General features: G+C 38.7%; 5 protein-coding genes across 10 annotated transcripts; 2 read left to right on the top strand and 3 right to left on the bottom strand.

Annotated features, from left to right (window-relative positions):
* Nucleotides 1-1,121: 1,121 nt before the first annotated feature.
* On the bottom strand, nucleotides 1,122-5,371 carry LOC103448517 (glucose-6-phosphate/phosphate translocator 1, chloroplastic). Its single transcript, XM_070807772.1, has 6 exons — nucleotides 5,047-5,371; nucleotides 4,390-4,931; nucleotides 3,690-3,915; nucleotides 2,828-3,050; nucleotides 2,074-2,287; nucleotides 1,122-1,380 (listed from the first exon to the last, which is right to left on the bottom strand). The coding sequence occupies exons 2-6, from the start codon at nucleotides 4,909-4,911 to the stop codon at nucleotides 1,369-1,371; spliced, it is 1,197 nt and encodes a 398-aa protein (XP_070663873.1). The 5' UTR covers nucleotides 4,912-4,931; nucleotides 5,047-5,371; the 3' UTR covers nucleotides 1,122-1,368.
* A 4,492-nt stretch (nucleotides 5,372-9,863) lies between these two features.
* On the top strand, nucleotides 9,864-10,427 carry LOC139189526 (uncharacterized). The gene has a single exon (XM_070808492.1). The coding sequence runs from the start codon at nucleotides 9,864-9,866 to the stop codon at nucleotides 10,425-10,427; it is 564 nt and encodes a 187-aa protein (XP_070664593.1).
* An 8,975-nt stretch (nucleotides 10,428-19,402) lies between these two features.
* Nucleotides 19,403-20,761, top strand: LOC103413259 (aspartic proteinase nepenthesin-2-like). Its single transcript, XM_008351736.2, has one exon. The coding sequence runs from the start codon at nucleotides 19,403-19,405 to the stop codon at nucleotides 20,759-20,761; it is 1,359 nt and encodes a 452-aa protein (XP_008349958.2).
* Nucleotides 20,762-26,149: 5,388 nt separating this feature from the next.
* LOC103430123 (tryptophan synthase beta chain 1-like) lies at nucleotides 26,150-29,810 on the bottom strand. The gene is made up of 5 exons (XM_029088932.2): nucleotides 29,276-29,810; nucleotides 28,300-28,656; nucleotides 27,332-27,774; nucleotides 27,152-27,246; nucleotides 26,150-26,669 (listed from the first exon to the last, which is right to left on the bottom strand). Exons 1-5 carry the CDS (start codon nucleotides 29,627-29,629, stop codon nucleotides 26,494-26,496), a joined length of 1,425 nt encoding a protein of 474 aa, XP_028944765.2. The 5' UTR covers nucleotides 29,630-29,810; the 3' UTR covers nucleotides 26,150-26,493.
* Nucleotides 29,811-40,004: 10,194 nt separating this feature from the next.
* LOC103413243 (FHA domain-containing protein DDL-like) lies at nucleotides 40,005-46,361 on the bottom strand. 6 transcript variants are annotated; one of them, XM_070808075.1, is made up of 11 exons: nucleotides 46,078-46,361; nucleotides 44,764-45,518; nucleotides 44,248-44,276; nucleotides 43,770-43,836; nucleotides 43,503-43,560; nucleotides 43,015-43,107; nucleotides 41,631-41,745; nucleotides 41,495-41,542; nucleotides 41,359-41,404; nucleotides 41,162-41,232; nucleotides 40,005-40,371 (listed from the first exon to the last, which is right to left on the bottom strand). In XM_070808075.1, the coding sequence occupies exons 2-11, from the start codon at nucleotides 45,481-45,483 to the stop codon at nucleotides 40,332-40,334; spliced, it is 1,287 nt and encodes a 428-aa protein (XP_070664176.1). In that variant the 5' UTR covers nucleotides 45,484-45,518; nucleotides 46,078-46,361; the 3' UTR covers nucleotides 40,005-40,331. The 6 variants fall into 6 exon arrangements, with proteins under 6 accessions (XP_070664176.1, XP_070664177.1, XP_070664180.1 ...); XM_070808076.1 differs by having other exon boundaries at nucleotides 44,764-45,522; nucleotides 46,074-46,344; XM_070808079.1 differs by having other exon boundaries at nucleotides 44,757-45,518; nucleotides 46,078-46,311.
* Nucleotides 46,362-71,903: the final 25,542 nt, after the last annotated feature.

Genomic DNA, 71,903 nt, shown 5'->3' with positions numbered 1-71,903 from the left:
GTTCAACCGTCTGAATGTCGAACTCTAAAATATACTTGTGAATATCCAATAATAAAATAAACTCGGCTTTCAATATGCTGAGCCTGGTAACACCTCACTTCGCCAAGAAGACTGATGAGATAACCTCTTCCAACAAGGACTTGGAAATCCTCGTTGACCGAGACTTGGATAGATAACCAGTCGGTTTCAAAGCAGTGCTGTTTATCCTCAGTCGGCTCATTCTACAGCTCCAGTGTTATTTATCCAAACTGAAGATGTTGCTGGTTGTCTCCACAGTGCTGTTTATCCAAACTGAAGATGTGTTGGCGAGGAAAAAGAAAATAAAAATCTCAAGATGTTTGAGAAGTTTGCGCAGGGCAGTTTTGTGTTGAATTGGAAAGAGCTTTGAATGATACACTCCCCTCTCTATTTATAGTAGTAATTTCCCTAATGGCCGAGGTAATATTTCACTTGGACTAGAATTCCTCAACCTAATCTGATTAGGCTCCGACCAATCCTAACCCCCATAGGATTCTAAACCAAGCTCTTTAATCACCTAGATTCAATCCCTTGATTCTCGACATCTTTTCTTATTTGAAACATCCTTAACTTCTGAAGAATCCTTACTGCACTAGGATTCAACCACTTCACCCTTATCCAGGCAAAACCATCTTCCGATAGGATTCGGCCGAACTCTACTGGACTCAGCCATGACAAAGAATATTCCCGATATTCTTCATTGGACCAAAAAACAATTCGAGGATCGGCCCAAAGTGTTATTTTGGGCCCAAACAAATACGCACTGAGCCTAGGATGGGCTAAGACCCAAGTCCTCATTATTTAAGTTAAAGCACACATGAAGGAAACAAAAACTGCAGCAGCAGGACGATGCTGCCTTTATATATTTATAATCCGGAATACAATCCTCATGATGTCTAATGAAGCATACACACACCAATCCAATTGGAATGGGGTGTGCTATCCACACACCCTTTTTACTTCTCACACACATTTTTAATTTATGTCCGTTGATCTTCTTTAATTTATCCAATCCGACGGCCGAAAACTAAAAAGGTGTGGGAGAAGTAAAAAGGGGTGTATGGATATCACACCCCATTGGAATATGCTCTCAATGGTCCACATTGACATTTATACCCTGCTTATTATTGAATTATTTCTCCCTCCAACATCGTTAAAATAAAAATAATGAAAAAACAAAAGAAAACAAAAAACCTGCCTAGTTCTTCAGGTGGAAATGTTGTCTCGATCATTATTGGTATCTACAATTACGCTCTTGGTTCATACGACCAAAATTCAGTAACGCCTCTGCCTCCTCCCTTTCCCGTCGCTTATGTTGCATGCAGGTAAATTTCCTCGAGCCCGAGCTTCTCACTGCTTTACCTGAACAAAAGGGTATGTTGTTTACGGTGAAAGAGCAGATATTTGTGTTTAGTATCACAATGGGGAAACCAAAGCATATTCCAACATCATGCGGTCGGTGTCAAATTAGACGCCTAATAGCGTTCTTGACATTAATTAATGGAATAAATGATGAAATAAACTTATAAATTCACAGTAAAGTTAGGTAGGCTTTGATGGTCCAACCACACCTAACACTACCAAAATCAACATCCTAACTAGTGGCAACGGAACATGATCCTCGCCGGTATATACATCTACCCCGAATTGAGCCTCCACCTAAACCTTCAATAAGGTAGGTTCAAGAAAGTAGAGGTCTAACGTAAAAAGAAAATACCTAGTTTGAGGTACCGATGCCATCACTATCGTAAGCCTCGTGGTACAACTCACAACCAACAAAAAAATCCCCCAAATTTCTTGTTGGCACCTTTAACGTACAAACAAAAGCCATGCGAAGAATGCAAACATATAATTTGTCTAGATCTATAGGTTGGCCAATTTGCATCAGAGAACGTGCTGTAATATATTAACGGTTGGCACACGTCCTAACAACTTAAAAGTTGTGGAAATAATGGGTAAACAAACAAAAATCATATTAATAGGCGTAATTAGCAAAAATATCACAAGTAAATTATGAACAATCAACCTCAATGCATAAAGAGAACATGGGCATACCTGGGAATACAAGAAGGTTCCAAAAATTGCAATAGCAGCTCCAAGGGCATTGACGGGCTGGACAGGGGTGTGGAATATGATGATGGAGGATACTATGACGGATATACGTTTCATGGTGTTTCCTATGCTAAATGTCAAGGGAGAAATCTCATCCAGGGACATGTATGACACTTGGTTGTACAGATGATAGAAGACACTCTGAGCCGCCATCCACCTATTCGATATAATCAACAGCAACTCGTAAGTAAAGGCATTTATAAAAATACTTAGAACAAAAGGTATCACTGTATTAAATAAGAACAAACACAAACTTTGCTCCTACAGGGATTCAAGTTCCAATCAGCATTTACAACACATTGCCAAAAGTTTCTGGCTCCATACACGAAATAAAAACTATGAATTGCATAAAATAATGAGTAACCAGCACCTTATGGTCATGACTGTAAATACAGCAGCATTTCAATAATTAACACATATTTAGTACTGGTTAAACTCCTCCAAGAAAAAGAATAGAAAAGTGATCATGGCAACTTATTATAACTATCAGCTAAACATGCCAAAGAAAGCTCAAGACCTACTACTTTGTTTGCATGTAGAAAGACTTTATGAACAGTAGAACGAGATCATCTGATTAGATATACTTCTAGCACACTTACCTTCCAATTAACAGTAATGTGCAAATATCGAACCACACAATAAACATATCATAGCCAGTAACAGGCCAAGAAATCACAGTTAGATGACATGTAATTACCATATCAAGTTGGGTCCAATTTGAGCGAAGGCTGTATCAAATCCAGCTTTCCACATCTGTGGTCCTTCCACCGCAATCGCAAATGGTATGAGAATTAGGAGAGACATAATAGATAAAAGAGCATAATAGTTCATTCCGCTAACAGACTTCCCCTTCATGCCCTTCTTCGAGAATATGTTCCGAAAAACAAAGGCCAAGTTTGATATCATGGCCCCCATGAATCCTGAAACAACCAGCAAAAGGACCAAATTTAAGACTCTAGAACCTTAGAGAAAAGAAAAAAAATTACACTTTATACAATATAATGGCATTGGGAGCAGCCTCTTCATAAATGGGGGTAAGGCTAGCCGACATTCACCTCTCCCAGACCCTGCGTAAAGCGGGAGCCTTGTGCACTAGGTACGACCTTTTTTTATACAATATAATGGCAGAGTAATTAATCACACTAAAACCCTGCAACTGGCCAGAAACTCATCCCGGTTTTTGGAAAACACTGGAAGGAGAAAGAAGCTGACAACCAACTCCAGATAGAAGAAAATAAACTGAAACATTTTTCTTTTGGTCAGATAGAGTAATTGAAACATATAGCATGAAGAATGGAAAATTAATTTGGTTGCAGAAGAATATGAAGGCAAAGTATGTATCTTACGTGCTTTAATCTTGACTGAGGCAGCATTAGAGCCTAACTTAGCCTTATTGCACAAAACTCCCCAACAATAAAGATTTTAATTTTACTATATATTTGCTTTCTTTTCCAACGGAGACTGACAAAGATTGCAAATACCAACTCAGGAGATAATAAGATCAACAAACCAATAATTTTACAATTCCATTCCCTCTGGGACAAGAACAAAATGGTTACCTATCATGTTAAAGTTAAGCTCTGTCAAGGCAGCAAGACCGCAACCACCGATGATTGGAAGGAGGGACAGGTAGACTGATATAGGGAAGGACTCGCCCAGCAAGAACCTCGAAACCAATACACTGAAAGCTGGCTCTCCACTCTTGATGATATGGGTGAAAGAAACTGCAACCTTAGACATACTAACAGTAGCTGCTACATGCCCAATTGTATGTGCCACAGCAACCTGTTCACGGAAAATCAAACAATAAAATCACAACCCATAATCGAAAACATAAACAGAATTTTCAAGCAAAATGACAACAAACCACCAAAGCCTCTAAGTCATTGTTTGGTTGGAAAGAAAAACTTCAATCTCTATAACTTTGTCAACATTTGAGACCTCTCAAACTTCACCTTCTTTCCTTTATCTTAATTTTCTCAGCAACCAAACAAAATGGTTACCTCTCAAACTTCACCTTCTTTCCTTTGTCTTAATTTTCTCAGCAACCAAACAAAATGGTTATCTTCACACAATAAAGACACCCAACAATCCTAAATGGCTCCCGATATTGAATTTTCAAGACCATCAAACATAACAAGTTAAAAACTTCACTTTCCATTATTCTCCTCCATTTCTCGGAAACCCCAAAAGCATGTATACATATATATGTACAAGGAAAACAACAACAAAAAAATAAAAAAACCCAATTCAACTCACAGGAAACAGAGCTTTCCAGAACTCCATATCAACTTTGGGGGCCTCAGCAATCCTGGTGACCCAGGAGACCAGCATGATCAAAGACCCACATGCCAGAGACAGAGTGGAGGTAAGCCATGGGAAGGGGTAAGCATTCAACACCTTCTTATTGTATATATTGAACACCACGTTCAGCGCCCACCACATAGCAAAATATACGCCGATCTTCAGCTTCTTTGCCGCCTCCACTTTCGCGTCGACATTCGCAATGTCGACGTTGGACTCGATCGGCTGTGATCGGTCGGCCTCGAACGCCTGACATTTGTTCACACTTGTTCGAGTCGGCTTTAGCAACCCAACAAGACTCCCGATTCCAGACAGGTGCAAGGCCCTTTGGACCGACATTACTCGTCTCTGAGTCTTTTGCACCTGAAGAGACGGAAAAAGCAGTGATCGTTGCACCTGTGTCGGCCGTGTGCTCCGCCGCAGAAAGATGTCGGACCCGTTTGTCACGGCGGAGTATTGCTTCACAGAGTAGATCATGGTGAAAATTCAAGTGGTTTCTGTGGAAGGCGCAGAGAACAAAAAAAACAGAAGAGATCAAATCACATCAAATCAATGGGGTGATGGAGCAAAAAACAAAGAACACAAATGAAAGAATTTATGAGTTTTGTTTACCTGAAAAGGTTGAGTAAGTTAAACCCAGAGCGGTAGATCTTCAATATATAGTAAAGATCGAAGCTTTTCCAATAAAAAATAAAAAACAACTATGAAAAGCAAAGGAACTATTTTTCTGGTTTTTATTTATTTTTTTATGATCGGAGAAGTAGGAGTAGCTCTCAGAAAAAATAGGAGATTTTGTTTTATAAAATGTTTGAATTGAATTTGTTAAGGGTTGGGTTTGGTGGAGGGGGTTGGCTTTGAAATCTCAGTCGGGAGAGAACAATGCTAAGTTGCTCATTTATACCAAATAGTCATGTGAGTCTCCGCATCTTTTTGCATTAAAGTATTCCATCAACTTTCTCTAGTATAAACTATACGTTTCTTTTTTTGGTCAGAGTACGTTTCTGTTCCTATAAGGTGCTTTTCTAGGTGGGGATATGCTGTGTTCTGTGTAGCGTGAAGGGTGATGCCAATTATGTCGATGGATTCTCTACTATCTTAATCTATATTCTTTTCTCTCTCTTACTTGAACAGTTAAAGTTAAGTTACGTTAATATTTTATATTAATATTTTATGGTTAATAAGACAAAAATAATGTGTGAGAGAAGGGGAGTGAAGAAGATGAGAATAAAATGAGAGAGAATCATATTCCAATAATGTCTTGCCTTGTCAATATGTAAGTATGCTAGTGTAGTTGAGGAAAATAGCTCAAAGAAGCATCTTCATACCTTCATTAAAAGGAATGTCAACTTATTATAGTCAACGCAGGGATGTGGAGGAAGCTAGAATAGCTAGAGAACTGGCCTTTGATGCAGGGCTCATAGGTTCGGGGGGTGTGGTGGCTACTGGGACAGCCAATGTTGTCCTCCACGAAATGCAAAAGCAAGAGGAAAGTTTGAATACGGTGGCTATCAGGGACTGACCAAGGATTCGACCTAAATATCTTGCCAATTGTTGCCAAGGGTACAGAATGTGGGCAGACTAACAGGGAAATGAATGTAACTGACCAAATGAGTGGAAAAGCTAGCATTAAGGAGGACCAGGTTATGGGGGACGACCCGTTTGAATTAGCACCCATCATTGAGGTTGTTATGAACGAGCACAAAAGGAAAAAACAAGTGCATCATGAGGTGGAGTATACTGAACCTGATCTTTATGTAGAGCCAGTCCACACCAAGCCAAGGATGAGCTTTGTTATCGAGGCGGAAGAGACCAACCGTAAGGGGTCTCCCAAGTCCCCATGAAGCTAATCACGTGAAACTGTCAGGGTATTGGGGGTAACCTGACAGTTGACAACCTATTGGAGTAGAATCGACTCCACACCCCTGACATAGTGATCATATTGGAAACAAAGAACAACAGTAGTCGCTATGGATATTTAAGAAAGAGTTTGGGTTTGGATTACCTGCATGCTGTGGAACCGAAAGGTATGGGAGGAGGTCTCTGCGAATTTTGGAGCAACGCTGCACTGGTGGTTGCGGTAAAGTCTGATGACTTTGTGATTGAAGTTAGACTGTGGGATGAGAGCAACAAATGTCAATGGCGACTTTTTGGCATTTATGCTAGCACTACTGAGAAGAAACGGAAAGACCAATGGATGCACCTGAGTAAAAGGCTAGAGAAAGACAAGGATAAATGTCTCCTCATCGGGGATTTTAACGACATCCTGAGTAACGAGGAAAAAGAAGGTGGAAACCAGAGAATGGCATTTAGCATGCAGGACTTCAGGGACTTTGTGGCTCAGAATGAGCTAATGGACCTTGGATATGAAGGATACCCGTTCACATGGCGGAACAATCAGGAGGCTAGGCCAATCCAATAGCGGCTTGATCGTGGTCTAGCTATCTTGGGATGGCATGACCTCTACCCTGATACCACTATCAGGCACGTTGTTCTAGAAGGCTCCGACCATGCTCTACTCCTCATGTATACGGAGAAAGTTAAGGCGTGGACAGGCAGGAAATTTTCCTTCGATGCCCGGTGGAGTAAAATGGAAGAGTGTCGTGATTTGGTGGCAGGGGAATGGTGGGATAGACTTGAGGGATCACACGCATTCCGATTTTGTGAAAAAATGAAAAAGCTCCAGAGAACTCTCAATGAGTGGTACAGAGGGAGAGGGAGAAATTCTAAGAAATCCATCGAACTACTGAAAGAGGAAATCAGAGCAGCTTACAAATCCTGTGATTTTACTACGAATGAGGTCAAACTGAGAAGGAGCTCAGGACTGCCCACAAAAACGAGGAGACCTATTGGAAGACGAAGTCTAGGAACCAATGGCTCAAAGAGGGTGACAAGAACACTAAATTCTTTCACACAAAAACAATGAAAATACGGAAATCCAACCAAATTCGGGGCTTGATGGACGAGAAGGGGGTGTGGAAGGAGAATGAGACTGAGATCAGCTCAATTGTGACCTCCTATTTCTCGGATTTATTCCGAACCGGCAGCCCTGTTCAAATTGATATCCTTGACAACGGCTTGGAGCCACGGGTGACTCATGAGGATAACTTGGCCCTGACTGCTCCGGTCACTGAGGAAGAAATTATTGTGGCGGCATTTCAAATCCCTCCGACTAGAGCCCTCGAGCTCGATGGTTTCTCTGGTTATTTTTACCAGGACCATTGGAACACTGTAGGGAAAGATGTAATCAGGATCATCAAAGCTTTTTGGCATTCAGGTGTGCTACTGTGGAAACTTAATCATACCAACCTAGTGCTTATTCCAAAGGTTAAGTGTCCGAAGAACATGACTCAATACCGGCCAATAGCGCTCTGCAGTGTGATCTACAAGATTCTTGCCAAGGTCCTTACGAACAGATTGAAATTGGTGATACCTAAAGTGATTAGCGAGAACCAATCTGCCTTCGTTGCTGGGAAGCAAATTCAAGATAATATCCTGGTTGTGCACGAGATCCTTCATTCGCTTCTCCATAAAAAAAAGGATGACCAGGCCGGGATAGCTATTAAACTGGACATGGCTAAGGCATACGACCGCATGAAGTGGGAATTTCTGCTCTCTATGATGGCTAAGTTGGGTTTTGCGCCTCTATTTTGCAGCTGGATAAAGGAATGCATATCTTATACATCCTTCAGTATTATAATAAATGGAACCCCGACTGGTTATATTCTGCTAGAGAAGGGGTTAAGGCAAGGTGACCTCCTATCTCCATATCTATTTCTTTTGTGCACTGAAGGTTTGTCTATGTTGATAAAAAATGGTTTGGAAAAGGGTGCAATCAACGAGTATAGAGTGTCACCAGACGGAACCCCGATCACCCATTTGTTCTTCGCGGACAACTCGGTTCTGTTTGGTAAGGCCACGGCTGAGGAGGCACAAGGGTTTTTGGATATACTGAAGAATTATGCCAGGGGTCTAGGCAGGAGCTCAATCTGTCTAAGAGCTCAATTTTCTTTAGATCAAAAACTCGGAACTGTACTAGGTTGGAAATAGGGATGACTATGGGTATTCAATGCAAGGTGGGGTTTGGGAAGTATCTTGGTTTGCAGGCCAACTTTGGACATTCAAAAAAAGTTGTATTTAAGGAGGTTAGGGATAGACTTGAGACCCGTATGACCGGTTGGGCCGAACAATTTTTATCCCAAGCAGGGAAGGAAACTCTGGTTAAGGCGGTGGCCATGGCTATGCCAAACCATGCTATAAGCTGCTTCAAGCTACCTATTGGGGTGTGCAGAGACATTGAGAAAGCTATCCATAATTTTTGGTAGAGTGGCAGTGATTAGCGCAAAGGGATTCATTGGATCTCTTGGGACTGCCTAAAGAAGCAAAACCGGTCATGAGGGTTGGGGTTTAGAGATATCTAATGCTTCAACTTAGCCTTCCTTGCCAAGATTGGCTGGTGTCTAATTCAGAACCCTTTGCCCCTGCTCGCAACAATCCTGAGGGATAAATACTTCCTAGAGAAAAGCCTTTTGGAGGCTGGTAAGGGGAGGAACACATCTTGGGGTTGGAAAGGGATCTTCGACGCTTGCAAAGTGCTGCGGAATGGGCTGAGATGGAGAGTGGGAAACAACACTCAGATTAATATAAGAGAGGACCCTTGGTTCCATAAACCTTCTACTTTCAAAGTTCAACCCCGGGATAATCTACTGGGCTGCATAGTGAGTGACCTCATAGACCCGGTCACAAAATCTTGGAAGGTTGACTGGATTACGGCGGGTTTCAATCGGGATGATGTGGCTCTGATTTTAAGCATTCCCTTAAGCAGGACTGGCTGCCTGGATAGATTAGTTTAGCATTATAATGTGAACAGTGAATACTCGGTTCGATTCGGGTATGGGGTGGCAGTGAACCTTATGGAGAACGGCGATTTGGGAAGAAAAGGACGCGGAGCCCCTAGTGAAAGATAGAAGAACAATCAGGTATGGAATCAAATTTAGAAGTTGAAAGTGCCAAATAAAATAAAAATCTTCATATGGCACTGTTGTAATAGAGTTGTGGCGGTTAAACATAATCTTCAACGACGGTGCATGAGGATCGATAATGTCTGTGGGGTCTGTGGTGCAGCGGAGGAGACGAAAAATCATCTTTTTTTTTTCTGTTGTGAGCTAAGCCACCTATTCTGGTTTTGCTCTCCCCTACATCTAAACTCCCATGAGTTGGCTGGCGTGGAATTTTTGGCTAATTGAGAGATCTTCTATAAAAGTGTCAAGGGTAGGGTGGAAGCTAATGAGATTATGTAGGAATTTGCCTTCGGCCTCTCAAGATTGTGGAAAAATAGGAACGAGACTGTGTTTAATGGTAAGCAAAAACAGCCCTTGGAGGTTTTGAACATCTGGAGGAGGAATTTATCCGAGTTCAGAGACGCCACGCCCATGGAGTTAGGTGGTGACTACCCAGCTTGTGACTCGGAGACATGGGTTGCGGGGCGACGGGGTGCGCCTTGGACGAAACCTGAGTTTGGGTTTATAAAAGTCAATACTAATGCTGCTTGGTGCAAGAATACTCTTCGGATGGGTGTGGGATGGGTGTGCCATGATTTTGCAGGAATGATCCAAGCAGTAGGTGGGTCGGGCACCGGTCTCTGTCATTCTGCTGCGGCGGGAGAAGCTTATGCCATTCGCGAGGCTATTTTGGCTTGCACAAATCTCGGCTTTAACAAAATCATCATTGAATTTGACACAAAGTCGATCATCAAGATGCTCAGGAAGGAATTGCCGGATTTTAGTCTGGATTGTATTCTTGGGGATATTGAGGTTCTAGCATGCAGGTTGACATCGGTTTCGTTCGCCTCTATGTCTAAGGAGAGCAATTCTGCTGCTCACTCAGTTGCTAAGTACGTTTTCAAGCAAAGTCAAGAGTTTATCTGGGACTGTATTGGCCCGGATTTTTTGTTTAACACTCTTGCTAAGGATGTAAACATTTCTATGCGTATTTAATGCACCTCTATCTTGGGAAAAAAAAATTATAATAGTCAAATTACAATTGATAGCTAATGTAGCAATCTGAAGTTTTATATCAAATTTTGTACTTCTCAAACCAAATTGTCAAATATTATTTTCTTATTTAAATTGAGCTTTAAATAGTTGTAATTATTAAAAAAATGTTGAAACAAAATTTATATTGGTTAAAATGTTAGTAAAATAAGGGGCACATCATTAAAATTAATTAAAAATATATTTGACATTGATATCAAATTTGACTCCTAATCACAAAGCGTTCAAATCCAGTCAACAAATAACACTTCAGTTTGTAGACTTTTGATGTCAAATATGTACAATGACATTCCACTTAAGATTTTGACATCTTATTTGGAGATGCTCTCAGAAGCCGTAACTTACAAGAACATCTATGATCATAATGTGAAGTATTTATTTAATAACACAGTGTCATGTATTGATAAAAATAAAATAAAATAAAATACAGTGCCATGTATTAAATTTTTTACCCATATCATTGGTTTATTAAAATAAGACGTCACGGTAGCGGTGCCTATTTCATAAAAGTCTTCTTTCGAATGTGGATCTTTAGCTAATTTAAATAAAAGTGCACAAATTGGCAAGAGACTCTCTATCCGTTCTATATTCTAGTTTTGTGAACAATTGTTCTTTTGACTTTAAAGAGAAGGAGAGAGAATTTAAAATGCTATTAAAATATTTAGAGTGTTAAAATAGATAGTATTGTTAGAGATGTTAAGTTAAATTGTGAAGTGAAAATAATTTTTTGACACTATTCACTAGCCAAACTAACAAGATTTTAAACAATTGTTCTTTGACTTCAATACACTACACTCCAAGTTCAAATCTTCTTCCTCTTATTAGTATAAATTCGTGTAAAATATCACTTGTAATAATAAACATAAAACTACCCAATCTTTATGGAATTTTTAAGTTGTCCACGAAATTGTCAACATATTTAAACTCATACACGAACTCCTTATAACAATGCCATGGTGGTAGATATTCAATGAGTGAGTTTAACTTAATGAAGAAGATATATTAGATAGGGTTTTAAAAAATCAACTTCAATCACGCTCTTTATCCACTTTTTAAAATAGAGATTGTTCTACGTGCTCTTAAATCTAGAGAGAGGAACTCTTAGTGGGTTTCTATAATTAATGCTCATTTTATCAACATTATTTAAAATGAGTGTTCTAAAAAAAAAAACATAGACGCTATGCGGTTGGCCACGTCACAATTAATTTTAAGCCTTTTGAAAATCAAGTGGGTCATATAGGTAGGCTAAGTGACTATTTTTTGTTTTTCTTAAATGTCTTAGGGTCACAACTCTCTCTCTCTCAAACTGAAAAAGAAAACTCATATACTCTCTCTTTACGATTGCTTGTGTCCTGCTCAACCGTAGTCTATTTTGTAACATCTCACATCGCCTAGGAAAGTGGATCTTGTAAGTATTATATGCATATTCTCATCTCTACCTAGCACGAGGCCTTTTGGGAGTTCACTGACTTTGGGTTCCATTGGAATTTCGAAGTTAAGCGAGTTCGGGTGAGAGCATTTCCATGATGGGTGACCCATTGGGAAGTTCTTGTGTGAGTTCCCAGAAACAAAATCATGAAGGCGTGGTTGGGGCCCAAAGCGGACAATATCATTCTACGGCGGAGTCGAGCCCGGGATGTGGTGGGGGCCTGGGCCGAGATGTGATAATTTGATATCAGAGCCAATCCTTGGTTGGAAGTGTGCCGATGAGGCGTCGGGCCCCTAAGGAGGGTAGATTGTAACATCCCACATCGCCCAGAGGAGTGGATTCTGTAAGCCTTATATGTATATTTTCATCTTTACCTAGCACGAGGCCTTTTGAGAGCTTACTGGCTTAGGGTTCCATTGGAACTCCGAAGTTAAGCGAGTTTGTACTAGAGCAATCCCATGATAGGTGACCCACTGGGAAGTTTTCGTGTGAGTTCCCAGAAACAAAACTATAAGGGAGTGGTCTGGGCCCAAAGGGGACAATATCGTGCTACGGTGGAGTCGAGTCCAGTATGTGGTGGGGGCCCGGGCTGGGATGTGACATATTTGATATCCATATTTCAATAAATTACAGTGCTTTATAATTTATATTCTTCCATTCCATTTTATGTTTATCAATACAAGTTTAGTTTTTATTTTTTCCTTCAAAAATACGTAGGCACTTATTATATTTTCTATAATATATTTATTTAAAAAAAAAAAAACCCATTAGGCCTTTAGAGCATCTTAAGGTCATCTCCAACCGAAATGGCTAAATATATATAGTCTCGTCCAGAATTATAGCCATAAAAAAATTATTTTTAAATGAACAATGTCATACTACACTCATATACAATCTCCAACTGAATGAGCTAAATATAGCCCCTCAGTAATTTATTAGTTTTAAGTTTATACTTTAAAATTTATTTGTTATTTTAGTTAAAATACCTTAGATAATTTCAAATCTAGCCATTGAATTTGAATCAATCATTGCAACTAAGGAGATGGGCCCCAAAAACATGGCTAAGAGGAGAGCTACATTTGGCCAAATAATGGTATGTGAACCCCATACAATTATAGCCCAACCATCAGTTGAAGATTGATTTTTGAGCAAATCAGGTCATTTTTTAACTTTTAGACCTTTGGCCCTCTCCACTGCCTGAGTGGAATGCCACGTAATAACCGATATGTCAATCTGTACATTGACATAGAAATTGTTTGCTGCTAATTTACATAGGAGAAAATCTGGTGTCTTATTATTTTTTAAATGTTTTGTTGTGTTGGCCCTAACAATGCACCAGTCATGAAGATTGATTTGTTTTTAAGAGTGGGTCCTGCAGATATTAATTGAATATAAAAAAATATAGGGGTTTGAGCAAAATGAAATTTGACATTGCCATATAAGTCTTCAAATTTACATTTGACAATTTTTAGGTGTCATAATTGACATGGGAAATGTCAAATACACCAACTAAGACTACAAAACATCGAGGTTTTCTCCAACATAGATGTCATACTTGGCATGGGAGCTGAGTCATTTGACTCCTTAATTTTTAGCTGTCATTTTTGCAATAAACAAAGATGGAGTCAAATGTCTTTTGTTGATGCAAAAAACCGGATGTCTTGGAACAACGTAAATCCGATCGCGAATCTGCAAGAAATGTAAATAACACAAGATATATCGTGGTTCACCCCAATGTTTGGGCTACGTCCACACTGATATTGTATTTATCTAAGAGGTGAGGGAGAGAACCTCTGTAATGTGAGAGGGGATGTGAGGAGGCTTCTGAGGGTGAGAGGGCCTAGGAATTGGCCTCCCTCAATTGTGAGGGTGAGGAGTCTTTTTATAGAATAAGGGCTCCTCACTTATTACGTATTTGCCCCTTCCTTTATTACATAATTACATTTAAGTCCCCCAAGTATTTGTACGAGATCTAAATACGGAGGCCCTAAGTATGGTATAAACAGTAGTCCCCCAAGTTTTCAGTCAAGAGAGTCTTTTGGCTAGAGACTTGAAATTCAGTCCATGTGTGGGCCGAAGTAACTAGTTGTTGTCTTGAACTAATGCTCGATATGAGGCGGTGCTCAATATGAAATGATGCTCAACTAGAAGTAGCACATGCTGCGAGGTTGCTCGGCTCGTGGCTTATGTTGCCTTGGTTGGCTTGGCTTGTGGCGTTGAAGGTGAGGGAGTCCCTTTTATAGAATAAGGGCTCGCTCCTCAATACATGAATGATGGGCTAGAGTTGATGCTCTCTAATGATGGTGAGGGAGTCCCTTTTATAGAATAAAGGCTCCTTCCTCAATACATAAATGATGGGTTAGGAGTGATGCTCACGGCAGGGAAGTTGCTTAGCTGGCGGTGATGCTCTCTAATGAAGGTGAGAGAGTCCCTTTTATAAAATAAGGGCCCGCTTCTCAATACATGAATAATGGGTGCTCTCTAATGAAAGTGAGGGAGTCCCTTTTATAGAATAAGGGCTCGCTCCTCAATACATAAGTGATGAGTTAAGTCCCCCGAGTATTTTTCATGAGGCCCAATATATGGTACATAATGTAGTCCTCCAAGTCTTCGGTCAATAGAGTATGTTGGCTGGAGACTTCAAATTGAATCCATGATAGGCCGAAGTGGCGGTTATTCGGAGATGGTATTTGTATACTCTACACTGAAGCTTTGTAGGTGAAGCTTTTGCAAGTGAAGCTTTGAAGCTAGAGCTTTTGTTAATGAAGCTTTTGAAGCTGGAGCTCTCGTAAATGAAGCTTTTGAAGCTAGAGCTCTGTAAATTAAGCTTTTGAAGCTAGAGCTCTGTAAATGAAGCTTTTTGAAGCTAGAGCTTTTATAAATGAAGCTTTTGAAGCTAGAGCTTTTGTAAATGAAGCTTTTAAAGCTAGAGCTCTGTAAATGAAGCTTTTGAAGCTGGAGCTCTCGTAAATGAAGTTTTTGAAGCTAGAGCTCTTTAAATGAAGCTTTTGAAGCTAAAGCTCTGTAAATGAAGCTTTTGAAGCTGGAGCTCTTGTAAATGAAGCTTTTGAAGCTAGAGCTCTGTAAATGAAGCTTTTTGAAGATAGAGCTTTTGTAAATGAAGCTTTTAAAGCCGATTGACATGAGTGATGCTTATGAATGTTTATGTTGATTGATATGAGTGATGCTCGTGGATGTTGACATGAGTGATGCTCATGAATGTTGACATGGGTGATGCTCATGAATGTTTATGTATGATTGATATAAGTAATGCTCATGAATATTTATGTATGATTGACATGAGTAATTCTCATGTATAATTTGAAGTACTGGGCGTACTTTTGATCACCTGGTTGGCGATAATAGCGGCGGGGTGCCAAATAATTTTTTGTAGTACTGGGTGTACTTTTGGTTGCCTGGTTGGTGCTATTTTGGGCTTATGGGCCTTCGCTCTCCACACAACATTCCAGCCCATTTATTTTGGGCTTTGGGTTTTTTTTAATTACCCTCTGATGGGGTTTATACAGATGTCTCCGAAAGATAAGAAAACTAAATCACATCATACAAAAATAAGAAAAGCAATTCACATCATTCTGGTGGGGTGTTTATTCCTTGCTTTTGCTTTCTCTTTTCTTTTCTGCTTTGCTTTTGCTTTTGTTTCTCTTTCCCACTGCGTTTCTTTGCTCAAGTAGACATATCTTCTGGGCCTTCAGAAAGTGATTTCACATGGCTACCACCCTGTAAAGAAGATGCTCCTTGAAGCAGGAAAGCAAGAATGGTGAAGCTGGTCAGCTTGGTTATGGATCCAACGGCTGAGAAGCACAAAGATGCTCCTTTATTTGTATCCTGCTTTATCGGGGTGTGTGGTTGCTCTGCTTGTGCGTAGATCGAGCTGACATTCAACATACATTACTGTCATGGCCCAACTCAGACATTGCAAAGCAACCCTTGATTGCATAGTTCTCAGTGTCATTCAGCCACTTGTCGTGATGGCGCTTTGTGCCGAAAAGCAAAATGGCACTACCCCACAAAAAGAAATGGACACCAAGCTTGACAGCAAGTGAATGATCAAAAATCCTGATAACCTCGAAAAAAGCAAACTTTCGCAACTCAGCATCGACCCCTTTATCCGTAAGCCAGCCTTTGAAAATCCCACGATCTAGCAAGTAGGCAATTCTCTTTATGGTTATTTGCCGCTGCTGCTCCATGCTTTTTCTTCGAGTCCAAAACCCAGGTTTGAATTGGGTTATTCTGAACCGGTTTATTGGGTACCAGATTCTTGAACTAATTGCCGAACCAAGAGACGTCAAATTCGAAGAGGTCAAATCACTAACCAATCTGCTCGCCTCTACAACCTCCTGATTCGAAAGCATAGATGTCACATAGCCAGGCATAAGGGCATTCTCAGAAATGTAAGTGTTCTTGACGAGAATCGGAAGCAGCGAGAGAGCCACCATCCCGACGGTGGAGAAAACGATACTGAAGAAGAAACTGTGGTCCCACTCTTGCCTCGACCCGACTCATGAACTCAATAACCTTTCTTCTTCGTCGAGCTTCTTGTTGATGATCCCAACAGTGAAGTAAATGCTATCAGACGGCGGTAAATCGATACTGATCTCGTCGGTGTCGAACCAGAACAAGAACCTCTGGACCTGAATCCCCTTTAAGTTGATGATCGCCCCGTATGTGAGCTTGCCCGTTATGGTCTTTTCATAGTAGACCAAGTAATTGAACTGAATGTAGCAGGTCTTGGGCAAAATGACGAAATCGGCCGTCGTCAGAGAGCGTGTAGTTGGAGACCGACGACGATAAGAGACAGCAGGGGAGGCCGTATTCGGGTAAAATGTCGAAGACTGTGGGTGCGGAGTTAGAGAGAGAAAGAGAGAGACTTGGTAGGACAGAGAGAGAGAAGATGAGGATCAGGATTAGACCCAAATGGGAAGCCATATTCGGGTCGGGTGTTAGAGAAAAAACGTGGGTTTTGATAAAGTTTGGTGCTTTTTCATTTTGATGGGGAGGTGGCCAGGTTTCCATGGTGAAAATGGAAGCGGGGACAATGGAATTTTTGCCGCCGGAGGCACCGAGGGCAATGCGCTCACCAGGCTTAAATAACTGGTTTTCGACGATGACCTAATGAATCTCCTCCCCAAACACCTTGTAGAAACACTCCTTGCAAATCTGCTCTAGGGTTTTGGGTCTCTTAAGGGTGGCCCGTCTCTCATGACAGATGCAGCACTGGCGGCCCCCCGCCTTCTTCTGCTTGCCGTCGGCTGACGACTCCATTGAATGTGACGACACTCGGTCGAAGCTCAGGATCTGCGAACCAATAACGCATGTTCCTAGTTATAGCATTTGTTCGGCTCTCCTCTTCTTCCTTACTTTCAAGACACACGCACAATTTTGGGACATTCGTTTTCTGTGATTGAAATATACAGAGTAGATTGTACCCAAAATAAAAGAAGGTAGACACGGAGTAGGTTTCTTTTTTGTTTCTGGGTTTTTGTGATTTTGCAGATTCAAGGTGGAGGTGAAAAAATGAAAGAGAACCAACACAACTTTTCGTATCGATTCCCACAGACGGCGCCAAATGTTGATGCATAAAACCGGATGTCTTGGAACAACGTAAATCCAACCGTGAATCTGCAAGAAATGTAAATAACACAAGATGTATCGTGGTTCACCCCAATGTTTGGGCTACGTCCACACTGATATTGTATTTATATGAGAGGTGAGGGAGAGAACCTCTGTAATGTGAGAGGGGATGTGAGGAGGCTTCTGAGGGTGAGAGGGGATGTGAGGAGGCTTCTGAGGGTGAGAGGGCCTAGGAATTGGCCTCCCTCAATTGTGAGGGTGAGGAGTCTTTTTATAGAATAAGGGCTCCTCACTTATTACATATTTGCCCCTTCCTTTATTACATAATTACATTTAAGTCCCCAAGTATTTGTACGAGATCCAAATACGGAGGCCCTAAGTATGGTATAAACATCTTTAATTTATTTTTAATGCATGGATCTCATAATTACAACCAAATGTCTTTAATTTATTTTATGCTCACCACCATAAACTATGGTGTATGCTCACCATACACCTAATCAATTGACACGTGTCATTTCATTTAATCTTGGTTAATTTTTTTCAAAATTGAAAAACTAACATTTAATGTGAAAGTTAACTAGAGTTAAGTGAAATGACACATGTTAATTGATTAGGTGTATGGTGAGCATACATCATAGTTTATGGTGGTGAGCAAAAATGCTCCTATTTTTTAATAGTTAATGTAGAGATGAGGCCCAATATATTTAATAAAATAAATATTTGACATCTATAGAAATTAAGAAGATTTTACATCTATATTCAATTGACCACATCTATTATCAAATAAAAATTTAACGTCTCTTTTGAGGATGCTTTTAGACACTAGATCTCAACCCATTGCCCAACTACTGCCCATCAATTTTTAGAACATAATTGTAAACAAATAATAGTTCTTATTAACAATTATCCTTTTAATATGTTGGTACTGTCGTCGTTCTAAGTAAACTAGTGGAACCGATTAGCAATGAAGAAAAAGGACAGGACTACTGGTGAAAAATTATCCAATATTAGACTAGAGAAAGACAGTTGAAAAATGAGAGAGAGAGAGAGAGAGAGAGAGAGAGAGAGAGAGAGAGAGAGAGAGAGAGGAATGTGATCAGTCAATCTTTGTTTTAACCACTATATCATTTGAAAGATTGTCCAAATGCACAACATGGTTCAGAAGGCAGAGGAGCCCCATCAGTGGAAATCAAATATTAAATGATACATCAAAAGAATGGGGTAGGATTCTCTCCCTTTATTTTTTTTTTCCTCTCATTTTCTTCTTTTCTATTTGAACAGTTACAATTAAGTTACGTAAACATCTTATATCATTTTTTTTTATAAAAAGAGAGACAAAATGGTAAGTGTGAAAAGAGGGGAGGGGAATAGAAGGGGAGAGAAGGGAAGGGTAGGAGGGGAGAGAATCCCACTCCTAAAAGAACATGCAGAAAGGAAGAAACCCAGAATGGTATGTTAAGAAATAAAGGGGACAATATTAAGATTTACATTAAAAAATATTACACAATACCAAAGAGAAATTTATATAAAATTCAATGCAAAATATTCAATGCTTTCAATTCTGGATAGATATTCGGGATTTTAAAGGGAATAACATAAGTGGTAAGTAAATTGTAAAAGTAGGTCAACTCTTATCTTACATGCATGCACCTTCTGTTTGAATTTTGGCTGAGACAGCATTCAATGAAAAACTGACGTACAACATTCAATAAAAAATCCTACCCAATTTGGCCGAGATAGCGTTTAAAAGTTTTTACAAAAAAAAGAAAAATGATTACGTAGTGTTTACACGATATGTCTAACATGCATGTACCGTAGTCAAGTCCTGCATTATTATAAAAGCACATATAACCAGTCACCAAGTAATTCATAGTCTCACTCTCCAAAACCAAAAATGGCTGGAGTCCAAGCTTTTGTTTCAACAATTCTCTTTCTTTCACTCATCACATTCTCCACATTCCATCCAACGCATTCAAAACCTAATGGTTTCAGCCTCCGGTTGATCCCTAGAGACTCACCGGAATCGCCTCTATACCCCGGAAACCTCACAGTACATGAACGTATCGAAAGATTGGTCAGGTTCTCGAAAGCCAGGGCGCGCTACGTGGAATTAACTTCCGGTTCAAATTCCACCGCAGACCTCAACCAAATAGAACTTACTTTGCTTCGTGACAACTTCTTCTATATCGTGCAGATTGCGCTTGGAACCCCAAAAGTCCCCCAGCTCCTGCTTCTCGACACTGGTGGTGGCCTAATTTGGACTCAGTGCCAGCCTTGTGTTGCATGTTACCCACAACAAGGTAATCCCATTTTCGATTCAACAACATCGAGCACATACCGAAAGCTTCCGTGCGACCACCCTCTGTGTTCAGGTGCCAATCCCCTTTACCAATGTGCTAACAATGAATGCGTCTACAATATTGGTTATGGTGGTGGCGCAACAACTCGAGGTGTTGCTTCCTTTGAAACATTCACATTTCCGACTGATACAGCCGAAAACGTGATCTTCGGTTGTTCGAAGGAAAACAGAAACATTCAGTTCTCAAAGAGTGGTTACATTTCGGGGGTAATGGGGTTGAGCTTGAGTCCGGATTCACTAGTGACCCAACTCGCTGATAAAACCAAAAAAACTTTCTCATACTGTTTGCTCCCTTTTACTGATGCACTAATAAACCCTGGTTTCGTTAAGTTTGGGGATGAAATACCATTACCAGCTGGAAATGTTTACACAAGTCCGTTTGTAACACCACCTGGACAACATTACTACTACCTAAATCTTTTGGATATAAGTGTTGGGTTGAAACGCCTAGGGTTTCCACCGGGTACCTTTACAATTGGGCAAGGTGGCACCGGTGGTTTCTTCATCGATTCTGGTGCCCTAATCCCTCAACTCAATACAGATGCCAGCGGACGCAATGCCTACAGGGAGGTGATGAGGGCATTTCAACAATGGTATGACGGTTTAAAACTTACAAGGATCGGTAAAGTGCCTGAAGGGCTGGCATTGTGCTACAAATATACGCCGGATTTCAATCAATTCGCCACATTAACGTACCATTTGCAAGATGCTAATTACGTCGTTGATGGGAAATATGCTCATGTCTTTAACAAAGATGCGGGGTACTTTTGCGTAGCAATGATGCCTGGAAATGGGAAGTCTATGCTTGGAGCATGGCATCAGCAGAATATGAGGGTCACCTACAATGGCAACATCAATTCACTTCAATTTTCGGTCGAGACTTGTCCTAGTTAATCCCCATCCTTAAACTTGCTTTTTCTTTCCTTTTTGTTAGTTTATCTTTGAGATTCTTGGTGCTGGTTTTTTCTTAATAATATGCAACAAGTTTATGGAACTGAGTTTTTGTTGTTCATTCTAACGTGAAACATCCTATCCTTATGTACACACCCCAGTTGTTTGGACCATAGTTGCATAATCTTGCAGCCAAGTTGCTCATAATTTTCACCGTTTACTTCCCGGACAACTCAGTTGTCCCGGACTATTTGAGGAAAATTGATCTTTGCATACAAGAAGGGGAAAGATAAGAGGGGAGGGATCGTTTGGTATGCAAACAAAACGGGACGGAACGGAATGGGACGAGACAGGACGAGACGGAATGGAGAGGGAGCAAAGATGCCCTCAGATGGAAATAAGGAGGAAGAAGAAGGAGACAGAGAGGTTATAATTTTGTGTTCCACGGATGTAGAACAAGTTGTTCCAGGGGGTGAGGCGGAACGAAAATTCACTCAAAATTCATCCCATGGAACAGCGCGTTCCACCTATTTTAGACGCACCAGACATGGAACGGAACACCTCATTTCACTCCGTTCTGTCCCGTCCCACGTACCAAACGGTACCTAACTGCAAAAGGCAAGCCTGCATTTCACTCTAATTAATTTGAATGCCTGGTTAATATGGGCCTAAAAAATAAAGTAATGAGTCTGATTTTGCTCACCTCCTAACTCAATTTATTTAGAATCTTGCCGTGTGTATAAAAAGCTAACTATGGTTACTGTGGTTTAATTTAATTAGTTCTTGTGGAAAAGAAAATTTATTTAATAATTAAGAAAATAAACTTACCTTTTAATCTTTCTTAATATAGCATAATTGGTTGATAATTTAATTGTCCAATATTCCTTACAAATCTCCTGCATCTTACGTTCGAAAAGAAGGATCCGGCTTCTCTGCCCTCCCACTTCCCATACACTCTTATCCCCTCCTATTTTGTACAGTCACGGTTAAGCCACATAAACATTTTATATGGATTTTTTTATAGATATAATAAGATAAAAAGCAATAGTAATATAAAATGTTGACGTGGCTTAACCGTGACCGCACAAATAGAAGGGAATGAGAGTGTATGGGAAGTGGGAGGACAGAGAAGCCAGGTCCTTCAAAAACCTTGCAGTTCATATCATGACTTTAATTACATTCATCTTACACAATTTAGAACTAGACTAGCTCTAATTCCAACATTAAAGTATTGGAAAAACTCATTTAAGCAAAATAATAATAATAATAATCCACTTTGAACTTTGTTAGGGCTAGTTTGGTATTACTGTTCTTTTGAAAAAAAAAAAAAAAAAAAAAAAAAAACTGTTTGTGATGTGCTTTGATAATAAATAGCTGTAAAATAAAGTTGTTAAGTGTATAGTAAATTTTTTTTTTTGTAAAAGTGCTTTTAATAAAATGAAAAAAAAAAACAATGTCTGAGTGTCACATCCCGGGCCTGCTCCACCACCGTAGCATGATATTGTCCACTTTGGGCCCCTACTACACCCTTACGATTTTGTTTCTAGGAACTCAGACGAGAACTTCCCAGTGGGTCACCCATCATGGGAGTGCTCTGACCCTCTTCTTGCTTAACTTCGAAGTTCCTACGGAACCCGAAGCTAGTGAGCTCCCAAAAGGCCTTGTGCTAGGTAGGGATGAGAATATACATTTAAGGATGACTCCCCTGGGCAATGTGGGATGTTACACTGAGTATATTGTAAATTTTTATATAAATTACTTTGAATATGTTAAATGACTAAAAATGATATATTACTTAATGGGCCAAATTCTTTTCATGATCCCTGTGGTGACACGTCACTTTCAATGTGACCCTCGTGGTAAAAAAAGCTTTTAACTAAACCCTTGTGGTGGGCCTTATTAGCAATTGAGGTCCAAATCCAAATTTCCATTAGTCTTATGTTAAATAAACTCACGTGACTATCACATGAAGGGTCAAATTCGTCATTTCAATCCAAATTACATCTTATTTAATGGATATCTAGTATAATTTAGGGTTTAACTGGAATTAGATTTTACAGAAGGAAAAAAAAGCTTGAACGCGAAGACTAAAACTAAACCTGTACAACCACATCAATGGTTAGGAGAAGAGGTGAAGGTGAAGTCATGTCTAATTTCTTAGGTATGATTTAATTTCGTTTGGAAATCATAATACTTCTAATATACCATTGTTTTTTTTAATGCCAACACGTCTTTGATCATGAGTTAGAGTCTTAATCTTACTTGAATTTTCATTCTTGTATCAATTTGTACCAGTTTGAATGCATAAATGCCTTTCTGTTTTGTCTTTAATTGGTAATGTGGTTTTATGCAGGCCCTAGTCGGCCAGTACACAACCTTTCAATTTTTTTTCTTAATCTTCTTTGAATTTTATTTCTTTAACTTTTTTACTCTCTTAAAGTTCATATGCGGAGGAAAGACCTGAAGATTGAATTTTCTGCAATGCCTTTCACCCATTGTCTTTAATTCTACAAAGCCTTTCACCCGTCTGAATACATACATAATGCATTTCACCTATTGTCTTTAACTCTTTAAGTTATTCTTGTGCATATGTGATTTTTCTACATTATATAGGTTGAGATACATGTGCTATCAAATTGGGGTGATGGTTAGTGACGGTGCAGAAGACCCACTAGTGGCTATGGCAGTGGTTGGGAGCCTGAGATGAGATACGAGAACTTATGGATTTTTTTTTATCTTTACAACTTTCTTTTATTTGTAATTTTATTTTAATTCAATCGTGTTTTTGTCTTTTTATTTTCCAAAATAAATAAACTTAATTTTGACTGATCCACATGTGATAGTCACATGATTTTATTTAATGAAAGACTAATGGAACTTTAGATTTGGACCTCAATTGCTAACCGGGTTCACCATGGGAGTTTAATTAATAGTTTTTTCATCACAAAGGGTCACATTGAAAGTGGCGTGCCACCACAAGGACCACAAAAAAAAATTTGGCCTACTTAATGTGATATAATAATTGTTAAAGACAATAATGTAGAGGCAAATATTGTAATTTTGTAAAACATACGAGGGTATACTTGTCATTTGAAAAGTTCATTAAATGAGCGTTGATTATTATGCTTTAAAAAGAAAAACAAACACTTTTATAGAAGCATGATAAACACTGCTTCTACTTTTCTACTTTCATTGATAACAATTTTTTTTTAATTTTTTTTTTTTTTTTACCGAACACATTTAATGTTCCAAATTTTTGAATAAGCTATTTTTTTTTAAAGCACCACAACCCCAAACCAACCCTTACTTTCTGCTTATTTAAAATTGTATAGGTACAAATAACTAAGCAAAATTTTGGAAGTCATTAGGGTTTTTATCACAAGAAGTCTTTGAAATTGACGCAAACCATCAAGATGGTTCGGCCTGAAAATGAAAATCAATCAATGTAATCCCTGAAAATGGTTGTTGCAAATCAATGTGGAACCCACCTCAACCGCTTCCCTTCAACCCAACCTCTGATCGACACCAAGCCAACAAACACCAGTCCCCCATCACAACCTCCGATCCCAATTTTGAGACAACGAGACAACCTAAGAACGAAGAATATTTTAGACAAGCATGGATGATGTTCTCGGCTCGGTCATTGCATATGATCTCCTCTGCTCCAAGCTTGCCCATGGCTCTCTCTCTCTCCTTGCACGAATTGAGTCTTCCTCATCGTGAAAATAATAGCTTTAATTGTTTTTGTTCAACTGCTTTTACTTTTTTATTTAATCATTTTGAACTTAGTTTTAAATTATTTTAAATTAGGTTTTTATAAAGTTTTTAATAACTTATCCATGTGGCAATATTTGTGGGGTCTACATATGTGCCAAATCAACATACTAACAGAAATTTTGATGGAATTCCAACGGAAGGAACACATTGATTTCCAACACTCATATTTAAGGACTACACTAATTGATTTTCATTTTCAGGGACCATCTTGATGATATAGGTCAATTTCAGGGACTACTTGTGATAAAAACCTAAATCATTATGATTGTTTTTGTACGTAGTTATGTAATTTTATTAAGTATTGTTCTTAGGCTAATGTTTTGTATGCTCTCGTGGATCCATGTTGTAATTTAATTTTTCTTTTCTCAAAATAAAGTAAAAAATATTTGGAATCCTGAATCAAATGATTCAAATCGCATTAGAAAAAGAAAAAAAAAAGAAAAGAGAGGACCAACTATGTTTGGACGAGAGACTCTTAACATATTAAGGAAGTAGGAAGCTTTAGACTCAATTGTTAAAAATGCATTAAAAACGCCAATGTATTACTCAAACACTACAAAGTTACTAATTATATACACTAGGCATGCACTACAACGACACTAGTCAATCGAAAGGTCTCTCAAATGCATTGCATCTAACCATTTTCACGTCTCCCTTTCTAATCTTTATAGTGCATTCCCAAAAAGTTTAGTCAAGTTTCAAGAAACTTTGAAGCCCTTTATCCAAACATAGTATATATAAATGCAGCAAGCCAAACGTAGGCAATTTAGATCGGTGACGTGGAGACTAGAGCATTTGCATATGTATCCTACTACTGAATGACACGTTTAGAGATTAAGGAATCGTGGAACATAGAAGTAAGAGAAGTAGGGAAGGAGAATCGGATGAATAACTCCCCTACTTAATCTCGTTCTTGGATTTCAAAGTGTTTGATCACTAATTTTGAGGTGAGACCCACGTACAATTTGGTTCCTAGTTAGCTTATGTGTCAATAAGCATAGAATAATTAGAAATTGAAATGATTTTCTTTCTTTGCATTTCAGGTAAATAAACATGTCATTATAGTCCGCAAATGAAAATACGTAAATTGTCTACTTCAATGTGTTAGAAAAGGGCAAAGATGCTGGTAACTTCAGTTATTTTCAGGAATGTCTCTACAGGAATCATAGAGCAAAACAGACGAACCCTAAATTATATTGGGAAATGGAAATGGTTCAAATGAAGAAGGTTTGAGGTCCTAGACTGAAATCAGTGTGTTTTTTCAGTACATCGATTACACTAGGGGAGAAGAAGTTCGACTAAGCCACACAATGGACAATTTAATTTGGTATCGAATTCACCATCCACAAGATTCGAACCTAACACCCTTCACTTACAAATAAAGAAGAATACCATCGGACCGTAGCAGAGTGACAATTAGAATCAGTTAGTAATCACGAGAGTCGTCAAACTATTTATAAGCTTACATAAAGACCCTTAACTTCTGATGTTGGACAATAGCTATATTACCACATGCTCCCACACATGGCGACACATCAAGGGACTGTTTTTGCGAAGGAAAAGACAAACAATAACAATTTATCTAGGGTTTTGTAATAGCAAATCCATCAGAAATATTCAGATCACAATAGAACTGTATTTTCTCATTGAAATATTCAAGTTACATTATACAGCAAAACCAAAGAAACTTGGAACATCACAAAAAACTGGTTTAAGTCCTTTGAGAAATTTGTAACAGCAGGCTTCCCTTCAAAGGAAACACCGAAAGCGGCTGGTCTTCCTTTGGTTGCCGGAAGCCTATTTGGCATGCGCCAACCAAAAAACATACTGCTTTTCTAAGCTTTCTCTATAACTGTGGCTAAATAAACACGTTAAGGAAATAATAGAACTTTTATTTCCCATGGTCCTTTTACTTTTACGAAGACGGTTCTTTGGTTTGCTCATTCAAGGCAGCAGCATTAAAGCTTCAAGTGCTTGATGGCGGTTTGAACATCCTTATCCCCTCTGCCACTGCAGTTAAGCACGACTTTGGCCCCGTCGGGGAGAGTAGGGCACAACTTCTCCAAGTACGCCAGCGCATGAGATGTCTCCAGAGCTGGAATTATCCCCTCCAGTCTTGATAATCGTTTAAAGGCTGCATGGACGAAGAAAAAAAATTATTCTGCACAAAGGGGAAAAGAAATCCATTTGAACCAAGACAATCGAAAAAGCCCGAGACTTCCTTCTACTAGAAATATAGTTAAAATATGAAGAATAAGGGATAATGAGTGAATGGTAGAAGCATTATAGGATTATGTCATGGTGTAACCAAGGACTATGCGTTAAGCTTTAAACGGAAGGCAAAGATAAGTATGGTCAAAGGACTTATGACCACAAGCATCACAAGGACACTGCTACTGTGAAACAATGGCAAACATCAAAGCTTATTTGAGGTCTCCACTTCTTTGCAGTGTCAATACATTAAACTTGGAATGGCAACGAAGGATGAAACACATCAATGCTTGATATGTAAAACATATATTCATCTATAAATAACAACATGCATAACAGGAATACTTCCCCACACTGAACAGCCAATTAAGAACAGTCAAATGATGACATAAATCCAAGGTATACCTTCTAAGGCTTCTTCATCACTAATGCTATAGTATTCAGCACGTCCCATGTCTTTCAGAAAACTGTGCTCTGGACCAACTCCAGGGTAATCCAGGCTAAATGCCACACAAAAACCATACGATTAATAAATTACAAGTCGTACAAAAATTGATAGACAAAAAATCCAATTAATTGTCATACCCTGCACTTATAGAATGAGGCTCAATAATCTGTCCATCATCATCCTGTAACAGGTAACTCATAGCTCCATGCAAGACCCCGACTTCCCCTTTGGTCAAAGTTGCAGCATGCTTCCCACTGTCCAATCCAAAGCCTGCAGCCTCCACCCCAATCAGCCGGACATCTTTGTCGTCAACAAACTCATGGAAGAGTCCCATGGCATTTGAACCTCCACCAACACAAGCTACCAACACATCTGGTTTCCCTCCCCACTTTTCCAGCGCTTGTTTTCTTGTTTCTCTACCAATCACCTTGTGGAAATCCCGAACCATCATAGGGTATGGATGTGGACCAGCAACAGAGCCCAAAATATAGTGAGTTGTCTCTACATTAGTCACCCAGTCCCTTATCGCTTCTGAAGTAGCATCCTTCAATGTCGCTGTCCCAGAATGGACTGGTCTAACCTGTATTTCAAAACAGGAAAAGAAATTGCAGTTCAAAGGATTAATAACACAAATACATCTGGCTTATGTAAAGATTTACAGTTTAAACCTTTTCGCAAAATGTTCAGATTCTCAAGAAAACGAATAAACAAATTTCAAAGAACCAGTCATCAGTGTTAAATTCAGTTATTTGTGTTATAAAATGAATATACATTTTTCTGTATACAAAGAAGATGCAATTTGTATGATGTTCATGTTCTGATCAGCAACCCTATCTTGCTAAATCATGCCAGACAAGATATTATGTGTGATAAATTTCATAACTTGTAAATATGAGAGCTTTAAGGTAAAATATATATTAACTACAAACACTACATATTAATAGTATGGAACATTCCACTGAAAGATCGAGAAACATATGCACAATCTGTTGACTGTCGGTCCATTCCAGTTTTGTAGAACATTCAATGTTCGGCTTATAAATGTAGGCTAAATTAAATAATTGAAATTGCATTGCTTAAAAGAAGTTGCAGAATCATGACAAACCTCAGCCCCCAGAAGCCGCATTCTGAAAACATTGAGGGATTGCCTTTCCATATCTTGGGCACCCATGTAGATGATACACTGCAATCCAAACCGAGCACAAACTGTGGCAGTGGCAACACCGTGTTGTCCCGCTCCAGTCTCAGCAATAATACGTTTCTTGCCCAATTTCTTGGCAAGCAATGCCTGGGCAACGGCATTGTTGATCTTATGAGCCCCAGTATGGTTAAGATCTTCCCTCTTCAGGTAAACCTGAGGCCCTTCGCCATTAGGGCGTTTGTAGTGCTCAGTCAGCCGCTCCGCAAAGTAGAGTGGAGTCTCCCTGCCAACATAGTCCTTCAAAATTCCATTCAATTCATTCTGCAATATCACACATTCTTCGTCAGTAAAAATACTGTATAATTCCCAAAGCATAAATATATCTTCATCCCAATTTTAATACAATATATCGGATTGAACAAAAAAATGTGAAACATTAGAAAATCATCAATCACAACAATCTTTGTTAATTAGTCCTAAATTGTTCCTACAGACGCCACACGACAACAAAAATCGCAGACATTTGAATAAAACAAACCGTAAACAGAATAACAACTGCTACAAATTGAAATTCTCTAACAAATTGGATGCAACATTGCAATGAGAATTTCCAAATCCCAAAAGTTGAACAGAGCCAGGAACTCCACAATCGAGTTTCTCCATCCACAATGCCTTTCCGGTTCGATTCATTCTCGAAAAACATTGCGGAAACTTGATTCAAATAGCTCTATTTCATTCATTCCTCTCACAATTTTTTCTCTCGAAAACATTTCCAATGCGAACAAGCGCTTAAATTTACTTCTACAACTATAACTTACAGAATCGAATTTCGGACTAATTCATACATAATTCTCAAAAAAAAAAAAATAATAATAATAATCACATTCCCTTAAAAAACAGAAAAGAAAAACAGGAACGGAAGAAGCAAACTTGACAGGACCTGAAAGCCTTCGTCATTAGCGAGAGCGTGAAACGCGGCCTCGAGCTCGGTGAGCGCGTGCATTAAGGTCTCGGGGACGTATTTCCCGCCATACTTTCCGAACCGGCCGAACGAATCGGGGCGAGGCAGAACCGGGAAGGCGCCGTTGTCCTTCTTCTCGTCCATCTGAATAGCGGCAGAATCCCGGGTGAGAGTGCAGGAGATGGAAGTAGGGGCAGCGGTGGCGCGGGAGGTAAATTTGTGGAACTTGAAGGGTAGTTGGGTGGAGGAGGAGTAGGGTTTTGCGAGCGGCGGGGCGATTAGGCAGTGGGTTTTGCAAGTAGTGGAGGCGCTACCGGAGGCTGCTGCTGCCATTTATGAGGTTTCGGAAGTGACGCCCACACAATTGAGAGAGAGAGAAACTTGGTTTTTTTTTAATATTGGGAGTACAGTTTTGAGAGAGACGTCCGAGTCTGTTAGTACGATTGTTATAACCGCTCGGACAAAGGTAAAAACGAATCTGCAGATTCTCTGCCGAAATTTCTGCAAGGATATCAAAAATTTTGCAAAAATGCTCTGTTTACTATTTATTTGTATTAGGCGTGTAATATTCATACTATTTTTTACTCCACACAAAATCTTTTAATTTTATTCGTCAAATTAAATGAATTGAAGAAAATCAAAAGACAAAATCAATAAAAGGTGTATGAGAAGTAAAATGAGTGTGTAGATATCACACTCCCTTGTACTATTATTTGTACTCTCCCTATTAAAGACGAGACTTACACATGTTGATGTTGATGGGTTCTACTTTTATTGGAATGATAGTAAAAATTATGATACAAATAGCTAAGACAGTAAATGTAGCACTTCGATGAAATTGAATGAATTCCAAAAAATTCACCTCTTTTTTCATATATTTTTTTTCTTCTGAGTTTTCAAATATTTTAGTGAAAATATCAAACACGTCCAAGATATTTCAAACATTGAGTATATCGTTAGATAGAGGTTTTTAGCATTTAATTCCCCCAACCCCAAATGATAAAGATGCTAAGATTTACTAAAACGTGTGTCATTTACATTGGATGTGTTATGTATTCACATCGCTAGACCAAACAAAATAAAATTTACATTCACCTTGGGTAACACCCGCCACATGAAATTTGAACTTGAAAACAAGCATTAGACAATTAATATCATAATTTTTACGTTTGTTATTTTGAAAATTTTCAGTAAAAAAGTAATAGTTTTTGGTAGTTGTGGTGCTGAATGTTGTAGTCATATTTAAAATATAAATGTGATTGTGTAAATCCTAGTGTATCTAGGGATATCTTTGAATATTCCCTTTAGTAGTTAATATCTTATTAGAGTTGTAATCCTAAAAATGTAGTGATCTAAAATATCCTACTACTATAAATAAAGGCACAAAGCGGTGATACAACACACACACCTCACAATTAAATCTCTCTCTTATCTCTCTTATCTCTCTTATTTCCGCCAACCTCCCCCTTTCTATTCCCCTAGAATAATTCAGTTAAATAGGCATACAACACGTTATCAGCACGTTCTTACCCGAAGCTAAGGAACCGAATGATCATAGGAGGAGACTCTCTTCTACAAAATTCACAAGCTTTTATTTGTTTTCTGCCAATCAGGTACACTTAAAATAAAGAAAGATATTTTAAACGTCTATGAAGCATGAAAACATTCCCTATGATGCATGAACTCCCTATATTTCATATAAATAAATTAGAAGCAATTTAGGGTTTTTCAAACCCTAGAAAAGTCAAAAAAAAAAAAAAATATATATATATATATATATATCAAAATTGGGAACCGTGCGGCATGGTCGCCGCACCACCTTGACACCTCCACTGCTTGCCTGAAGCCCAGTCGTGTGGAGCATATCATGAAACGGTGTCGTTTTGACACCTTTGACCACACGACAACAGCCATTTGGGCTTTGCTGTACTAACCCAGACACGCCAGGCCTTCGGCTTGGTAGGCTTACAACGGCCTGAAGTCTCCTAGCCCAAACCAAGAAGTCTGCAGCCTTCTTGGCCCTTGTCTTGCGCATCCCTGGCCCAACTCTAGCAACCTTTGCTGCTATGCTTCTTCTTGTCCCATGATTTTGCATGCCCGTAGCAGTCAATAACTAGCTGGGTTTTGTCCCAGCCCTCGACCTACTAGCCAGCAGGCTTGTGTTGTTAGGCTTGACCTGTCCCAACCCAAAAACCTGAAACCTAGCTTCAGCTGGGCTTCCCCACACCCATTTGTGCCTAGTTTTTTGCCTAAAAGCCAGCAGCTTCTGGTGCTAGGCTCCCTAGACCACACGGCACAAAGGCTTGCAACCCTCCCGTGATCCAATCAGCCTACAGTCGAATTGCAGGGTCCACCCCCGTGTTATTTTTTCAACCCAATGCCAAAATTTGGCATCCCCAAGTTATAAATCATGCCTACAATATTTTTTTGGGGCACTTTGGTTTACCCTAATTAATTCTAATTTAATTATCACTTGGTTTATCACCAACTGAAGCTAATATGACCTGTTTGTCATTATTTTTCTTTCACGATCGACCTCGATTGGTCCCGATCTATTGAATTAATTAAAAATGACATGCAGTCCATTAATTTGATAGTTAATCCAAATTAGTGACCTAATGATCACTTTTGGACATTAACGATTCAATAATTTATTTTATATACTTTGAACCGTTAACATCCTTTCGTAGTCCATAAGCTGTCACATTTGAGTTCCCGAAACAACTTAAATCCACTACATTTAAATCAGCATATTGCATTTTGTGTTCTTGCAGGAACCTCTACTTTATGAACTAATCGTTCATAAAACTAAATTGAACCTGTAGTTTCATATTTAGTGCCTTTGAAACCCAAAGTTTTCATTCAAAACTTACCACATAAAACCTGTAGCTTTCATGCTTAAATTAAAACAATACATGTCTATAGAAGCCGAATGTTCTACGACGTATGTCTATGGATTACCATATGACTAACTACGTTTTGTTGTACCCTCCATTTTAGGGACATGTCGAACTTAAACAAGCTCGATTTCACTGCTCTGGAAGTCTCTGAAAGAAACTACCTGAAGTGGGTTCAAGATGTGAAGCTCCATCTTACTGCAAAGGGTATTAAAGCCACCATCGAGGCACCTACCGACGACAAACCCATCGATGAAGCTCAGAAAGCTACTGTAACGATCTTCATTCGAAGACACATCCATGATGCACTGCAGACTGAGTACCTCGCTCAGGAGAACCTACACACTTTCTGGCTTGCTCTGGCTGACCGTTTCGATCACCAGAAAGACATCTACTTGTATAAAGCAAGACACGACTGGCATCATCTATGCTTCCAAGACTTTAAGTTCGTGAATGAATACAACTCTGAAGTTTGTAGAATTTGATCACTGCTTAAGTTTTGTAAAGTGGACTTAACCGAGTCAGATTTCCTGGAGAAGACCTATTTGACCTTCCATGCCACCAATATTGTCCTGCAGCAACAATATAGGGCACATAAGTTCACCAAATTTTCAGATTTGATCTTTGTTTTACTTCTTACTAAAAAAACAAAACCAGCTTTTGATGAAGAATCATCAAGCTCGACCTACTGGCTCAAAAGCCATGACTGAAGCGCATGTGACCAATTCTAGCAACCATAAATGACGCAAAAATTGTTGTGGTCGTGGTAATGGATGGCAAGCCCTACCAAGGGCCCAAGGTCAACAGAGTCAAGGCTCATCCAAGGGAGAAAATTTGACCCAAAAGCGTCAACCCCTTGCCCTTAAGACCCCAAACTTCAAAAACAAGGGAAAAACTACCATTCAATCGTCTTTCACTAAAATGGACATGTGCTACCGTTGTGGATCAAAAGATCATTGGTCACACATATGCAGAGCTACCCATGAGGCCATTGTCAAGTATCATTCCCGTCGTGAGTCTAACTTTGCCTATGTGGAACATCCCGAAAATGCTACTACATCCATGAAGATATCAGATTTTCAGGATGCATAAACTCTGATGCGAAAATTAACTTAACACACAAATTAAACCTTCTTGTTGTCAATTGTAGTAAAGAATGTAAGTAGGGATCGTTCTAGGCTGGGGATTAGAAGGGATTGCTAAAACACTTGAAACTGACTTTAAAACGTAAAATTAAGTTTAAAACACTAAACTAGACTCAAAGAATTCAAAACAAACTCAAAGAACTCAAAACAAGCTAAAAACACTCAAATTTGCCTAAAAACACAAACTGGGCAGATTTGGACTCTAAACACACTTTTGGAAGAATTTTGGTTTCAACTTGGTTCGAAATACTTAAAAGCACAAACTAAATCAGTTTCTAACTAATATGACTCAATAAGGTAAAGGGGGTTTTGGTTTTGATGAATTTGAAAACAAAACAAGTAAATTAAAGAACTAATGAAATCTGCACGAATTTGAGTAAATTGAATGGATGGAAGGCTAGCTATGAGGTTCTTCTCCACACATGACACACTTGCAAACAAAACGATTTCCAGTTGCTTTTCAATAAACTACGAATTCTCAACGCCCCAGATTAACTGTGAATTGCACTAATTAACCCTCAGATTTTCCTAATTTCATTGAATTGGATGATTGCATACAACAACCCAAAGCATTCCCCACAAGTTCCCTACATGAATTGCATAATAGAGATACAAGCAAGAATCATTAAGTTCTATGAAAATCGTAAGCATTGACGAAACAATCGTAACTATGAATTGCATGAAACTTATGCCAAGAATTTACTTAACACGGTTGTGACGAGCAACTTTCACTACTTGTGAATATAAGTTCATAACGATTAGGTGAAACTCCCTTATATCCTAGCATCAGATTTATGCATGAAAATTAAGCGTGCACTCTCAACCAACATACACAAATCAGTTTTAATTCAAATGGATAAGTAAATTGAATTCACAACTTATGAATCACAACTGAAAGTAATCAAATCATATTGCAAGCATGAACATGGTTTCGAATTCCCCCCTAGCTAAGGGGGGTTTAGTTCCTCATACTCACAAAGCAAAGATAAACAAATTTAGACATTGAAAATAAAAGAATGAAAACACCTAAAAACGCTCCACCAATCCAACTTGAATGGCAAGCACGTCCAAGGGCCCCCATTCTTCTCTTTGTTGCGGCACAAGTGTCTAGGATGTGTATGGATATATGGAAAGGTTAGGAATGTATTTAGGATTGGTGAATGTCTCGGCCAAGGGAATGAAAATGTATTTGTGTTTGTGAAATGTGGGATTTATGGATGTATGGATGGAATGGATCTCATGGCATGGAAAATGGAAGTGTATGGAGATTTGTTTGAATGTATGGATGAAATGGAATGGAGCTCACGGCAAGGGACTTGTGTTTGTGAATGAAGCTCTTTTTTTATAGAGCAAGATTGTTCTTAGGAAGGGGAATGGTGGATGTATTTATAGGCTAAGGAGAGGACCACTTCAATTCCTTGCATGTGCAGTTTGTATAGGTGTGTGATGTCCATGTTTCCCTTTACATTTGCACACACATGACCTCCATCATTTCAGCCACAAAACAAACACATTTTCTGCCATGTTTCTCCTTTACATTTACACACATGTTCTTCATTATTTCAGCCACAAATCAACCCATTTTCTGCCCATGTGTGTGTGTTTCCTTTGCCCATGTGTGTGTGTTTTTCCTTTGCATTTGCACACACATGTTCTTCATTATTTCAGCCAACAATCCACCCATTTTCTGCCCATGCCAAGCCCTCCATGTCGTGCCTTTCTTGTTGTGTGTGTGCTGTCCATGTAGAATGTGTGTATGCCCTCCAACCTGTGTAGTTTGCATGTGTGTAGCTGTCCATGTTTCTCTTTTGCATGTGCCGTGCCTTCTCTTTCTAGTTGTGCATTTCCACTTGCTCCAAAGCCAAATGAGTGCAATCATAACCCCATTTGCTGCTGAGTGTTGATGACAAAGCAAAACACAAAAAAAGTGCCTTTACTTTCTCATTTTATTAGCCAAATCTGCTTAGCCCTTTTCTGAACCTTTCAATGTTACAATGCCCATAACTTCTTCTAGAAACATGATATTAACAATCCGTAAATTGCTCCAGAAAATAGACATCCGTAGCTTTCCAAGCATATAAGGCTTATTCTCTCATTCATTCTGAGCTGTTCGTAACATGCTTCCAAAGTCAGCTAATCTGCACAGGCAGTTTTGACGAATTTGTTACTTAATATCTCACTTGTGCTACTTTTCTTTTCTTTGCTTGATAAATCACACAAAACACAAAAACATAGTAAATAGCTCAAAAATATAAGGAACTAACTAAGAAAAGACAAGTGAATTTTATGTAAAATATATATAAATATGAGCTTATCAAACTCCTATGGACGAATAAGTTTTATTCTTCTAGACATGTTTTTTTAGGATGTTTTACACCTAGTGGCCGAACCCACTAGGAGTAGCCAGACCCCCCTAATTTTTAGGTTTATGGTTTTTAGACAATTTTTCTAAGTATTTGGAATAATTTGTTTGGTTTTGGTTTGTTTTGAATTATGGATATTATTTCTTGTGACCAATTCAATCAATTTATTTCCAGGTATGTCTAGTGGTGAAGTTAGTTGTTTGGCTGATAGTGCTACCACGCACACCATATTTCTTAAGAGACACTATTTTACTAACTTCTTACCTAAGAAAGCACCTATGACAACTCTCTCAGGCTCATCCAATCTAATTGAAGGATAGGGAAAGGCCCGTATCATGTTATCTAATGGTACTGTCTTAACCATTAAAGAGGCCCTCTATTCTCTACGTTCTGAAAGACGTTGCTGAGTTTTAGAGATATTCGAGATAATCAAGATCATATTGAAACCATTAAAGATAATGGATCTGAATTTATTTGTATCACTTCTTACGAGTATGGCCAAAAGCGTATTCCCGATAAGTTGGAACATCTCCCAAGTAGGTTGTACATAACAACCAGTCACGGCATAGAAGCCCACCATGTGGTCAACCCTATGCCTGAGTTCCAGAGCACTTTGATGCTTTGGCATAACCGTATGGGACATCCCAGACGTAACATGATGCTCTGTATCCTCAAATCATCACATAGGCATCATTTAACTTCTTACGTTGGATTTCTGCCAATACTCAACCCTCAATTACAAAGATTATTCACAACCCTCCCAAGTTTCTTTAAAAGATTCAAGGGGATATTTGTGGACCTATCTAACTAACATGCAGACCATTTAGATACTTTATGGTGTTAGTCCTGCATCGACACGATGGTCATATGTTTGTCTGTTTTCCACAAGCAACACTTCATTTGACAAACTCCTAGCACAAAATATTAAGCTAAGGGCTCACCATCCTAATTATCCGATCAAGTCAATTCGACTGGATAATAGTGGAGAGTTTAGTCATAGACTTTTAATGATTATTGCATGTTAGTAGGGATTGAAGTGGAACATCATATACCCCATGTTCACACCCAAAACGGCCTGGCATAAGCTTTCATAAAGCGTCTTCAATTGATAGCTCAAACTTTGGTTATGTGAACCAAACTGCCGGTATTTGCCTAGGGCTATGCAATATTGCACATAGCTATGTTGGTCATCCTGAAGCCCACTGCTACCTAACATCATTCACCGTTATAATTGGTTATTGGATATAAGCCTGACGTCTGACATTTACATGTGTTTGGGTGCGCAATTTATGTGCCAATAGAGCCGCCACTACGTACCAAAATGGGTCCTCAAAGAAAAATGGGAATCTATGTTAGTTATGATTTGCCATCAATTATTTACTATTTAGAGCCCTTAACAAGAGATCTCTTTACCGCATGTTTTGCGGATTGTTACTTTGATAAGATATTCTTCATGTTGTTAGGGGGAGATAAGCATGCTAACGTTCTTGAAGAATGCCACGAATTGTCGTGGTATGCTCTCACTATGTCTCATTTAGATCTCTATACTACCCAGTCTGAAACTAAGGTGCGACGAATTATAGATCTTCAGAGCATTGCTCAAAGCATGTCAGATGCTTTTACTGATCTAGCTAAGGTGACAAGATCACATATACATGCTGCAAACGCACCTACAAGAATAAGCGTACTTCGCGTACGTCGTAATCCTGCCTGGGAAGGCCAGATTGTCCCTGAAGGTGAGGGGGACGCACCTTCCACATGGCCCGGTATATTGGCGGCCAGCCAATCACCTGCACCAACCCTGAAGTGTGTCAAACTGCTTGGTTTAAAGGATTCACAACCCCCGGAAGAGGAAATCAGCACCAACTAATGTCTCTAGTTTGAATCCGACCATCATTCATTCATCTGCTCTAACGCATGAGGTTATTCTAGAGTACGGTGATGTCTTAGATGAGACAACCCGACCTCCCGAGAATCGCGAGATTTCGATCCACTATGCAATATTGGATGAGGTTTGGAATTGGAATGCGATGATTATCGACGATGCATTTACGTACACAATAGCTACTGACATCATGCTTAGCGATGACATTGAACCACGTTTCGTTGATGAATGCTGACATAGAACGGATTGGTCAAGCTGGAAACAAGCAATCCAGGTCAAACTCGCCACGTGTGAAGCCAATGGGCTACAAGTGGGTTTTCGTGAGGAAGCATAATGGGAAGAATGAAATAGTGTGATACAAAACATGCCTCGTAGCACAAAGCTTCTCTCAGCGCCTTGGGATTGATTATGAGATGTATTCCACCGTAATGGAAGTTATAATGTTTCGCTACCTAATCAGTTTGGTAGTTTCTGAAAAACTGAATATGCAGCTTATGGACGTGGTAACTGCGTATTTTTATGAGGATCTAGATATGGAAATATACATGAAAGTTTCAAAATGACTTCCATTGATTGGTTCAAATAGTTCTGGATCACGAAACACTCTTTCGATTAGATTGAGGAGATCACTCTACTGATTAAAACAATCTGAGCGGATATGATATAACCGTCTGAGTGAATATTTGACAAGTCAGGGTTATGTGAACAACGAATTATGCCCATGCGTGTTCATAAAGAAGTCACATTCCAGATTTGCAATTGTTGCAATTTATGTCGACGACATGAACCTCATCGGAACTCCCACAGAGCTTGAGGAAATTGCCGCTGACTTGAAATCAGAATTTGGGATGAAAGATCTTTGGAAAACTCGATATTGTCTAGGCTGGAGATCGAGCATTGTTCAGATGGAATCCTAGTACATCAATCGAACTATACCTAAAAGGTGTTGCGACATTTTAACGAGGATAAAACGAAGCCTTTGAGTACTCCTATGGTCGTTCGGACTCTATATGCTATACGTGATCCCTTCAATCCAAAGGAGGATGATGAAGAGATTTTGGAGCTTGAAGTTCCATACCAAAGTGCAATTAGGGCTTCAATCCAAAGGAGGATGATGAAGAGATTTTGGAGCTTGAAGTTCCATACCAAAGTGCAATTAGGGCTTTATTGTACTTGGCTCAATGCTCTAAACCTGACATCTCATTCAATGTTAATCTTTTGGCAAGATATAATAATGTGCCCACACGCAGACATTGGAATGGTGTTAAAGACATTTTTTGCTACCTCAAGGATACGACAGATTTAGGCTTGTTCTACACCCATGAATCCTCGAGAGGTACTGCCCCATTTCGGTTTTCAGGTTGATTCCTGCCTTGTTGGTTACGTAGATGCTGGATATTTGTCTAACCGATATAGGGCATATTCTCAAATGGGCTATGTCTTTACCGTTGGAGGCACCGCTATATCTTGGAGGTTTACCAAGCAAACGCTAATTGTGACTTCTTTGAACCATGCTAAGATTCTTGCCCTACATAAAGCATGTTTTGGGTTAAGAGCAGTCATAGAATATATTCGAAACACTAGTGGTCTTACTTCCATTGTTGACTTTCCTACGACGATCTTTGAAGACAATGCAGCATGTATCGAGCAGTTAAAGAAGGGATACATCAAGGGAGACAACACCAAGCACATAGCGCCGAATTTCTTTTATTCTCACTAGCAACAACAACATCAGAATACTGAAGTCAAGCAAATCATTTCCCAGGACAACCTGACCAATCTCTTCACCAAGTCATTGTCCAAGTATATTTTTCAGAAGCTCGTCTAAGGAATCAATATGCGTAAATTATCTTAGTTGCATCGCTTGTAGTTCTCTACTTGGAAGTTATGTTTAACTCAGGGAAAGTATCCAGAAGTATACTAACTTGATCTTAATGTACTATTTTTCCTACGATTAAGAGCATTTTTCCCACTAAGTTTTTGCTACCTAACGAGGTTTTGATGAAGCACCCATCCTGGGATGATCATACTTTGTTAAGTTCACTACTACGTTTGTTTTAGACATTATGCATACTTCTCACTTTTCTCCTTAATCTATGAGTTTTTCTCCCACCATGGGTTTTACCATAACGAGGTTTTATGAGTTTTACTACCAATGCATACTTTACAATTATATCTCTCTTCTCTCTCTTATTTCTGCCGACCTCCCCCTCTCTATTCGTGTTTTTTCTTCTTTTGATTAATTTTTTTTTCAAGGCTGTGAGATTTATTAACTTATTGAGAGCAAATGAAAAATGAAATTTATGTCTTGAAAAACAACGAAAAAAAGGTTACTGTGACAGAAAAAGAATTGGGAAAGTTTACCAAAAATAAGAAGAGGGGAGCAGATCCAGTTTTTACCAAAACAAGATCATGAACTGAGCCCTAAGAAAAAAATTAAATTAAAAATTACTTAATGAAAGAAATATCCAAACACAAAGTTAAAAATTACTTAAAAAAAGAAAAAAGGAAAGTGATTTCCGCGCTTCCCTCCATTTTCAGCCTCAATGGTTACGGTCTTCAAACAAATTTCCAATTTGTACTTCAGTCATCCTTTAGTATACTCCAAGACTGAGGCAACATATCATGCATCCTTTCCAGTAACATCCTTGTAAAATCTACTCATGTCCACACATCTGATTTGCCAAAAACTATGAGGTCCATATCCGCATGTTAGAAAAGTAGGTACGTCACAAATTGTAGCCGTCAATCCATTGAGTTTTCGTGCAGCAGCACATACTCTCGGCTGCAAGAACCAAATTATAAGGATGATGTCAAAATATGTGACATAAATATTAGCAGTACAGAATTGATTACAAATCATATCAAACGAACAAACAAATTCGAAGAGAGATATACATAAGTTTTGCCCAATCAACCAACATAACCAAGGAAATCATCTTTCAGACTTGAAAATAAAGCCAACCAAGAAATTCGAATCACTTGGGACTTATAGCAGTTGTGTTTACTTGCAACCACGTAAGTGTGAATATTTGACTGCTCTTGTGTTTCAAACCAGTTTTCTAGAGCTCTTGTTTGTCACCATGCGTGTCATTCTTACACTGATTTCAATTAGTTTGACTGCTCATGAGAATTATAGTTGTTTCCTAATCGCCATACCCACCATCTACAAATAATAGAGTGGGAAGGGGAATGGAATATACTCCAAAATAACCAACTCCATGAAACAAATGCAACCTTGTAGCCAACTCCAATTATGAGATGATCTAACTTCACGAATCATTCAGTATGTTACAAGTTTTGAATTTAACAAGCATTACACAGACACATAGTGCACACTGAACCAAACAAAACTTATTGAGTTAAATTGGTTTATAAAACCAATTGTTTCAACTTAATCCAAAAATAGTAACCTCCTAAATCAAACAAATTCAATTCAGTCATCCAACTGCAATTATCGCTACAGTAATCAGTCAAGAAGAAAAGATTAAAACCAAAATAAAGATAAGATAATATCTGGGATACAACAATCTAAGCATAGCAAAGCTCTTATTAGATTATGATTAGTGCCATACCTACTATTACCAAATTTGATTGTATCCTTTTCCATGAGTTCATAATATCGTTGAGGTTCGATTGCATTTTCCTGCAACGGCAAAGCAAATGTTAATACAAGTTCCTGCAAATACAGTAAAACCAAGCTTTCTCTATGCAACACAAATGCAAAAACTATTATTAATAGTAAAACAATATAATCTATTGAGCCACTTACATTGAGAAAAGTTTTATTTGTGCTTCCAAGATCCATCAAGTAAGGCCTATGGTGGTGCACACAAGAAGTTAGATATGAGATTTGAAAAATTCACTCTCAAATTAATGGAAGTAACCACAAGGTAACTTTGTCTTACCTTACTTCCTTTGTTAACATACCATCCGGTTGCTCCTTTTCAACTTGGCTGGTATGACAAGAAAAATAAAATAAGATATTAGTTGCTAACCAAGAATGTAAATGACAAATATAGGACTGCAAAATTCTAGATTTACCGGTATTGTATAACAGCATGTTGCTTGCTGCAGGATGGGTGATCTGTAGGAATGTCTGCCACCCTTCTTTCCCTCCCAAAAAGGTAACAGCTTTGACGATGTATGTAAAGGGGGTCTGCATATCATATATAAACATCTCAGAACCGAACCATAATTCAAGGAGAATTTTTTTTATCAACATAAAAAAAAATCCCCAAAGATATGGACGCAGAAAGCCCAGCAGAGAATATGGAAAAGCCCACCTTGGGAATGGTAACCACTACACACCAATATGCTCACCTAAGTAATGGAACTTGACTGGTCTACTCAGTAATACAAAGTCAATAAAGTTTAAACAAAATATTGAGTTAAGAGCAATAAGATGCAAAAGCATCAAGAAAAACAGTTATCAGTATATTATATAGATTTATATTTTTCTCTTTTGGACAGAAAACTAGCAATGTCTCAAAATATAAGATAAACTTCAAGGAGTAGTAAACACAACAATGTACAACCACCATTTATTTGTGTGCAAAACTTGCAATTTATTACATTTTAACGAAAAGTCTGAAACAATCAAATATTTCTTGAATCCAATATTCATTACTCACACCATTGCACCCGAGTCAATCACTGATTGGAACTTTAGGGTGCGTTTGGTACGTGGGACGGGACGGGACGGAACGGGACGAGGCGTTCCGTCCCGCGTTTGGTGCGCCAAAAATGGGTGGAACGGGCTGTTCCACGGGACAGATTTTGGGTGTTTTTGCATTCCACCTCCCCCCCCTGGAACGGGTTTGTTCCACGTCTGTGGAACACAATGTTTTACCATTTTAAGACAAATATACCCCATGTTTTTTTCAAAAATTACACCTTCGTTCCGTCCCGTCCCGTCCCGTCCCGTCCCGTTCCGTCCCGTCCCGTCTGCGTACCAAACGCACCCTTAAAGATGTTTCCGTTACGAGGAAAATAATTACTACAGGCTGCTGGTCTCAGATTTCAATGTTATCTGGAAAGTTAAATGTGTGATAGAAGATACTATATGGATATTAAGAACACATGACGTCTACCTACTCTTGAGCAAGAGCAATTATCCTTCTTCACATAGAACTAGTTCTCCCTACAAGCCTATGGCCACTTAATTAAAACAATGAAGATTGATGCCTCATGGTGGGTTTGCAGCCTGGATCTTAAGAAAATCAGAAAATCTTTACTTTTCCCAAAAAGGGTACTTTAATGAGACATGACACATTTGCTCTTTTGAAACATTGCACATTTAAAAAGAAGAAACCCGTCAGTACTTAACAGCTCCCTCATTATCACTAGTCACAACCTCTAAGTGTGTCACCACTAACAAAGCACATGAAGGTTGCAAAAAAGGCACAAGAACAAGTAGATAATTTACCTTTCAAAACTTCACCACCCTTGAAAACATAAAGCCGCCATCTCACAGTAGGTTTTCGTCCTTCTGGTGGCTCGGTGAATAATAGCGTTACACCTGACAAAGTAATAACCACATAAAAAAAGATAATTTTCGTTTTATTTGTTCTAATAACAAACAAATAGAAATGCAAAATCTCTACAATTTCTATGTGCAAAATTTAAAGACACAAATATTTGTAATTATGATACAAGTAATAAGAAAATTTGGCATCCTTGTTATGTCAAGGGTTGTCATTTAATTTCTCACTGAGACATATAGGTTCCCATATAAGTGATTTTGTTATTTAGTTTCCTAGTGTGACCAACTTGTACTCTACTAAGCCCTTTATGGGATGTGAACTTCTCATTAGTGGATCTGTTTCTTCCCATTTTCAACACAAATATTTTCAAAACCATAAGATAGAAAAGTTCAAATTTCTGTATCAAACCCCAAAGAAATGGAGATCTCACCATTGACTCTATTGGTTTCCGCAGCAAGCTTCCCAGATAGCTCAAATGAAGGTTTTTGCTGCAAGTAGTAAAAAGAACAAAAGGTAAATACAACTGCAACTTTCCACACAATCAATCGAATAATATGCACTAAAATGATACTTGGAATTAAAAGAAGTAGGGTTATCTAACACAGCTTGCAACCGGAGCTCAAAATATTTAGCATGAATAATAAAAAGTAAATGATAGTTATGATTCAAGAAAGAATGCTATTTATGCATTACTTACCTTTTGCTTTGCTTCCAAGGCTTCCTCTGCAGCCTTCATCATTGCTACTGCATCATTCTCAGCATCCCTGCCCAAGAAAGCAACCAACCGCTCATCAAAATCTACACCTAGGCTTACTGACATCAAAATGCGAGCACTCAGACTTTGAAAAAATTTGAATCAACAACGTCTAAAGTGTAGAACCTATGTTTAAGTGAAATCTAGCCTAGAAAATTAACATACATGAAGGTTCACCCTTCTAAAATTAACAAACATTGGCTTCATATTTCTTCCATTGACCCCTACATCTTATTTATTTCTAAGAAACTGACATGTTTTATTACTTTTACTACATCATGAAGGTTTACTCTTGTTAATTAAGAACGTATTGCTTTATTCACCTTTATCTCTTCTCAATCACCAAAACTAATAAGTAGAATGACTAAAAATACCAAAGTGCAATAAACAGAACATGAAAAGTTTTAACAGATCAACTCACCCTTGCTCAGCTCCTCTTGAATTTGGCTCCTGAAGATATTTACCTCTGGTTAGATACTTTACATAATAATCAATGCAAACCGAAGGAGAAATCAATTAAAAGCATCACAAGATATTATTCCACAATAATGCCAAATAAATTATTGATTTTCTTTGTCAAACTAAAGTAATTAATGACTAACTGACTAATTTTTTGTGCTCTGCTTCATTAAAATAAGTCTTAAAACATACTGCCACTTCCACTTTTCCACTTTTACACTCCTTGGTATGAGTTAATGGGTGGGTTAAAAAAAGAGATTAAATGTTTTGAAGTGGAAGTTACTGAAACATAAACCTATGCAAAAGAACCTCTGCCAATCTACAATTACATAAAATGCTCTCCATAGTCATCAGTGAAATTTAAGAAGCATCTTACTGAAAAAAAAAGAAATTACAGAAGTAAAAATCTTCAAAGACGGAATAAAACTATTAGGAGAGGGGGGCTTGAGACATTTGAAGTGTGGATATCACCAGACACCTCATCACGGATTCTGATATTGGCAGCTTGTTGAGGTGAATGAGATCTATGTCTGTTCTTGTGGTGCCGATCTAATGGAGATGTAGACCGCCCATGTCTTGATCTTGAAGACCTGTGCTCAGCACTGTCTTTTCCTGACTTTCTCTCCACTCTGTCACTCTCAGTTTCCCTATCTGAACCCTTTTCCCTTTGCATACTTCTAACACTTCCTCTGCCATGATTCCTTTCACGTTCTTTCTCAATTACTTTCTCCTCACCTCTAGTATCACCAGCAGGTTGAGGTGAGGAAGATCGATGCCTACTCCTGCGCTGTTGATCTGACGGTGAAGTATCATCTCTTCCTGACCGACTCTCCTTTCTATTGCTCCCAACATCTCTCACTGAACCCCCTTCCTTCTGTAAATCCCTATCAGCTCCCCTCCCATTGTTCTTTTCAGGTTCTCTCTCAGCCTCTCTTTCAGCTTGAGCTCTTCTTAACCGTTTTGTTCGGGGAGAAGGAGAGCGATCAGGATGAGACGGGGACCTTGCATGCTTCGGAGACTTAGGGTGACTGGAATGTTTCTCTCTTACTGGAGCACTACCCCTGTTGGACCTCCTATGTCGAGTAGGTGATCTTTCTATTCGAGATGGAATCTTTCTAGATGGGCTCCTCCTACGATGAGGAGACCCATGCTCCCCAACCAGAGATTCTTCGGAATGATTTGAAACGCTACGCCCCATCAATCAATTCGCAAATGCACAAGCGAAGAATTCACCTGACTACGAAAAATTGACGCACAAAGTAGAAATTCAGATAAAACAACAACAACAACAACAACACCACATTGCAAAAGCTCAAGGTCATGTACCGGTCTACTGTGCATCTATATCCCCATCACTCAACATTTGTTAGTGGAAATGCTAAATAAACAAATACAAAATCAACGATTAATTATATTCTACACACAATTTTCAAATGGTGAAAAATTCAAATTACTAGTCCACAATGCCATATGCAACGGAAGAAAAGAAGTGCGCAGCAAGTACTAGTACACAGGGTACACAAAAGAAAAACAATTTCACAAAAACAAAATATCAAGACTGGAACTTTCAGTAGAGACATTTTATCAAACAGTTGGTGTGCACATTGGAGTTTATGATACAACGTCAGCGAACAGAAAATCAAATATGCAGGATACAGAAATGGAAGGTACGATTTGGGCAACATATTTTTTGAATTTCCCAACGGAGAACCAGAGAAAAGGTAGGGTTTTGCTATCAAACTTGTAAAAGGATTTTACTGAAGGAAAAATGAAAAGGGGAAAACCTACCAACCCGAGAGAGAGAGAGAGGCAGAGTCGTGCTTTCACCGTCGACGGCAACGGCGAGGCTGAAGCTTCTCAACGGAATGGTTGCCAGTGAAAAGCCTTGGCTTAAACCACTATCAATTGGAAACTGTGGAGAAGGAGATTGTATGATAACGATTAAATTTAAACCAGAAGCCGGTGGAGCATCGGAATTCGGAAGTGAGTGGGAGAGTACGAGACCGTGCAAGCCGAGCCCTAATGAATATTATTGTATGCTGATTTATCTCTTCTTTTTGTTTTTTTTGTTTTGTTACTTTCTTTCTTTCTTAAACTAAAGGATAGGAAGTGGGTTAAGTTTCACATAAGTTAATAATAATGTTATTACCGGTTAAATAATAATAATAATAATGTTATTCAAACTTGTATTTGACAAGAATCAAATTTAAGACCTTACAAGTGAATCTCACACTACAAATGAAAAAAAATATCACTATACCGTAATATTTAGTGACATTTTTTCTTTTCTTTTTGTTATGTCCTTTTGATCCCATGTGACAATATCATTTCTATATTTTAAACTTTTTTTTTTCAAAAAATATTAATAATTATTAAAATATTAGAGAGTTTTGAGTTTTTTTTTTTTTTTAACTGGAAATATATCATTACCAGGGCAAAGATGCCAGAAGTACATAATGAAAGCCTACAACGAGGTAAGTAACATAACAACAGACTAGGTAGTGTAAAGGGATAAGATGAAACCAGACGCAACAAACAAGCTAGCACGTCACCCATTCCACTACCACAACTAAATTAAGGAGGGCATGGTATTCCGTCATTGCTTAGAACATGCACAAGTGAAGATGGGGCCTATCAACGCACGTATAATCACACATCTTCACACACCTTCATGACGCCATTTGATCCGTCGCCAAATTGGCCGATCTTGGAGTCCAAGACCAGCGACAGTTTTGAAAGGATTCTCCAAGCAACTTACACCTCGAAAGAGTTGGAAAAGTCTCCCACCTGCCATTTGATATCTCACCCTTAAAGGCAAAAAATTGATTCAAGGGAATCAGATTCGACTACCACAAAATTCATACCCATAGCAATGCCCATCTCGCAACCATGTCGAATTGCAAATGCTTCTGCCACAGCAATAAAGGAAGCAGTGATTCTGCATCTGCGCGCTGCAACAAAATTACCAAAAGAATTCCTCGCAACCACCCCAGCATGTCCTACATTTGTATTAGCCGCCCAACTAGTGCCGACATTTAATTTGACATACTGAGGAGGCGGTGGAACCCAACGGATCTGCACAAGGGAATCAGGTCTGACGTGGACAATAGTTTCAGTTAAGACCCTGAAGGCCTCCTGAAAAGCACATAAATTCGTAGAAATGGCAGCAAGCACTTGTCGCAGAATAATAGGGTGTTGTTGGAAAAGGAAACTGCATCTAGCCTTCCAAATCTGCCAACATGTGAATGCAACATAGGACAACATTCTTTCCAAATCAACCTTCGAATTTCTAAAAGAGTTGATTAGTGTTGTGATCCAATTCACCTAAGTTGTGATTTGATTCCGATTAACTCTATAGTTAAGCAAGCCACCAAACCACATTGGTTCCACCCATGGGCAAAAAAGAAAGAGGTGCTCAATCGTCTCCTCATGAGATTTACAATGTGGGCACAGAGGTGAAGGAACAGATCTCCTTCTAAATAGTGCCACCATTATTGCCAGGGCATTATGCATTGTCTTCCAAATGAAGCATCAGATCTTTGGAGGGGTATGAAGCTTCCACACAGCTTTCCAAATAGATCCCGGTATTGACCAAGATTAGGAGGATCTAAGATTAACCCTCGGGATGACCTGCTCATGAGTGCGATGGTATCCCGATTAATAGAATAGACCCCATGCTTATCAAAAGGCCACACTAGCCTATCCCGCATACTCGGATCACCTAATTGAGTTTCCAAAATTGCATCATATTTAACCGTTGAAATGAAAGGTTTTAAAAATTCGATATCTCATTTTCCATTTGTAGGGCTAATTAACAACTCTACCCGGGTGTTTCGACTAACCTGAACAGAACCACTAGGGAGAGGGTGTCCGTCCGGTAGAGTTGTGAACCATCTATCTAACCAAACCTGAGCTTCCTTCCCATTCATTACCTGTCAATGTGCATTCTTCAACAATAGATCCTTACCCCAGAGCAGGTTTGACCAAGCCTAAGAAGCTCTTCCACCACGCTTGGCATCGAGGAAAGAGCAGTGTGGGAAATAGTGGGCTTTCAGAACCATCGCCCATAATGAGTTAGGATTTTGAATCAACCCCCAACATTGTTTAGCAAGGAAAGCGTCATTAAAATCCATGAAACTTCTTAGCCCAAGTCCTCTTACCGCCTTTGGGAGACCCAATGTATCCCTAGAGATCCAATGTATATGGCGCTCGTTTCCTTTATGTCCCCACTAGAACTTAGAAATAAGAGAATCCAGATCATTACAAACGTTGGCAGGGAATTTAAAAATGTTCATTGGGTAGGCCGGAATAGCTTGAGCAACCGCTTTAATCAAGACCTCCCTTCCCGCTTGAGAAAAGGTTGACTGCTTCCATCCTTGAATTTTTCCTAGGACCCTCTCTTTGACATATGCCAGCCCCCTTTTCTTAGATATTCCCAAGATGGCGGGCACGCCGAGATAAATACCAGGGTCCTTCACCGCTGGCGTCCCCAAAATACCCCTAAGTTCTTCTGTGAGAGTCATTGGAATATTTGCACTAAAAAACACACTGGACTTAAAGCAGATTTACCTGCTGCCCGGAAGCCGCACAATAATCTTTGATTAAATTCACCATGTTGGTGCAATTCACCTTGTCAGCCTTTAAAAAATTAAAGTATCATCTGCAAAAAGAATATGTGAGAGATAACCGGCCTAAGAGGGCTAACTTAAACCCCAGTGATATTCTTTGTGTCACTCGCCCACTGGATGAGCAATGAAAAGACTTCACTTACAAAAAGGTACAAGTAAGGGGATAAAGGATCACCTTGGCAGAGGCCACGTGAGGGAGCAAACTTTGACCTAGGCTGCCCATTGAGCATGATAGCAAAGTTAACAGTGGATAAGCACCCCATGACGAGACTGCACCATTTAGAGTCAAACCCCATTTTCTCCATAATTGCCAACAAAAAATCCCACTCCACCCTATCGTAAGTCTTGTACATGTCTGGTTTAATATCAAGTTTGAACTTTCACCTTGCTTTTCGCGTTTTTAGGAAATGGAAAAGCTCATGTGCAATACCAAAATTATCTTGGATTTGTCTTCCAGCCACGAAAGCGTTCTGAGATGGGGAAATCAACTCCGGTATCAAGGGCTTTAAACAGTTAGCCATAACTTTTGAAAGAATCTTATATGAATAATTGCACAACCTGATTGATCGAAATTGAGAGACCGAATCCGGGTTTGAGACTTTTGGGATTAGAATGATAAGTGTTGAATTCATTCAATTTGAATTGCCAATCCCATCCATAATATCTTTAACCACACCATTGACCCCTTCCACAACATCATCCCAGAAAGAATGATAGAAGGTACCTTGGAAACCATCAGGGCCGGGGGCCTTTAAACCCCCCATTTGAAGCACAGCTGCCTTGATTTCCTCCACAGTGACCAGGGCTACAAGGGAAGCATTCATCTCAACTGACACCTTAGATTGAATACAATCCAATATAGTACCCCAATCCCGCAATCCTGACGATGTGAATAGGTTGACAAAGTGGTTGTCAATGGTCTCCCTCACCTTCCTTAGGCATTCTTTTTACCACTTTATTTATCCTCCTCCTCTGCAAAGTGGATTGATGAAAGAAAGTCGTATTGGCATCCCCCTTCTTAAGCCATTTCAATCTAGAGCGTTGTTGCCAGAAACTCTCTTTCTGTCTCCACAGCTTGTCCACTTTCTGAGACAGATCAATAATTTAATGCAAGTTTCTGCTCCAATCTTCTTGAGAGAATCCCAATTGGGTCATCATCTTCTCAATATGATACCCCTTCTACTTAAATTTTTTCCAGCTCCAGTTCACAAGCATTGACCGATAATCATTAATTTTCTTGTTCCATCTCCCCATACTATCACCCATGCATCTTTTTCCTAACATTTTTTTTACAATATTCCTGCATTTAGGTTCAAAAGACCAAAACGCTTCGAAACAAAATTGGCGTATACCCCTGCCACTAGTCGACACCCCTTGAACAATGATAAAGCAGTGGTCTGAGCCAAGGACAGTTACATGGGTAACCATAGTATCAGGTCAGCGATCCTACCACTTGTTGTTAATCAACCCACGATCTAATCTCGCCTCCACAAGTTGTCCATTTCGAGTGCCTCTCCACGTGAATTGCGGATTATTGAACTCTAAATCCATTAGCTTCGTACCTCTCATAAATCATCCAGATATCTATGGCGATTATACCTTGTCTCCGCACCTCCTATCTTTTCCTAATCCCACAGGTAGTTGTTGAAATCTCCTCCACAAATCCAAAAGGTGGCAGAAGGGTGGAAATCGTTAATCATCCCACGCCAAAATGCAACCTTCTCCGCTCTATAAGAAGTTTCATAAATCCCGGAGAATCGAAAGACATTCTGAGACTCACTAAGGTGACATTAGGCATCAATAAAGTGCTTCGAAGAATCCACACAGTCCACCACAATCGACTCATCCCACCAAAGACTCAATCCACCAGCTATCCCAATCGGGGCAACATTGTAACCATTTATGTAATCCATCATCTTTCTAACTCCATCAATTATATGATCTTTCATTTTTGTTTCTGACAGAAAGATCATAGAGGGCCTATACTTTCTTATTAGCCCATAAAGGGCTTGAACTACCGTGTTCGACGCAAGACCACTACAGTTCCAGAGTATGTATATCATGGTGACCTTGCGGTTGGTGTAGGCCAGCCGCCACGACCTCGAGATGAACTTCCCATCCTTCTTGCGCTCATTGCTTGTCTTTCCGCTTCTGAGATTTCCTCTATATACTCCCACATATCTTGATACTTAACTAGTAGCTCATCTAGCTATTCTTCAGCATAAATCGTTCTTTCCACCATTAAACATTTATCCCTTACACTCATTTTCCTTAATTTCTCAGCCATATTCCTTTTTCTTTCCACACTACTATCCTTATCCTGGAATGGCTTACTTTTTTTTGTGGGGATTGTACTGACTCAAGCTCTCATGGCTCTGCAACCCTCTTTATGTTACGACCTTCGATATCCCACGAGAAAATGCCTCATTTGAGATCTCCTCAATTCACATTGATAGACTCCGGGCATGCCTACTAATTAGATCCTTAAAGTAAGGGTGTTGAGAACCTATGGACCCAAATTCCATAGTCATATGATGGGTCAGTTGAGGATTATTAGTATTCACAACCCATTGGGTCGAGTTAGAAGGCTCACCTTATGTTCTTTTCCCAATTATGTGCCATCTTTTTTTACTTCTCTTCCTTACAAGTGTTTCAGTAGAATGAGTGGCCCCCATCAAGGTGTCTGCCTCAAATTCCCCACCTTCAGTCGTAATCTTTGCATCTGCTGTTTGACTGGGTCTTGATCTACTTTTTCTAGCACCTGCTCTTCTGTGTTCTCCTGAGCTGATGGCTAGAGATCTTTATGTATCCATAATGTCACGAACAAGTGCTATTTTGGTCCAATCACCATACCCTGCTACACCTCCATTCGTGGGTTCAAAGGAAGATTCATTGTTCTAGTGGCCTGTTCTACCGTAACGATAGCAAAAATCTTGGAGTCTCTTATAGCTGAATTCTATATATGTGTCTTCGTTGTTCTCTCATGGCAGCCATCATCCAGTGGTTAGAGGGTTCAGAGTATTCATTGTTACCTTGACCCTTAGAAACCCCATGTTCTTTGAAAGATCTTCTAGCTCCACAAATTCACTGATTTTCTTTGCAAGGCGTTTGACATTCTCCTCTGAATTAAGGTAGAGCGAGACCCTCTGAATTTGGACCCCAAAGATAGAGAGGTTCTACTTCATTACAACCCATGACAATTGATTGATTATTTTCATTGCTATACTTTCATCCTGAGCGGTGATTATAAATGTATTTTCCCAAACCCATTTGATTTCAACCTCTCGCAACTCCTTCTAGGCTGACCTTAGGGTATTCTTGACCCCCAATTTTTTGAGGGTCCTATTAACCAGCGCCTTACCCACTAGCTTGACTCCATTTTCCATAGTCGATAAATCCATGGTTTTTTCCAAGTTGACCACCAACTCCTCCACCTCCTAGTTCACCATTTTCCTCCGTATGTGGTAGATATTCAGTATAGTTCTTCTTGCTGTATTGGCCTAATGTAGCCCAAAATCCCTCTCAACTTTTTCGGTAAGACCTTGTTCCTTTCTTGTTTCACCGTAGGAAAGATCTTTTTGTAAGTATAGAAAGACCATAATAATAATAGAGGATTGTAAGTACCTCGTTGTTGCCCTTCTGCAACATGTGTCATTATTTCCAGCGCCTTTGGTGCTTTGAATATCTGTCTCATCCCTAGTAGTCTTAGGTAGTTGGGGGTAATTACTGCTCTGTAGAAGATGAGAGTAAACACTTTGATTTTGATCGAGACTTTCTTCAGATCTGTAATGAGCTATGGGTGCTTCGTTCCTATCAATTCTTTCGACTAAAGGAGGGGTTAGCTGTTCCATCCGATTTACTTCCCAGATCTGCCCTTCCAGTGCAGATCTGAGATCAAAGATTTGCATATTTAAGTTTCTAGGGTATTGCTGTTGGTACAAACAGGCAAGGAGTTAATGGGTATGTAGGTGAAGGAGTTAAAGTGAAGATTTAGGGGTTGGTGAGGGAATTTAAGGAAGAAGGAAATAGTCGAAGGATGAAATACAGGGGCTGAATAATGGAAGGTTTCACGAACTGACTCTCACTAGGAAGAGAAGTACACTCACAAATGAGGGCTCTCACAGAGGAGATAAGACTCCCACAGAAGAGAGAATTTGAGAGTTTTGAGTTTAAGGCAACATTTGGTACTTGAGAAAAGAAGCTTGAGAATGGGAAACTGTTGCATTTCCCATGTTTGGTAAGTCCATGATTGAAAAATGATGGTGACTGATAGAAAACTAGGGGAAAGTGAAGCCCTCCACCCTATTTGGTATTCTAGTAAATTATAGCAACGATCTTTTCACTTTAATTCAATTAGAGCAATGGTCCCTCAATTAAAAATTCATTATTATTGGTCCCTTAACTCATTAAAACATGCAATTATGGTCCCTCAACTAAAAATGCATTACCATTGGTCCCTCAACTTTAATCCAACTGGCGAAATAGTCCATCAACTTTAACCCAATTGGAGCAATGTTCCCTAAACTTTAACTTAATTCTAGCAATGGTCCTTCAAATATAACTCATTTTGACAAAATTCTGACGAAGTTGATGAAAATGACTATAACTTAGAGAGATCCCAATTGTAGCAATGGTCCTTCTAACATAATTTAGAGGGACCCCAATTGTAGCAATGGTACTTCCAACATAACTTATTTTGACAAAATTTTAACAAAGTTGACAAAAAGGACCATAGCTACACATTTAGATGATTTGAGGGACCAATGGTAATAGATTTTTGGGCAAAAGACTGTTTACTACTCTCATGTTTTGTGGTTTTCAACATTTAGTACATCAATTTTTTTTCATCCCAAAGTCATACCTAAAGTGTTAATTTTGGGACAGTTTCATACATCCGTTAGTCAAACTGTTAGTTTTCCCGTTAAGTGATGACGTGGTGCCCATGTGGACAATGACTGAGCGCCACGTGTCATTAAAAAATATTAAAATAATTAATTAAATTAAAAAAAAAAAAAACCCGAACTGCACCTCATCAGAAGAAGGAAGAAGAACCCAGAAGAAGAAGAAGGAAGAGGAAGAAGAAGGAGGAGAAGAAAAAAATAAAAATAAAAAATCAAATCTACCCAAACCTAGTTCATCACCATCTTCCACGACAACAGTTTTGCCTAGTCTCATCCTCTCCTCTGCTTCCCACATATCTCCAACCTCTCTCCACCTGCAACCACCATTCCCATTCTTCAATTCCATTACCACGGCGTCTCTGTAATGCTCGTCCACCGAAAAAACCCCTGAAATTATTCTGGACTCGTCGTACCCACCCATAACCCAGAACTCCCTCTCCTCGCCATCCCCAACAAAGAACCCCGCGCACCCAGCCCGAAAACCTGGCAACCCGTCCATTGCAACCCATTCATTTCTACCAATGTCATACCTCTCGATTGAGCTCATTCGGCTTCCAGTAGCGCTAAACAAAGTGTGGCAGATCCGCCACCAGCGATAAGAATCTCTCCCGAATTTGGAACCGCGACGCAGGCGAAGCTTCCGCGCGGCGTAAGCATCGGAGCGAGGAAGTCCCACGAGGAAGTGCTGAAGTCAAATCGGAAGACCGTGAAGGACGGCGAGGGGCAGTCGATCGAAAAAGAACGAGTGTCGAAGAGCGAGCCGCCGATGACGTAGAGATGGGGCCCAATGGAGAGGGAGGTGAAGTTGCAGAGGTCGTAGACGTGGGGATTGCAGGGCATGGGCGGGAGGGGGCACCATGTTAGGGTTCGGGGATCGAAGAGGTAAGGGGCGGCAATGGAGGGGTCCTGGGGGAAGATGCAAAGGAGGTGGGAGAGGTTGCTGCGGTGGTGGGTCTGGCGGAGGGCGATTAGGGTTTTGGAGGAGAAGAAGAGCCTCCATCATTTGCAGGTGGGTCGGAGACGGGCCTGGTGGGAGAAGGGGATGAAGGAGAGGATCAGTGCAGCGACGTCCTTTGGGAGGCCGGGAATTAGGGTTAGGGATTCGTCGATCGGAATCAATAGCGAAGAGGAGGAAGAAGAAGGAGGAGAAGATGGAGGTGGAAATCGGGTCATTTCTTCCTCTTCGGGTTCTTCCTCCTTCTTCTGGGTTCTTCTTCCTTCTTCTTCCTCGAGTTCGGTTTAATTTTTAATTTTTTTATTTAATTAACTATTTTAATTTTTTTTAATGACACGTGGCACCCAGTCATTGTCCACATGGGCGCCACATCATCACTTAACGGGAGAACTAACAGTTTGACTAACGGATGTATGAAACTGTCCCAAAATTAACACTTTAGGTATGACTCTGGGATGAAAAAAAATTGATGTACTAAATGTTGAAAACCACGAAACATGAGGGTAGTAAACAGTCTTTTGCCCTAGATTTTTAGTTGAGGGACCATTGTTCCAATTTGATTAAAGTTAATGGACTATTGCTACAATTTACTCTTAGTATTCACTTTCTTTGGGGAAAAAAAGGCATTAATTGTCCTTTTTTTTATGACAAATATATCCTATTAACATTAACGAATGCTAATTATATCCGCAAAAAGTAGTATTTTCTACCTAATTTTTCATCCTAACCAATAGAGGAAAGAAATTTTGCATTTTCCTTCCCCGAGGAAGAGACATGGGAAATCATTTGCCATGAATTCATTTTCGCGCACTAAATGCGGTCTTCTTATTGAAAGCGTTTTAATCTAGATCATTGTAGCTCCAAATCTAAATCATACCAATTTGTGATTGAGCCAGCATTAGAGGATGTCAAGTTGATGTTGTCTTAAAAACATTTTGAACCGTCTATCTATTTGTTACAATTGATTGACTAAAGGATTTTAGTTTTAATTGGTTTTTTATTTTTTTTATTTTTTATTTTTTATTTTTATAGAGATGACCTTTACAAAGTTATTTGTAATATGAACAGTTTCGATCATAAACACGAAGTTTTGTGAAAAATCCAATAAAGTATTTTGAGGAGGATGTTCTTCTCAACTTTAAGGAGCCAAGCTCTTCTCTTTTAAATTTCAGTATCAAAGCTTCAATTGACTTAAACTTCAGACACCATTACTCCAATTTTCTCTATATAAATTAATGAGTTGGGATTTTATTTTATTTTTTGAGAAGTTAATGAGTTGGGATTTAGATTTTGTAGAAGAAAATGAGGGGGAGAAATTAAGAGCAGGGATAGAAAGATCTAGGTGTTGGATTCTGTTTAAAGGAATTAACGGTCTGAGGTCTATCAACCAATATTTTCCAAAGTTTTTTTTAACAAGCGATAAAATATTACACTAAATTAAATAACTAATACGCTCCATAGTTTGATTAAACCCATGTCTGCATATTTTCCAAGTTTGATAAACCTATTTTGTTATGTATTTACCAAAATTAGATCGATGTCAACCATCAAGGGGTGGTTTAGTTGTTGGAGACGAATTTCAGGCCTATATTTCACCACGGCAGGTTCTATGTTTGATTTTTAATGCTGGTAAATCGCACGATAGTGGCTAGAAAAGGCTTAAATGTCAAGCTTTCCTAGCCCCCTTTAATAAGAAAAAAAAATTAGGTCGACGTCAAAATTACTAGCCTAACAATCCAGTATCCATGCAGTCCACTTTTGTTGCCCTTCCAAAAATCAACGAATTGAGTTGAGTCATTTAATTAATGCTGTTAAATTTTAGTGTTTAACTAAAATGTTGTGGCCAAACGAATTTTGATTTGGTTGATTGTGAAGATGGATTTTTTAGTGTAACTTGACACATCCCGTCCCGAAGGAGGGCATGCTGGCCGTCACGTGAGAGTGACGTAACCATTTACACAGTTCGAAAGCTTTAAAAAAATACAATTACTAAGATGAAACACCCGAGGGTGAGTCCTACTTTTGTGAATTCTGTCAGAACACCGTTGGATTCCTCGTGGCCACCAAAGGTCTACTATCTAGAACCTGGAGGGGCGCAAAACAAAGTTGAGTGAGTCAGTAAAACAAAGTTTTTCGAAAACTTTTCATTTAAAACATTTCTAACCCATTTCTGTAAAACCTGTATACTTTCCCAGAAAATAGCATAATAGCATAATACTTTTCATCAATCTCAAATCATCAATTTTTCTCAAAAACCAGAAAGTATGCCATGTTATAATTTCAAAAACAGAATGAATGATGCATCAATGTAACAGGTGAAATGGTGAATTAACCGGAGGCCCTGTAGTTGGTCCTGTACGGTTAATTTTATAGCTCAACATCCAATCCAACCGGAGTCACCTCGGTGACCTGTGCGGCACTACACTGCATATAAGTCGGAACTACCTGAAGTAGTCTGTACGACATGAATGGTGTAATAATACGCTCTAGTGCTTCTCTCATCAATCATATGTGCACATAATCTAAGGTCACCTATCAGTCGAAACCCTCTCATGGTCTGTACGACATGTCGGAACCCTCTCATGGTTTGTACGACATGCACCTACTTGGATCCAAGGTGAGCGTGCGATGCGAGGTGAATAATATAAGCACTAACACCATGATTGCAGGTTATGAGCTATCAACATAATATACATCATCAATGATTCACATGAATAATATAAAACTCACCTGATACTTACCTGTGCGTCCACAGCACCAATTCACATATATATATATATATATGCATCAATTATCAATTCATATAACTCATATCATTCATATCATTCATATTATGCATGCATGGCATTTTAGAAACATACTTTCATTAAAACTCAATTTCTGGGAAAATTCATAGTATATAGGTATAAATAGAAAGTACTGCCCACTCACCTGGAGTTCGCCCAACAACTCCCTAGCACAACACATCAAGGCGTCATGACGATCGGCGCCTAGAACAATAATCAAATCCAACCTCAGAAATCATATTGATAGAATATAACTTATATAAAACACATCACTACGCAGTTCGATTCGGAAGATCTGCAACTCAGATTTCAAATCCATAACTTCCAGAGGTCCACAATATACCTCTAGGACAAAATCCTAAAATTTCATTACCATCCAACGGTCGGATCTCTGTCAATTTCCAAAACCAAGTGACGGTTAACATTCTATTTTATGACTTTACAACTCCAATTTCGGAAGATCCGTAAATCGGATTCCCAATCTGTAAGTTCCTATAATCCTCAAATATTACGTATTACAACGTATCAAAGTTTGGTGACGATCCAACGGTCGGATCGTCAATTCACATTTTCACCTAACCACGAATCGTAACGAACTTAGGTTCAATTATTCAATTTACGTCCATCAATTATCAAAACTGAACCTAGAACCTTAAACACATGCCAAGAATGATATTGGGGGGCCATTGGCCACGCGCCGCCGCACGGGCCGCCGCGGGTGGCAGTTGGCCGCCCCGACTCGCCGAAAAATCCAATTATTTCCAAAAATTCTCAAAAAATACAGAATTGAAGATCTCAATGAGTAGAGAAAACTTTATACCTGTGGAAAAGGCCAATTTGGCCTGGAAGAGCTCCAATTTCACCAAAACCGTGAAGAACCCTAGAATTGGATGTTTTCAATTCGACCTTCAAATCAATTCCGCCGTCCCAACCAATGCTTGGGCTTTGTTCCAGGTCCTAGGGGAATGCTAATGGTGTTAGTAATTGAAAGAAAACATTTCAATATTTGAACAATTTGAACAAAAAGTCGCGGCACCCACGGGTGCGGTTTTCACCAAATCACCATCAAATTTCATGATTTTTGGGTTGAAAAATGAAGAGGGAAGGCCTAGGTGTTGATTGGGAGTGGTACCTTGATCCAATTCGTGAGAAATCCGGTGAAAATCGTCGGAAAAATGGAGGTGGGTGCGCGGGTAAACGGGTTGGGGGAAAACCCGTTTCCTTCCTTCTCTCCTCCGCTTCTTGCCCTCTCTCCTTTCCTCCTTTCTTCTCCCTCTGATTGGTCCTCCACTTTCTCTTCTTTCTGGTTGGCCCAACTCCTCCCTCTCTCCTGTTCCGATTGGGCAGCTTTGCCCAATCCTCCATCTTCTTCTTCTTCCTTTCACGTACACACACACACAAAACCTGCTTTCATCTTTTTATTTTTATTTTCTTTCTCTTACATCCAAGCCATCAATTTCATTCTTCATTAAATCTGGGCCGTCCATTTTCATTAAAGAATTTCTGGATTTTACTAAAATTATAATTCCTTAAAATCCCAAATTTCAAACGTTAATAACTTTTTCGATATAACTCCAAATCACGAACCGTCAGCGCCCACACGTCCGTAGCGATGAGTACTACGAGGATATGTTAAGAAAACAAATCTTAGTTGGCACGACACAACGATTAACCTCAAATAATGTGCGTGCCTCAAAGGGCATTTTTGTAAAATCCTTTATTAAAACTTTAAAAACTCTTAAAATTAGGGACGGGCTGTCACATAACTTAAAAATGAACACTCCTAATCATGAGACTATATGATAGGATGGAAAATTTGGCTAACATTCCTCCTTTGTCTATCCAACTCGTAGTCTCCAAGTTTATGCTGTCCAAATGAAAAAGGTCTCCAAATTTATTTTGCTTTGCATTTTCCATTTAGCGAAAACTAGCTTCATTGTTTATTGTAAAATTTTAATAAAAAAATCATCGTTTAGACAACATGCACGATTTAAATTAAAATGCACAGTCCCAAGAATTTTGTAGCTAGAAATAAAAAAAAGCACTCACTCTAGCAACCGATGTCCCAAATTTGAATCTCTCTATCAATTATAGCTAGAAATAAAAAAATCAAAAAAAAATCACTGTCCATATTTCATTGATGCAAGTATGTGATAATATAGGCTTATGTATGATGAATTTCAAATGTTTATCTTATTATTTGGCATGAAAAACAGTTAAGTCGGTAAAAAAAAAAAACACGTGTGACAGACTTATAAATGATGAATTTTACATGTTTATCTAATTGTTTTAGCGCGAAAGACCGTTAAATTCGTTATCCATCCAAATTCAAATAATAGTTATTTTTTGTGACAGCCGTTATGAATATAAAGAACTTGTCATATAAACTTGGATTAGTTTCTATTATTATTGAACGTTTCCTAATCTTCCCCCAATTACTTTGTTTTTTTCAACATACAAATCACCTAGACAACACGTTACACACCCCATTGAACCCAACTCACGGTGTCTCCTGTCTCCATATAACACCCCCTCCCCCGTCGTCTCCCAACATCAAACAGGTACACAACTTTAGCTAACCTCGAATCGGTGCCTCAAACGATCCTCTCCAATAAGATCATCCCAGTCCCTTCCAACTTTTTTCAGTTCAATCCCGCCACCCTAAAAGCCAAAAACACAACCATGGACCGCCTCTCAAACCTCCCTAATCACATCCTCTCAGACATACTCTCCTTCGTGCCATTCAAAGAAGCGGCAAAAACCTCCACCTTGTCCAAGCATTGGCACCACCAATGGCAGTCAACCCGAAACCTCGACTTCAACCACCTTTACTTCGCCAACCGTGATTCTAACGGAGATGTCCAACTCCAACCACAAATCTTCATCGATTTCGTCCAACAATTTATTGCAAACAACAACAGTCCCATCATGGACAAACTGTCCCTCACATTTTCTCAGCCGGGAGACTTCCAAGAAACGGTGGAAAAATGCATCACATTTTCTGTCGACCGCAAAGTCAAACACCTGAAGCTTGATTTCTCCGACCCCACATGGGATGAGAACGACCTCGATGGCCTGGCACATCCAATGTTCGATTTGCCTCAGTCCTTTTACAACCATCAAGTTCTTGAATCCGTGACTCTCTTTTCTTGCAAATTTGACGTTTTCGGATTCAAGAATTTTGGGTTGCTGAAGAGCATTTCGTTGGGTTGGATCGAACTCAAAGTTTCGACTGTCAAGGCTTTGCTGGCCAACTGTGCGTGTCTCGAGAGTTTGAGCGTGAAGAGTTGCTGGGACATGGACAGCCTTTCTGTTTGTGGGAAGGACTTGAAGTTGTCAAGTTTGGTTGTTGAAAAGTGCCATTTTCTGGATCCGTCCTTTGAAATCGAGGCTCCAAATCTCAATTATATGAAGTATTGTGGCACTGTGGTTTTATTTACTGTGAATGGAACTAGCTTGGAGGAGGCAGACCTTGATTTTGGACCTGAGTTTGAATGTGACGAATCGTTGGGAGATTCTCTCTATCAATCACTCAATGGAATTTGCCCTACGAGGGCTTTGACCGTTTGCACTTACATGCTTCAGGTGCTTCATTTCATTCTTCAACTTTTTAATTTTACATCTGTATAATATATGGTGATAACCCTAAACCCTAAATAGGAAAAAGCTATATAGTGTTCATCATTTACCTAAATAAGTTATCTTTGTGTTTGTGTGGAATTTGATTAAATTTTTGTAAGATTGCAACTTGGTCGAAGGAGAAAAGAGTGTCCCAAAATAAAATTATGACTTAAGGCTATAAATATAAAATCTTTTTTCTTTAACCTTGAGTATGCTTCTCTCCTAATTAATTAAAGGTTGGTTTTATAGTTAATTTTTGGATTTTGCAGGTTATTCCCATGGGAGAGGAACCAACTGGTACGGAACCAAGGTTGAATGTTACACACTTGACCTTAAGAACTGCCATGCACAACTATGAACAAGGTGGCATCCGGTTTTTCTTGAATAGTTGTCCTCGCTTGGAGACTCTTACAATCGACATAGACCGATCACGCAGAATATGCAATGTGAGTACTCGTTGACTAATTACTAACTAATCCTTTTAATTAACTGCTTAACACTAACTAATACTGTGTAATTCTTATGTTTGTTGCATCCATCTCTTCAGGAATATAGACCCCCATTCGAGGATAAGTTTGAGGATTTGTGGAGGAGCAGTGCGATAATTTTCCGGTGCATAACTCAAACTTTGAGGAAAGTTGAGATCAAGGGCTTCAAGGGGACGCCAAATGAAGTCTATGTGATGCTCTATCTTGTCAACCATGCTCGTGTGATGGAGAAGCTCACTGTGATCACCTCAAGTGAAGAAAGCAATAACCGCGGCCAAGAAACTTTTCGAAGTATAGCTGAGCAAGTGTACGGTTTTAGAAAAGGATCGGAGAATCTGGCCATAGAAATTGTTTAATGATTTAAATAATAGTCTTATAGATACTGACGTTCGAAGCTAACCTTTTTAATTCGAATATGTTGTGAACCCAAATAAAATATCAAAGATAGTGTCTACAATTTTTACTTGAGAGCAGTTGTGCTCAATCCGTGATGTCATTTTTATTCAATAATTGGTATCATGAAATTTGATTTGTAAACCCTAATTTGAAACATTGTGTGTGTTTGGAATTTTTTTCTTTTTGATACATATTTGAAGACCAAAAGCTCGAGCTCACAAAAAACGAGCCAAGATGAAAACGAACTTAGTACACTTTGAAGACTCTTGATCCATTGGGCAAAAGGTGGCATAATACGGATCAATGTTTTCCTTTACACGAAAATCTGCCTGGCAAAGTTACTTTACCTGTCTAAAGTTTTTGTTGCCTGAAGTCTCCAAAAAAAAAAAAAAAACAAAATGTTGGACCATTTTTATCCAACCATTTTTTTTTTGTGGGATAAAGTTATTTTACCTGACAAAATTTAGTTCATCAGGCAAACTGTCGTGGGATAAATAGTAATTTCTCGTAGTGTAAACTCATCTTAAGGGGAATGTAGTTATCCATACAAATATGGATAATGCAGAAAGATTAAATTTCTAGACTACATTTTGTAAACTCAATGCCATGAAAGTTGATGATTGAATTATTACTAAGTGTTGATTAACGTACTTATTTTTTGAGATGAAAAAGGTTTGGGCTAAGTTTGTTTTTACCAAAAATCATCTCATAACTTTAATGAAAATGGCTTAAACTTTAATGAAAATGACTTAAATTTTAATGAAAATGACAAAGTTTAATATAATATAAAATAAAATAGAAAAAAGTAATTAAAAACTGATGTGCGGGTTGCAACGCCTCCATCAGGCACTGTAACATTCCACATCGCTCAGGGGAGTGGATATTGTAAGTCTTATATGTATATTCCCATCTCTACTTAGCACGATGCCTTTTGGGAGCTCATTGGCTTTGGGTTCCATCGGAATTCCGAAGTTAAGCGAGTTCTCATGAGAGCAATCCCAAGATGGGTGACCCACTGGGAAGTTCTCGTGTAAGTTCCCAGAAACAAAACCTTAAGGGCGTTGTCGAGGCCCAAAGCAGACAATATCGTGTTACGATGGAGTCGAGCCCGAATGTGGTGGGGGCTCGAGCCGGGATGTGACACGCACTATTTTCGAAATTGAACGGTACTACATTGTTTTTGAAACTAAACGGTACTACACTATTTCTAAAAATGAATGGTACGACCCTAGTTCTAAAATTGAACACTTTCTAAAAATTGAACACTAATTATTTCTGAAACTAAATACGAGCATTACATTATTCTGAAATTGAAAATAAGTAATACACTATTTCTATTACTGAACATAGGCACTATTTTTTAAACTAAATACAAGTTGGCATGCACTGACTATTTCTTAAACTGAACATGGTATCTCTCCGGGAAGTCTAACGACCATTTTTCTCTCATCTTCTTAAATTTTCTCGGCACTTTCTCACCATCCAAACACCTTTTATTCTTCTAGGGTGTGCTTGTTGTACTGGACTATCTTAAACTGAATTGGCTTCAGGGACTAAGCTAGACTGACTTAGACTAACACTAAGCGGGACTGACTTAGTGAAACATTTGATGCAGTGTCGAACTAAAAAGAAAGATAATAACAAACTACAATATTATATTTTTTTAATTCATATCTAATAATATTTTATTAATTAATTCTAACTTTTTTATTCTAATAAAACTCTCCCTCTCTCTGGAAGCCTTCATCTTTTTCTCCTTCTTTATCTCCCTTGTTCTCTCCGTCCCACGCTCTCCTTCCCTTCCCTATTTTTTTCCAATTAATTGCCAATTTTTGTTTTCTGCAAAATGAAGAATCGAGCTTGGTTTTTCAGGTTTTTGTTCGGTGCAAGATTCCAACTAGAGAGAACTTTCCAAGTCCGTGGATTCAATTGGAGCCACAAGTCTATGGAGCGGCAGAACCGGCCTGCAGCGATGCCTGGTGAGCTGATCGGCGATGAGTCGGGGCTTGTGGAGTCGGGGAAGTGAGAGATGGCAATGGCTTGGATTTCTTGGATTCATTTCTGTCAAACCCAATATTGCAGACTTGAAGATCTTCTGAGATGGAGAAGAGGGAGGAGGAGAGAGAGAGAGTCAGAGAAAGAGAAGGCAAATTTTCGTTCAAGCCTGGGGCGAAGCGAAGCAACACGAGGTGAAGCGAAGAACAAAAACGGGACTACGAATCCCCTTGTTTTTGGTGGCTCTCGCTAAGCCCACCTAGCAAAGGATTTAGTCAGCACGAGTCCGACTTAATCCCATTAAACACAATCCCACTTTACACCAAACACAGAACTACTGATTCTAGCTAAGTAGCCACACTCTTCTTCAGTTGAAAAATGCGAACTGAGTTGTTTTGGCTGCCATACATGTCTTTGACAAACTCCCATAGGAGAAGGGAAGACTCTGAGTAGCTGAAAAGCTCAGACAGTTTTGGCTCCATGGAGTTAAGTAACCAGGACATGACCAGCTGATCAGTAGTATGTCATGTATCGTAAGTTGGTGAAGTGGATTATGGGGGCTCAGATCTTCCATTGATAAACCTTTAGCTTCGATCTTCCTCCTAGAGCAAGTGACACATCTCTTGACCAAGGAAGGTAGTTGAACTCGTTCAGTAGCACCGAGCAGAGTCGTTGATTTGGATTGTTCTCAACCCCTTGGGTTAAGTTTGGGGAGGAGGATGAGGCACTGTCGGCACTAAACACATTTTCTTCTGCCATCTCTATCGATGATGAGCAAATGAAGAAGTAAAAAAAAAAAAGAACAGAGTCAGGACCCTATGGTTCTTGCTCTAATACCATGTTGAGTTTTGGTTTCAATATTTGTTGTATATTTCATTATGGATGTTACAAAAGAGTGAAGGTAACTATTATAGAGAGCCAAAAGAAAGCTACAATAGATTGTAGGATAACTACACAAACACAATCCCAAAAATCTGCCCTAACAAGTGGAAAAGCAAAAACCAAATTACAAGTAAAGAAGCTTTTACAAGCAACTAAGAAAGGTTGATGTAAGGTGAATGACAAGCTATGGAAAGTGACTTTAGCCTATGACTTAGCTAAAGTGAGGATGACAATTCATACATACAACCCATCTATACAAACCGGTTTCAATAACCTAGAATTCAAATTATTAAACATCAACTCACAGTGGTACAAAATTGTCGTTCCTTATAAATAACCATCCAGCAAGAGAAACAATATTCATTCAGATTTCACTCCTCTATATTAGCATCCCTGATATGTGAGCCATAACCACAATTGGGTGCTTATTTCAATACCTAGTCCTGCAAAAATATTTTCAAGGTCTTTTATCAAGTAAACATTTTAAAATTGTGACGGATTGGTTAGCGTTGTTTGATGAGTCGATATTATACCATATATTTTACCCTATTCTTGGTTATAATTTATTGGTTATTTTGTGTGAATTTTGATACTTTGAATTATATTTCTAATGTAGGACATTCGATTTCCTCTTGAGCATAAAGTAATCAATTGAATTAATTTTGGAGTGATTCCCATTGGAGGATGTTCGTGGGTCTTTCAAGATAATTGTATCAAAGTTCTAGATTTTTCTACCAAACCATTTGATCGTGGCAATGAACTAAAGGTCTAGCGCGCAACTTTCCCAGATTGACATTTTTGGACGTTTTGGATATTTTAGAGGTCAAAATGACATATTTTGAGGAATATTCATTTTGAGAATTTGTAGGGACGTCTTCAGCTTTCAAAAGAGATGAGACCAAATCGGAGTTGATTTGGTCGGTCAGAAGTCTGATTGTCTGAGAAATCCAAATTTCAGTTCAAATAGGAAACCTTTTATTTGTTATTTTATTATGTTTCCTAGTTTTATTCTAAGACATTTTCTAGGTAGGGTTTTATTTTGTATTAGTATAAATAAGGCTATTTAGCCATTAGGGTTTAAAGAGGGAATGCACTATTTTGGAGAATTTGGCTTAGAGAGCTTTGACTATTCAAGTTTATTTTCAAGGTGTTTTCTTTCCATGTTCTTAATAATATTTTGTTTTATGATTGTTTGTCACTAATTCCTTTTGCTAGGTCGAGGCCACGAGCCTTAGTAAGAATATGTAGTTTCTTTTCAATTTACTTATGATATTGTCCATGCATGTTTTGAAATCATTGTTTTAAACTATCTAAGTGTCTTAGAGATTTACGACTATTAGGATATTTAGAAAAGTAATTTGGTGCAATTTGGGTTGAAAGGTTCCCTGAAATTGACGTTGGCTTCTTGTGGTTAATAATTGTAATTTCACTTAAGATGATCACCACGTCTTAAGGGTTGCATGGTTTTTCAAAGGTTTTTCATGAAACTTAATGAATCTTTCATGTTCATATTTCATCCGAACGTCCGGACGGGTTGTATGTTAGATATACGTTCTATGTTGGAGGTTCCAAGTAGGATATATATTAGGAAAATCTAACCTTCAAAATATGCATGAGTAATTCATAAGTAATTGGAATAACTACGTAGGATTGTTAAGGTGAAAGCGGAAACGACCTTGCTTGAGCTGTTTATACTACAACTACCTTGTTATTTTGCAAGTATTTTTAAGTGTTTTTATCCTTACTTTTGCAAGTGGTAAAAATTCTATCAGTGTTCTTTGCACGCGCTTTAGTTAGGTTTTCTTTGTTTTTCAGCTTTTCTTTCTCATGTTCTTTTTTTTTTATTTGAGTATTCTCTAGTTCTTATTTCTACTAATTAATATAACCCTCTTTGTCAACCAAAAGAGGGTGAAAATACAAATTAGTCTTCTATCACACAAAAATGATGGGCAATAATGTAATTTCATATGTCCAAATTTTACTGTTTTTTATTAAGTCTCACCTACAGGTGATGTTAAAATACTGTATTTATAAAAAAAAACAAAAAAAAACCCATAAACAAAAACCTCCCACTCCTCCCACATTCTCTCTCTCTCCCTCTCTCCTTCTCATTTTCTAAAAAAATGTGTTTATATACACAAAGTGTGTAGGCAAATGCTAGTAATTAAATAAAATTGGGGGATGACTTTTGGTTAAAATTCAAAGTATTGAAACTATTTTCATTATTTTTTCTTATTTTTTATTAGTAACACATAATTTAGTTTATGAATTTAGCCTACTCAGCATTACCCTAGATTTAGACGAGCAGCCTTTCCTATCCTGCAGAACAGTTAAACACGAAACATCAAATCCTTGAGCTTCTCCACGTTTTTGTAATAACTTAGCCTTTTCCACTTTCCCACATTCGCGAAGCTCTTCAGTACTATAATGAACAAAAACTGTGCTAGAACGACAAGAAAATCAAGGAAAACAAAAACACAAACCAAAGTGAAAGAAAGAGCTCCATCACATTTCTACAGGTCTAAGGAACTTGCATGTAAGTAGAAACCTTTACTAGTCTCCTCTTTAATGTTCTCTGTAAGAAAGAAAGTTAATTATCTGTTTCTACCATTTGATTAGTGAAAAAATATTAGAAACTATGTGTGATTACCATTTGATTAGTGGAAAATGGAATTGTGCACATATGCATGCATGCCTTCTCTTTAGCTGAAAATCGCAAGCTGAGCAATGGGTTAATGTATATCTCTTGCATGTCAGTGATCCATTGTTCCTTCATCTTCAGAAACCGTTTACTAATTTCTCTCTCACTCATCTCTCTCTCTCTCTCTCTCTCTCTCTCTCTCTCTCTCTCTATATATATATATATATATATACACACACACACACACACACATATCATAACTTACACCACATCAAGATGGGGTTTTGTGAAATGGATTCATGGGCTAATAATTTGCATGGCTGAGATAATTGATGCAGATAAGGGGGAAGCAAGTTCATGTGGGAGATCAAGTGAGAGTGAGAGGAGATGATGAAAGTTACAGACAATAAGGAGATTACAGAAACTAAAAGCTTAACTGATGTTTTTTCTTGTCACTAGAGGATATTTTGAATGAGAACCTTTATGAGAACAAGGTATTTTCTCTATCTCTCATTGTGAATGTCGTCATTCTCCTTTGGTGTTCTTAATTTTGGGGGTTTCAATTTAGGTCAAAATATTTTTGGTCCTGACAAAATTTGAAGAGAAGCAGCTTTTATTTCATTTTTTTGAATGTTTAGTAGCAATTACCACCAAAAATTGGTTTCTTGAACTGCTTATAACCAGTTCACGCAGTAAAGATTTTGGTCTTCAAGCCTATTAAAAAGGACTTCATAAATTTGATTCCTTTAAGGTTTTCTGAGAAAGTGAGAATGGCTCTTTGTTATTTGGGTAATTTGATTACATATTTTCATGAAAAAAATTGCCAATCCGAGATATGTTTTCTACGAATGTATTTATACTTTTTTTTGTTTTAGTTTTTGTGGGAGTATTACATACTCATTACACATATTTTCATAAACACGAAGTCTTAAAACTAACTATTACTAAACATTCATATTTTAATTGAATAACTAGTATATAGTCACGCACAACGTGTGAAATTTTTTACTTATGCTTTTAAAACTGAAGAAGAGAGGAAGAGAGTGAGAGAGGAGGTGGGAGTGGGGAGAGAGTGAGAAAGGTTTGTTTTTATTTTTTTATTTTTTTAATTAGAGATAATAAAATCACTTGTAGGTGATGCTTAAACAAAATACAGCAAAATTTTATTTTGTGAAATTACGTTACTGTCCTTAACTCTTTTGTTGTGATAGAAAACAAAAATTGCTTTTCACCCTCTTTTAGTTGACAAAGAGGGTTTTTATTAATGTGTAGTTTAGATTCAAGTTTTGTTTCATGTGTCGGCTTACCCAGCTTCTTGACGATCTTTTGTTCTCACAATTTTTTAGCGTTCCTTGATTATTAGAATCCTTTATTGGAGATTTACAATACAAACATTTTGAATATTTTGGAGAATTCCATTGATCAATAACAACAACAACAACAAAAACCTTATCCTACCAAATGGGGTCGGGAACTTCATTGATCAATCTAGTGACTTAATCTCAATCTGCACCAAAATCTCACCCCAATTCTCATTTTTCTCATAGCATGCTCTAAGTAACCAAATTCCCTTGTGACATGGTGGTGGTTAACCTTTCTGGCTTCCAAGGATTGTCATTTGTCATGTCTCCATGACATGTTATGTGTAATGTATTGATATATAGTGCAGTAACTAATAATTCCCACACTCCTTATCCCCTTTAAAGTACTTCTAATGGATCTTTTATTTTTCTAGGTCCAAAAAATTCCCGCGTCATTTCGGTGCGTGCAACATTATTTCGGGTCTTATGTGTTTCCTTTATTGGAAGAAACTAGAGCACAACTGCGCTCAAGTATGCAAAATTTGCAGAGAGTACCTTTTGCTGAAGTAATTGACTTTAGTAAGTTCGAGCGAGATGCAACAAAATTATATTATGTGAAGGTTGATAAATGGCAAAGTAGGTTCAGCGGTGGGGAACCATACAGAGCTCTGCCTGGAGATAATTTTGTTTTAGCGGATTTTAAGACAGAATCTGTTTGTGATTTACAAAGGGTAGGGAGGTCATGGGGCATTGTCACAGTCACTAAGAAAGCCTCAGAAAAAGTAAACGAGGACAATGGCAGTTCGGGCTTTCTTGGCCGATAGACACATAACAGAAGAATCTGGAAATCGTTGCACATGTGCAGAAATCTGAAGATCATCAATGAAGTTCTATGCACTGGTTCTATGGTAAGTTTTGTTGTGCTAGGATAGCACCAAACCTTTTAGGAACCAACTCAAACTAACCCACAGGAAATATATCAAATGAAATGCAAGAACAAAATATTAAAGACACCAAGATTTTAACGAGGTTCCTCAACAGTCAGTGTAACTGGAGTACGTCCTCGGAGCAGTAGGAGCTCATCCAATAATCCACTATCAATCAAATGGAAGTTTACAAAGTGTTGGCAAGCTCACAACCCAAAACCCCAATACAACCAATAGCTCTCACACACCAAAGAAACAAATAGAGAGAAATATAATGAATAATTTCTTCTCTATACGAAGCTCAAAGCTAATACACAAATACAACTTTGATTGAGTGAGAACTAATCAAGAAAGAAAATCACCCTTCTTTCTTATATGGGAGCTGCATACCTCACTTCTTCTTTATATTGCTCCCTCCTTTTTTTCTTCTTCCATATGACTGCCTTTTTTTTTTCACACCAAAAGGCAGCTGTTGCTGCTAGTTAAAAACCCTAGGAGTCCTGTGACTTCTCACATGGACCAAAGAAAAAACTTTAGACAAAGTGCACTTTTTCTTTTACCCAAAACAAGGAAGAAACATAATCATGTTGTCCTTTTTTTTTTTCTTTTGATTTGTTTAATAGTCAAAAGCTTTTTTTGTTTTGTTCTCCACTTGGCCACTTGGCCACTTGGCCACTTATTCAACAATCTCCACCTTGGCCAAGTTCCGAAAAACGCTATGATAAGCCAACCAACACAATTAACACACAACATCACTCCCAAACACTAGCAAGAGAACAACTCATACCGAGCCAAATGCTCCAAAACTCCTACTGCTCAACGCCTTCTTTATATAGGCAAAATGTGAGCCAAGTTCAAACAATGAACAAACTTGGCTACACCAACAACCTTAGTCAACATATCAGCGGGGTTGTCTTTAGTTGAAATCTTCTGGAGAATGATTTCTCCTTCACCAACAACTTCACGAACAAAGTGATAACGCACATCTATGTGCTTGGTCCTCGCATGATGAACCTGATACTTAGCCAAATAAATGGCACTCTGACTATCACAATGTACCTCCACCTGCTTTTGATCAACCCCCAAATCTCTATTCAGCCTATATATCCAAATGGCCTCCTTTATAGCTTCAGCAACTGCCATATATTCAGCCTCTGTAGTAGACAAGGCAACAGACGACTGCAAAATGGACCTCCAACAAACTGGTCCTTTAGCCATAGTAAACACATAGCCTGTAGTAGACGTCCTTCCATCCAGATCACCTGCATAATCTGAATCAACATAACCAACTGCAAAATGACCAATACCAGAGTCATCCATCTCAAAGCATAAACTAACATCTCGAGTACCATGGAGATATCTCAATATCCACTTAGCTACTTGCCAATGCTCTTTACCTGGATTATGCATATATCGACTCACCATGCCAACTGCATGAGCAATATCCGGTCTAGAGCATACCATTGCATACATCAAACTACCAACCAAATTTGCATATGGTATATTTTTCATTTGCAACTTCTCTTTATCAGTTTTAGGACACTGTAGAGAACTCAATTTAAAATGAGGAGCCAAAGGGGTACTAACCGGTTTGGTTGAATCATGAACTCCAAACTTCCGAATCAACTTCTCAAGGCATTGTCTTTGATTCAAACTGACCAAAACCTTCTCTCTATCTCTAGTGATCTCCATGCCAAGGATCTTCTTCGCTTCACCAAGATCCTTCATCTCAAACTCATTCTTCATTTGCTTCTTCAATTTCTCAATCTCTTCGACATTCTTTGAGGCAATCAACATATCATCAACATATATCAACAAATAAATGAAAGACCCATCTTGCAACTTCTTGAAGTACACACAATGATCATATTGACTTCTAGAATAATTTTGGCCTCTCATAAATTTATCAAACCTTAAATACCATTGCCTTAGAGATTGCTTCAAGCCATATAGTGATTTCTTCAATTTGCAAAACAAGTTCTCCTTCCCTTTCACTATATACGCATCCAGTTGACACATATAAATCTCTTTATTCAAATCACCATGTAGGAAAGTCGTCTTCACATCAAGTTGCACAAGCTCAAGATCATACTGTGCA

This window comes from Malus domestica, chromosome 11 (assembly GCF_042453785.1).
Source record: "Malus domestica chromosome 11, GDT2T_hap1".
In the NCBI taxonomy this organism is placed as follows: Eukaryota; Viridiplantae; Streptophyta; class Magnoliopsida; order Rosales; family Rosaceae; genus Malus; species Malus domestica.
This window is presented reverse-complemented; position numbering and strand designations above follow the sequence as displayed.

What these genes read in the sequence shown, in the direction of transcription:
- LOC139189526 (XM_070808492.1), top strand. Translation starts at nt 9,864, where the DNA reads ATGGAGTTAGGTGGTGACTACCCAGCTTGTGACTCGGAGACATGGGTT.
- LOC103430123 (XM_029088932.2), bottom strand. Translation starts at nt 29,629, where the DNA reads ATGGCAGCAGCAGCCTCCGGTAGCGCCTCCACTACTTGCAAAACCCAC. An exon ending in TGCGGCTTCTGGGGGCTGAG is followed by an intron (nt 27,775 to 28,299) that starts GTTTGTCATGAT and finishes TTTGAAATACAG; the next exon opens with GTTAGACCAGTCCATTCTGG. An exon ending in TGATGAAGAAGCCTTAGAAG is followed by an intron (nt 26,670 to 27,151) that starts GTATACCTTGGA and finishes TCGTCCATGCAG; the next exon opens with CCTTTAAACGATTATCAAGA.
- LOC103448517 (XM_070807772.1), bottom strand. Translation starts at nt 4,911, where the DNA reads ATGATCTACTCTGTGAAGCAATACTCCGCCGTGACAAACGGGTCCGAC. An exon ending in GCTTAACTTTAACATGATAG is followed by an intron (nt 3,051 to 3,689) that starts GTAACCATTTTG and finishes TGGTTGTTTCAG; the next exon opens with GATTCATGGGGGCCATGATA. An exon ending in ATTGGACCCAACTTGATATG is followed by an intron (nt 2,288 to 2,827) that starts GTAATTACATGT and finishes TATATCGAATAG; the next exon opens with GTGGATGGCGGCTCAGAGTG.
- LOC103413243 (XM_070808075.1), bottom strand. Translation starts at nt 45,483, where the DNA reads ATGGGGCGTAGCGTTTCAAATCATTCCGAAGAATCTCTGGTTGGGGAG. An exon ending in ATATCAGAATCCGTGATGAG is followed by an intron (nt 44,277 to 44,763) that starts GTGTCTGGTGAT and finishes AAATATCTTCAG; the next exon opens with GAGCCAAATTCAAGAGGAGC. An exon ending in CAAATAAAACTTTTCTCAAT is followed by an intron (nt 41,233 to 41,358) that starts GTAAGTGGCTCA and finishes TTGCCGTTGCAG; the next exon opens with GAAAATGCAATCGAACCTCA.
- LOC103413259 (XM_008351736.2), top strand. Translation starts at nt 19,403, where the DNA reads ATGGCTGGAGTCCAAGCTTTTGTTTCAACAATTCTCTTTCTTTCACTC.